Source organism: Electrona antarctica (genome assembly GCF_951216825.1).
Source record: "Electrona antarctica genome assembly, chromosome: 7".
Classification (NCBI taxonomy): Eukaryota; Metazoa; Chordata; class Actinopteri; order Myctophiformes; family Myctophidae; genus Electrona; species Electrona antarctica.
The window spans coordinates 47,484,559-47,551,761 of record NC_136812.1 but is presented as its reverse complement, the minus strand read 5'-3'; the positions used below and the strand labels follow the sequence as shown (position 1 = coordinate 47,551,761).

The 67,203-nt window shown below is 44.2% G+C and overlaps 3 protein-coding genes across 3 annotated transcripts; 1 reads left to right on the top strand and 2 right to left on the bottom strand.

Moving 5' to 3' along the window:
- Positions 1-15,491: 15,491 nt before the first annotated feature.
- Positions 15,492-16,412, top strand: LOC306926291 (isoaspartyl peptidase/L-asparaginase-like; the record flags this gene model as incomplete). The annotated part of the gene is made up of 1 exon (XM_079505559.1): positions 15,492-16,412. The coding sequence occupies one exon, from the start codon at positions 15,492-15,494 to the stop codon at positions 16,410-16,412; it is 921 nt and encodes a 306-aa protein (XP_079361685.1).
- A 4,765-nt stretch (positions 16,413-21,177) lies between these two features.
- LOC306926290 (isocitrate dehydrogenase [NAD] subunit alpha, mitochondrial-like) lies at positions 21,178-22,263 on the bottom strand (the record flags this gene model as incomplete). The annotated part of the gene is made up of 1 exon (XM_079505558.1): positions 21,178-22,263. One exon carries the CDS (start codon positions 22,261-22,263, stop codon positions 21,178-21,180), a length of 1,086 nt encoding a protein of 361 aa, XP_079361684.1.
- Positions 22,264-25,314: 3,051 nt separating this feature from the next.
- LOC306926289 (adenylosuccinate synthetase isozyme 2-like) lies at positions 25,315-26,703 on the bottom strand (the record flags this gene model as incomplete). Its single annotated transcript, XM_079505557.1, has 1 exon — positions 25,315-26,703. One exon carries the CDS (start codon positions 26,701-26,703, stop codon positions 25,315-25,317), a length of 1,389 nt encoding a protein of 462 aa, XP_079361683.1.
- Between the last annotated feature and the right edge of the window lie 40,500 nt (positions 26,704-67,203).

Sequence of the window (67,203 nt, the reverse complement as noted above, 5' to 3'; positions counted from 1 at the left end):
GTGTGCAACAATTTTCATTTTTTCATTTCTTATTTTCTCCTAAAATGACCTGCCCAGAATTGGGACAGGTGCCAGTAGCCTATTGTGGAAAAACGATATTGATTTTTCTTTTTCATGTTCATCACACACTCAAATATCAAACTTATTTTGCTGTATGATTGTGTTTTTCACGTCATAAACTTGTGAGTCCGTAGAGAGTGATGCCCCCTCAGCCATGTTGTCTTTGCTGTGCTAATGAAATATTGAATGGTGGATTTCTTGGAAAGTGCCAAACTACTGCTAGTGCTTGTGTGTGTGTGTGTGTGTGTGTGTGTGTGTGTGTGTGTGTGTGTGTGCGTGCCTGCCTGCGTGCGTGCGTGCGTGCCTGCGTGCGTGCGTGCGTGCGTTGAGGGCTTTTATTGCTACAGTAAAGCCAGTGAAAGCATATAAATACATACATTTTAATACATATACGCACGGCGCGCACACACACACACACACACACACACACACACACACACACACACACACACACACACACACACACACACACACACACACACACAGCATTTGGTTGATTTTCACCACCAAGTGTCACTGTTGCGCAGCCTAACACACACACACCATCATCATCGGCATCCGAGTATGACTGTCCTCCTTCTTGGTCCTTGTGGGTCGTCAGGTGGCGATGGAGGCCGATTCTGGACCCGATTACTCTGGTGCAGTGTGGACAGGGGAATGTAGTGGTGGGTTTGGGTTGGACCTGTTTATTGGATGCTCTCTCCTTTCTGAGTCTGCGCTTGTTCTGTGCAGCATGGCGGAAGGTCCGCATCGTATTGTGCAGCACCCTCACGGTCAAGGTTTCTCCAGGTCGTCCTGTCTGTTGCCTTGTCTTCCCAAGCTTTTAGGTCAATGTGGCACTTCTTCAGGTTTGTTTTAATGTTGTCCTTATAGGCCTACCGCTTCTTTTGACCTCCCGGGGCCCGTTTCCCTTTAACAAGCTGGGAGTACAGGATTTGTTTTGGGATGACACACACACGCACACGCACACGCACACGCACACGCACACACACATTAATGATTTTGGGTGTGACAGTACAGTACAGTACAGTACAGTACAGTACAGTACAGTACAGTACAGTACAGTACAGTACAGTACAGTACAGTACAGTACAGTACAGTACAGGGACGCCCTGGGGACCCCCACACGCTAACTCTGTCATTTCGGGACGTAGGGCGGCTCGCCGGAACCGGGCCGGCACCCTGAGCGCGTTCCTGTGGGTCTGGAACTTCCGGGGACCCCCCGGGGGACCCCCACACAGAGTTGCACCACTCACTTCACACGGGTGTGATTTTTTTGTTGTAATTTCACACCCTACTTTAATCACACAGCATCACACCAAAGGCTGTTTTTGACTTTCAATCCGGAAAAGTATGACGCATTTCAATCATTTCAAAAGTATGACTCACTCACTCCACCCACCAGAGACCATAATCCTGTTCTTGAGGCTGAACACTCGTTGGGGCTTTTCAGCAAAATGTCAAAGTGACCGCGGTGGGTGGACGGACGGACAGCCTAATGGACCACATGACTGCACTGAGGAGTGTGATGGAATAAGGAGGGAGACTTTTGTGAACAGGCCGGCCGTAGGGCTCCATGAAGTTGTATGGGGGAACACTGCACATTGCATTTATATAGCGCATTTATCCAAGGCGCTTTACAGAGATTGTGCATTACATTCACCCATTCACACACACATTCATACACCGATGGCGGAGGAAACCATGCAAGGCACCAACCAGCACATCAGGAGCAATTATAGGGTTCAGTGTCTTGCTCAAGGACACTTCGACAGTAACTCTGGGGGAGCCCGGGTTTGAACTGGCAACCTTGCGGTTGCCATCCAGGCACTCTACCCCTGAACCACCGCCGCCCCATCAGCAATGGGGGGCGGAAGGGGAGACTCAAGGTTTGAGAGGAACAACGATAGACAGCCTCTGGCCAATGGTCAGGGGCTAGTGACCTCTCAACCTACCCCTCCCATGAGGAACAGGCCAGGTGCACCCCCCCCGACGTATGATGAGACCTTCCCCAGGTTGCAAACAGGGCGACCCCAGAACAATGAACATAGTCAGTATTCTCGACAAGATGGATATAATGGTTATCCGAGGGGTCATAATTCTGACTTCACCATAAGATCTACCTTAACCAACCCAACCAGCCCTCACGCCACTCACTGGATCCTCCAGTGTCGTGGTGGAGACCTTTAACCCCATTTAGGCCTGACCTCAACATCTTCTAAATCCTCCAGTTTTCTAAAATAAATATTTTCACGATTTTTCAAAAATAGCAGACCTACAAGCTCTGGCGCGCTATGAGCTTGTAGATCTGCTATTTTTCAATAGCTAAATTATAACAATGTTTAAAACACCAAAAGGGGTTCCCGCCCAAAATGGGTTAAGGAACAAAGGGTGCACAGAGAAGTCAAATCACCTCATAGTTCTGCTGTACTAAACAAGACAGAACGAGTGGCATGCCAACTTGAACTGAGACTGATTTTTCTGAAACGCTCAACCTGTCGATAACTTTTCAAAACCAAAGACACACATTATGGTGGTGGAAAAAGTACTCCAATTTGTGATTTTATACTTTCCTCTTTTATAGCCTGGATTTGAACCCGGTTTCCTGCGTAAGTGCTATGTTTTATGTATATGTATTACCATTTGAGCTAATAGAGCCTGCCCGCTTGCATCTTGACCATTGAATCTTGACCATCAGGTAAACATTCTTGTCAGATCCTGTGTCTATATGTGAGACATGACCTACAGTATAGACATGACCTATAGACATCATCTAAATGGTGTACTCATCTATTATCTAATAATGTTTGCACATAATTAGTGTAGTGGAGTAAAACGTACAATATAGTGGAATAGCTATGAAGTATTGATATTGACATATAAGTAAAGTAAAAGTACCTCAACATTGCACTTAACCGTTTCCGTCCGTAGGACATCGCCACACGTCCTAGGGGTCCCAATCGACACGTACATACGACGTCCTCAGTCATCCTAGCGCATCCTCAATGATACGGAGAGAGATAAGAATATTCTGAATTTTTTCCTTTTTTTAATTTGTCAGTTCGCCTTTCGGCTACCGTATGCTACACTCTAGGCAATTGTTAGCTTACCATTGACTTAGCTGTTAGCGCGGCGGAAAGGATGACTCGTCTCTCCTAATCCAGGGCGCTCTCCGTGGTGTTGAACGGATCGATATACTGGCGCTTCATTTCTGCTCCTCATCCGTCTCTCCCGCAAAATATGAACGCTTTTTGGATCATATATCGTATAAATTAAAACGATCACAATGTAAGCTAGCAATGTAAAGTAAACTTTTTTTTAGTGGATTGCTTCCGGGTCGTGGGTTTCCGAGTAAAAGCGGCCATGTCTTTCCGGCACCCCAGAGCTCCTATTTTGAAGGACTTCCGGCACTGATTGTGTTAATGACAGTCCACCACTGCAACTGGGGGAGTAAAAAGAAAAGAAAAGAGAAAACAGAATAGAATGGCACATGTGTATATGCGAGCTCCAGTGGAGAGGCCTTGCTGACAAAACAAGCTTACAAGCTTGCCAAGGTCTCTCTCTCTCGCTCTCTTGATCTCTGCTTTTGGCAGCTCCAATGCTTTCTTTTCCTTCCTCCGATGAAAACCCATTTTCTTTGTTCTTGTGACACAGAGAACAGGAGAGAGTACCCAGCTGTTATGCTAACTGTCGGCTGGAAATATTGTATTATTATGTTCAAATGATGTGAAATATCAACTGGTTCCAATACTAATTATTTAGTCACAAGCTCTTGTTAGTGCCTTTCTTTGGTTCAATATATATAACACAGATATATATTATATATAGCTTTGCTGAGATATGAGGTTTTGTGACGGTAACATATGCTCTTGCCATCGACCATGGACGCCAGCTACTCTATAAGTAAGACGGAAGCTCCAAGGATGTATCATTTTTGATGATTTCCCTCTTGTGCCGTTCTTTGACATGACAGAAATGAGCAGGAAATTAAAATGTAATCAAGGGTGTGTGACAGAGAGAGTTTCTTGAGAGGACAGCCTGTATACTGCACGAGAAATTGGGCTGAATAAATCACTTTGTCTAATAATACTGCTACCTGTGTGTGTGTGTGTGTGTGTGTGTGTGTGTGTGTGTGTGTGTGTGTGTGCATGCGTGCGTGCGTGCGTGCGTGCGTGCGTGCGTGCGTGCGTGCGTGGTCTTTCACTAAGAATACCTGACTGTACTCACTAGCTATAGTACAGATAGAGCCAGTGGTGGAAAGTACTCTTTACTTGACTATTTTTGTGATAATTAGTTTAATACTTCAGTTATTATGAGAACTAGTAATATCCAGTCAGGGTGGAGTATTATAACACGTTATTGAAGAATATTCAAGCAGAGAACCATCACTACAGATCCGTGATATCACAGCATCAGACCTCATGGCCTGGCAGGCCCTCTGGGGCAGAAGCCTCCAATAAACAACTACAGTACCAATCATAGAACAGGATCGATAATGGGATCGCCATCCCTAGTCAGTACCAGCCCTGCAGGCTGCCACAGAACACTGGCTGATGAGAGACTGTGGAAGGTCTCTCCAGCACCAGATCAAAGCCCCATCAGCTGGACAAAGAGAAGCTTCTCATGGTTGCAGTGAGAGGACAGGCTGTTTGCACCGTTTCCTAATCTGTAATGGCATCTGCAGTTATAAAACATCTCCACTGCACACAAAAGCTTCTGCTTATGAAGGGAAGACACCTGATGAATATGAAATCCATTCGTGGGCAAGTTACTCAGACCTCAGTCCTTGAGTCAAATACAGGTAGGTACTCCAGGTCAAAATGTTACTCGACTTACCACTAGTAACTAAAGCTTTCAAATAATTGTAGTGAAGTAAAAGTATAATGTTGCTTTTCCACATTTTAACCACAACCGGCCACAATGCATGCCGGGTAAAAATCTTAAATGGGCATAGGCTATAGCCCTAAAACTGCTAACAGCTATAGTGTGCAGCTCTGTCACAATACTAAGTATGCAAACGTACAAATTATTACAGCCTGGTCTATTGGAACCGAGGCACAACGAGATCGAGTATTGACAATTTTTTACTCAAGTAAAGTAAAAGTGCCCCAAAAGTGTGCTGTGTTACTTTCCACCACGGGGAGGAGGACAGACAAACGTGTGACTGGGTGTTTTTTTCTGCCGCGGCTGTGTCTTTATTGATTCTGTCTGAGTGCCTCCAGAGAGGTGCTGCCTGCCTGCCTGCCTGCCTGCCTGCCTGCCTGCCTGCCTGCCTGCCGGCCGGCTGGCCGGCCGGCCTGCCTGCCTGCCTGCCTGCCTGCCTGCCTGTCGTCCTATATCGATCTGTCTCTCTGCTAATCCACCAACATGCCCATCCATCCATCCATCCATCCATCCATCCATCCATCCATCCATCCACCCTCTTTTTTTATTTATTTAGTATCTAAGTATTGATCCAGTATGAGCTTTCAGTGGGACATTTGTATGTATTATGGTGAGCAGACTCCTCACTGAAGAAGCTATAGTGTTTTCTAGGATTTAGAACAGTAGTTCTCAAAGGAATTTAATTTAGCCAGGGATCGCTATTTAAAAAATAGCAGATGTTGTACAAGCTTGCATGCAGACGCTTTTAATAGCCATACTTGTTATCCCAGGACCACACTTTGAGAACACATTTTTGAGGGGTTCTCAAAATGGGGATTGGGGACCACGAGGGCAGAGCCATAGATAGAGTAAGACAGAGTTACGACAACTCCGTTCACTTCATGGGGCCAGGCTCTTCTACATAGACTTCTATTGAATGGGGACAACCGGAAGTGTATGGAATGCATTGGAGTCTATGGCGGTCCCCTGCAAATTGACTTAAAATAAATCACTTTAACCACTTTAGTTTAAACCCAACACCATGGCTATTTGAAAACAGCAGATCTACAAGTTTTTAAAAAAAATACGATTTCATGGTAAATGCGACCTGTGGTAGACCTATAATATACAATAATAATAATACATTACAAACAATATTGAACTATTTATTCCACTTAACCACTTACAGTAAATCCTGTTTTTGTCATACAAATCTGTTGCATGGTGAAAGTAGCCAAACTACAATCTCACAAAATGTTGCATTGATTGTGACACATTGTGAACTCTACTGAAACATCCCTATTCAATCTCAAATTTAACCACCAGAAAGGTCATACAGGAGAGAATCCCTGCCATTGTGATCAGTGTGGGAAAAAGGTTCCGCACGAGGAATGGTCTAAAAAATCACCAGATAATTCACACGCGAGAGAAACCCTACTACTGTGATCAGTAGACAACGTTCCACACAAATAGTATCCATATGAAGTATTTGGAGACTTTTGAGATTATCTCAAAAGTCTCCAAATACTTCATATGGAGAGAAGCCCTACCACTGTGATCAATGTGAGACGAGTTTCAGCACAATGAGTGATCTCAAATATCACCAGAGCATTCATACAGGAGAGAAGCCGTACCACTGTGACCAGTGTGGGACAAGGTTCATCAGATTCAGTCTTTTGACACGTCACCAGACAATTCGTACAGGAGAGAAGCCTTACCACTGCGGTCAATGTGGGGTGAGAGAGGATCTCAGTTGTCACCAGAGAATTTGTACAGGGCAGAAAGCCCTACAACTGTAGCCATTGTGGGTACGCCTTCAGCAGAAGCGATAGTCTCAATCGTCACCAGATAATTCACATAGGAGAGATGCCCTTTCACTGTGTTGAGTGTGGGGAAAGCTTCCGTTATCGACACAGTATTCACAGTGGAAAGAAGTGTGTTCAGAGGCTGCACGTCTCTTGCCCTGACATGTCGTCACTCCTCTGTCTGCAACTGAATTTTAAGTTCAAATCTGTGTGCCATCTTTTTTTCACTGTCATGCCAAGTTTTTGAGTGGTGTAAACCACTCCTACAACTGGCTTTGTTATTGAGTGGTGTAAACCACTCCTACAACTGGCTTTGTTAGTTTACGTGTCTGTCCGTACCAAAAAAAATGAGCATGGTTGCTATGGTCACCCAGTTCACACGGTGTGATTTCATTACGTCAGACCACAGCTGATCAGTCTATATAAGACCTTACACCACTCAGTTCACACGGGTGTGATTTTCTATTCCTGTGTATGACTCCAACATATTAATAGAAGGTAACAAAACAAGCAAACAAGCAAACAAACAAACATTAATTTACCGGTACTCAACAATGACGATAGTGCTGTGAAGATCTATGAAATCCACGAAAAAAGTTGAATCTGTACCATCATTTTAAACAATATATAGCTCTCAGCTAAGGGGTTATGTTATTGGATTATTTCCAAGCTCATGTTATTTGTTTTCCCTTTTTTTCACCATGATGTCCATTTCATTAAAAAAGAAGAAAAAAACGGGAGAGCAAACACTGGGCTGACAAGGATGACCTTTCTGGTCGTATAAGCTCTGCCTGCTCCACAGCACTGTCATATTAATGATCACAATACACAGCATGATACTTTTTTTACACATTTTTATCCCACGTTTTTGTAATTTTTTCATCCCTGTGTCAATTATCTAATGTGATCCTGGGCTCTACACACCCTCCGCCAACCTGGGTAGAGCAACGGACTTGAACTCATTCTTCCTTCATGCCTGAGTGTCCAAGTCGCTCCTTTACACCTGACAGGGGGGGGTTTCCCTGGTCGGGCGTAGCGCGTGGAAGGAACACGTTATTCCAACCAGTTCCTTTCCCCTCCATCAGGCGCCCCAGCTGACCAGGGGGAGGCAGTTTAGAGACCAGGATTACTGCATGCATGTTTTTGTGAGGGTACCTACCCAGGGGACACGGGGAGAACATGCAAACTCCACACAGAAAAGCCCTTTTGCCAACCCCGCCTCAGGTATGGGCACCGAGGAGAGGACACGCCGCCAGCACCCACAGCGTCCCCAGCGGGAATCGAACCCAGGACCTTCTAGCTGTGAGGCGACAGCACTACCGACACCCACCCACAGCATGATACATTAGCTATAGCGCCTGGCCAGCCTCCCAGCAGCAGCATGCTGCGATACAGCCCAGTTAACCCATTCAAACTGGTGTCATCTTTGATTTGAACCACTTTAACCATCATTTTATACTTTGGGTATTCAGAAATAGCAGATATACAAGCCCATAGCACATCACTTGGTGCACATTTTGTCCAATCTTTGAATATTATATATTTTTAAAGCGAACATTTTAACTGAAATCTTTGCAATATTTAAGAAGAAAATCATAAATATATCTTATTTCTTCCATATCTGATGTGTAATTGTAATTCTTACTCATTTGTTTACAGTTACAAGTTTCCCTTGTAACTTGTAAGCTTATTTTTTTCTTATTTAACTTTTAATACAATAACAAGCTCTTCCATTAAGGAAAGGATTCCAAATAAGCAGATCGGCTCCTTCCTTTTCATGCACACAAACTGGTTTTATGTATTGTTTCTATGTTATATTACAATGTGGTAATGATCTAAACTTAGTTGGACAGAAGTTATGATTCTGTTGAACACCTACACACCTGTCACCTGTAGGTGTGCCTTGCCTTTTTTTGGTCGACTAAATCTACAGTTGATTTTATGTATTTTGGCAGGTCTTGATCATGGTGTCGTAATGCTTGATTTTACTCTTGGTTGCACAATGCATGCTGAAAATAGCAAATACCCGTAGGAGTAGGAGTGATGCAAACCAAAATTAAAAACTAAAGGTCTCTAGTAACTAAAGCTGTCAAATAAACTATAGGAGTAAAAAGTACATTTGCCCTGCAGTGGAGCAGAAGTATAAAGTATCACACAAGTATTATAACGTATCAAAACATGTAACAAATCAATGGAAATATTTTAAAAAAGTAACTTGAAATTGTACTTAAGTACACTAATTGACTAAATGTACTTACTGTAGTAGTAGTAAGTGTATGCCAGTGAGTGGGCGGATTCAAAGGTTTGGTGCCAGGCATTGAGTCAGTATACTCCTACATGAGGGGAAGAAATGACTCGAGTAGGATTTGACACCATGAGCGCTACTTCCTCCAAGATGTTCAGCATTCTGACTACAAAAAAACAAAAACCTAGTGATTGCACTGTTGGTATCTATCTCTGTAGCCTACTTCACTGGTTCCTCACAGAGTAATCTCTTAACGGTACCATGTGTGTTGTGTCCCAGGTTTCTTAACACCCACAAGCAGTCTCCATTTAGAGTGAGATGAAGCGAAAGAGTACCTGACCCCAAAGACTTCTTCCTCTACTGTGAATTCTCGGCCACGTTGCTTGTCTTGTACTGCTCAAGAGTTGGGAAATAAAACCAAATGCTGTGAACATGGCAGTCTGGAGTCACAAGTCCTGCATGGTGCCACCTAGGCACGCACTTACTGTGATCGCTCGCAAATAAGTGTGGCCTGTTATAGCACAAACGGACATGCAGACAGATGGACGGACGGACAGACCGATAATCCCTCGCCCTGCAGCCATTCTGACCTTCCGGATAAAACACAACACATTTACATTCTTACATAGGGCGTAAGTCGTACTGAATTCCCTACCTAAACATTTTGGATGGCTAAATACTCGGCACAGATAATTATGTAAGAACGGTACGATCTACCAGTGGTGTAAAGAAGTACAATTTTGAGGTATCTTTACTTATTATTTCCAATTCTCAGTACTTCTAATCCACTACATCCCAGAGGCAAATATTGTAAATTTTACTCCACTACAATTTGAAAACTTTATAGTTTAATACTAGCTACTTAATAGTATTATTACAAAACATACATTACCCACTTCAGCTCTATACATTTCTGCCATTTGAAAATAGCAGATCAAGCTCACAAGAACTGTTTTCGAAAGATTTGTTATACATTTTATACATTTGAAAATGCATAAGTCAAGTTTTGAACAGACTTTTACTTGTTGTAACAGAGTTTTTCTGCATTGCAGTATTGATACTTTTAAGAAATGTGAGTATACTTTTTCCCACCACTGTTCATTACCGTGTCCACCGACTGGTGCCATGCAGGCTTTTCTTGTGGCGAGATGAGAAACCCAGAGTAACGAGGTGGTTCATGCTTCAGGCGCTTCGTCTGCCTCAGCCCTGTCACACTGGATGTGAATGTTGCAAGTATGTGCTTGAATGAAACCCCAACATTGCAAGAAGTGACGCAATTTCTATCATCAACAGAGAAACAATGAGGAATATGGGGTCCAAGTAAAAAAAGAATGGAAATAAATAGCGCCCAAGTAAAAAGAAAAAACATTTGAAATGATCCCTAATCTTCTTAGGCATTTTTTTAAAAGCATTGAAAAACATTTAAAATAGTGAAAATAGACACTATTAGACACAACAGTAAATAGGGAAGGAGGAGTGAAAGCAGCTTGTAGTGGAGTGCATTCATCTCTTGAATGACAAGGTAGCCTTCAATGAAGCTCTCCCACCCACCGCTCCTCTCTGTTTCACTCTTGGAACCCCCTTTGAGAGATATCATCTGTATTATTTCCCAAAACGACTCACTGCAGGGATATAAATGGCCGGCTATAGCGGCTACATCAGTCGCTACAGATGCATACACCCCGGAGAGAGAGAGCGAGAGAGAGAGAGAGAGATCATTTGTGTGCATCACTGTGAAATCTGCCAGCATACTTTTTTTCCCTAACACGCATGCTTGTACACCTGCAGGAGATGCACTTTATGTAGGCGTGCATCATGAGTCACATGCTGTGTGTGTGCAAGAGCATGTGACTGCACATTGGTGAGAGGAGTCTCACGTCTGGGATGTAAAGAAGGGAACAAGAGAGCATATAGTCTCCATGCTTTTTTCCCCATTTTTTTTTTCTTTTTACCACGGGAGGTAAATGTAAATTCCCATCGAAAGGAGGTGTCATTCCCTGCCATCGTTTGACTCACTTTATTGTGTTAACCATAGCCTTATAGAGCGTCGCAGTCCCGCCTCCTACCCTGGACCAGGAAATGAAACCCAATGCATTTTTCCCATAGACATATAAGTATTTATTTAAAGACGGTTACGCCGCGGACAAAGCCAACTCGAGTCGTGACAACTCATGACAACACAAACAATATTTTTTCTTCTTTCTAATTATTTGTTTGGTCCAAAATATTGTTTGTGTTGTCATGAGTTGTCACGACTCGAGTTGGCTTTGTCCGCGGCGTAACCGTCTTTAAATAAATACTTTAAGAAATGTCTATGAGGAAAATGCATTGGGTTTCATTTCCTGGTCCAGGGTAGGAGGCGGGACTCCGACGCTCTATAGGGGTAGTTCAGATTGTTGGACTTAAAGCTGTAGGAAATACTTGCCATTAGTGGTTGCAAAGGTGTGAATTGATTGCCCTGTGGTGGGAGCCCTGGTCTGGTTTTGGTGAATATTAAGAAATGCGCACCGGGAATGCGGTCAGTTTGTTGAGTGTTCTGGGCGGTGGTGTCACAGAGTGCGTTGAGTGTGCCTTATTTACGAATGACCAGTACTTAAAACCAAACAACACACCTTCCTGTAGGGGGCTTAGCTTCCTAGCTCTTACTACAGTTCTATTGACAATAAATACTCGTTAACTAACGTGCATTGCTTATCATTAAAAGGTAATTCATAACATTAGTTTTACCTGCTGTTGGTCTGCACGTTGCGTGTTTAATAATAACGCTCAAGGGACCTGCATTTTGCAACCATTTCCTCCGCCATTGTTTGCCATCGTGGAGCACTCGAGAGTCGAGACACAGCAGTGACACAATCACACCGATTCACACTGGACAACCCCAGCTTCAGGGTAGGGTCGTTCAGTGCGGGCACTCGGCACACCTGGTGCGCAGCGTACTTGATTTTCGAACGACAATGCACCGAGTGCACTGAATAAACGAACGACAAGAGAGCACACCGGGGCACACAAGTGCGTTCAGGGCACGTGGTTCCTGTCATTTTGGTGGGGGTCACTGGGGGCCAAGCATAAAAAATAAATAGCAAACTAGCATAATTTGTATTGGTGACCTATTTATACCATATAGCATGGTGTCATATGTCACATGGAACTATTTTTTGTGTCTAGTATCACTACGCCAGCAGCAGTACAAAAAGCTATACTTCCATGTGGCAGAGGGGCAGGATTCTTGGGGCATGACATGGATGCAGAACTTAACGAGAGAAAGAGAGACAGAGAGAGATGGAAGACAGTGTTGCCAAGACAGAGAGAGGGCAAGAGGGAGAAGAGGAGTGTGATGTGCATGTGTGTGTGTGTGTGTGTGTGTGTGTGTGTGTGTGTGTGTGTGTGTGTGTGTGTGTGTGTGTGTGTGTGTGTGTGTGTGTGTGTGTGTGTGTGCGCATGCGTGCGTGCGTGCATGCATGCGTGCGCGCGTTTCCGTGGGTGTGTGGCAGCGGCTCACGCTTGCCTGCATGCTAACGGTAATGGTTACAGTAAGTGAATCTACAGTACGAGTATAGCCTAGCCTATGAACGTGAGCCCACACGCGTGCAAGCGCGCACGCACGCACGCACACACACACGCACACACAAGGCGGGCCAGCGTGTGTGGTGCACTGCAACATGTCTAATGTGCATTTACAGTACTTAAATCAGTGATCTGTGATGATTTCACAGTTCAACGCCTACTATGTCTTTGCGAGGAAATCTGATCATGCCACGCTTCAACAACAACAACAACAACAACGTCACGGTTGTTTGGCGTTTCTGTTTACATAATCTCTCCCATCCTGAAGACGTGGAATTAGTCTTTGTGGAGTGAAATAAGACTCAGGTATAAAATGCGGTTCAAGCGCTTCACGCATGTGTTGTAATACTAATCCAAATCTGCAACAACGTAAAATAATTGCAGTGGTGTAAAACTACAATATTTGCCTTTGAGATGTTGAGAGTATAAAGACCAACTGATGCACTCACGCAAAGTAACTACTACTGTAGTTCAGTGGTTCCCAAAGTGGGGTCCGGGGACCCCTATAGGGGTCCTTGAGGGAGTTCCAGGGTGTCCCCAGCTAAATGATACTTAGGAACCAAATGGACCCTTATGGGTCTGTAACTCAGAGAGTGTACAAATGGAACCAAATGGACCCGTTAACACTCTCATGGTTAAGTAAAACATTTGAGTAATGTTCTTTCCACCACTGAAACACTGTAGTTGAGTAAACGTATACTTGGTGTGCGTTCCTCCACTGGTGCTCCAGCTATGAGGGAAAACCAATAGAGGGAGGCAATATAAAGTTGCTCATGCCGTGCCAAGGAGGAAGCTCTTTAATTGGAACCATCCTCGTCCGCCTGGAGCTACAGACACACTAATAACCTGGCAGTTGTCGGTTCAATACCCTGCATTGATAGGAAGCTACAGTGCTGATGTGCGATGAGAACTGGATGTAAACCTGCACTCTGCATGCTGACATGCTCTTGAGCAAGACAACTGAACCCACAGATCGCTTTACCTATCGCATTCATTATTCGGCCACCCCCAGTGTTTTTACCTTATTTGCTGGTCCCGTCGACCCACGGGACCAGCAATGTGACCAGCGTGTAAACACCACTGAAACACTAAACGTACTTGGTCTGTGTTCCTCCCCTGGTGCTCCAGTTGCTTTTGTACTTGAAATTATATGTATTTGCATGTATTTTTTGTAAACGATTGCTTTTTAGTATAGGTATATTGTATAGAAAGGCCTAACCAGGCAGGCAAATTAGCCTAGGCTACAAACCCTATGTTGGCTACAATGTAACGGTTTCATGTTTCATGTATTGTTTTTGTATTGTCCCTGTTAAATAAACGTATAAATAAATGAAAGGCTGTCTGGAGGGGCGGACGATCGTCTTTTCTTTCACCCGGAAATTACATTTTGTAAACGCGATGATCGGTTCTTTAGTCACAGGCCTTAATTGTTTTTTTAACAAAAAAAGGAATCTGGGAAAAGAATCAGAGATAAATGTATTTTTCTAAATCTGATAACATGTATCTCTAGCAACAGAACATCAACATAGCATCATACAAAGTATAGTCGACCTGCAGGATTACAACGCAACGTCGTGATGCGTTGTGACAATGTCTGGGGGAAAGAAATGCCTACAGTTATATAATGACATGCCCAAACCGGCCAGGGACACCCATTGATGAACTGAATACTATAGATAGGACCACAATGGAAACAAGTCTCCAGGACTTTTTTGTGTTATCCTTTTAGCCTTAATGTCTGTACTGTACCTCGTGCTGTTTATATTTCTGATCAATCAATCAATCAATGGGGAGTTCTAGAGGGTCCCCAGTGAAAGTATAGCTAGCATAGCACCAAGCTAAGACCACATTGCGTCGCTTTGTGCCACACTGCAAGCTTGCTTTTTTTTAACACAAATCTTCTCTTCAGATGGGGGGTCCGCAGCCAAACACATACATAACTGTTGGGGGACCTAGACACGGAAAAAAAAGTGAGCATCACTGACTGTTAGACCCTGTAGTGAGAGCCCTGGGTTCTAATAATGACCCTAGCTGTTCCCTGAAAGCCAATAACCCACGCACGGCCTGTCCTTCAGGTTGCTTGTGATGCAGGCAGTGTGACGCAGGTTAACAATGGAGCGCTGCATGTCTCCCATTCATCTCCACCTCCCCACTGTGTATTTAGATGGACTCCCCCAAGACGCCGGCGCCGCGCTGCGTGCTGCTTTCACTTCTTGAGCAATTCATCAATTCAGAAACCTACACGTGCACGCACGCACACTAGCACAAAGACGCGCGTGCATCACACACATAAACACGCACGCACGCACGCACACCAGCACACGCACTAAAGGCTAAGATTTGCCTGATCCAGCTTCTTCGACACGCCCACAGACTCCCCAACGTGTCTGAAAATAAAATGGTTGTTTCTCTCTCCCCCTCTCTCTCTTTCTCTATGGTTCTTTCCTCTTCAATCTGTCTTCATCCCTCCTCCTCTGTCATCTCTCTCCACTCCTCCCTCTCTCTGAACTCATCTTCTAACCTCACCATTGTCATCCTTATCTCTCTCCATCTTTCCTCTCCTCGCTCTCCCGTCTGCACTCTGCCTCTCTCTCCTCTTGCACACCTTTCTCTCTTTCTTTCTTTCTTTCTTGCTTTCTTTCTTTCTTTCTTTCTTTCTTTCTTTCTTTCTTTATTTCTTATTATTTTATTGCACCTGAAAAAAGCCTCAGAATAGAGAGAGAAAACACCACACCAACAACACGCCATCTCTCACTGGGGTGGATTTTTAAAACCTTTTTTAAGACATTAAATGTTTGAGAAACTAAACCTCATGGACACGTCAGTATGACGTCAGCATGACCACATGAAGCTAGAGATCCACTTGCCACGCACTCATTTCACTCGTTGATCTCTGGTAGGACCGAGATAGGACATTCTCATAACTCCGTCACATCCTCGCAAACATCGCGAGGATGTTGCCTGTGCTGGTGGTCCACGGAGGGGCGGGACAGATCCCCAAAGAGAGGGTGGATCTGTCCACCGCCGGGGTGAGGGCGGCCGTCCGAGGCGGGTACACCATCCTGCAGGACGGGGGCAGTGCCATGGACGCCGTGGTGGAAGCAGTCACGCTGTTGGAAAACAACCCCGACTTCAACGCGGGACGCGGGTCGGTGTTGAACGCCAAAGGGGAGGTGGAGATGGACGCCATAGTCATGGACGGCGGGGCGCTGGCCAGCGGAGCCGTGTCCGCCGTGCGCGACGTGGCCAACCCCGTGCAGCTGGCGCGCCTGGTCATGGAGAGGACGAGTCACACGTGTCTGACGGCGAACGGCGCCATGCAGTTTGCGCGGGCCATGGGCGTGCCGGAGGTGCTGCCGGAGTCCCTCGTCACGGACTACGCCCGCACGCTCTGGGAAAATACCCTGGACCCGGACGACTGCCACGCGGGGAAGATGGGGACGGTGGGAGCGGTGGCGGTCGACGCGGAGGGCAACGTGGCGTGCGCGACCTCTACGGGCGGCACGCGCAACAAGATGGAGGGACGAGTGGGCGACACGGCCTGCATAGGGGGCGGGGCTTACGCCGACAACAAGGTCGGTGGCGTGTCCTCCACCGGAGACGGAGAGGCCATCATGAAGGTCACTCTGGCCAGACTCATCGTCATCTACATGGAGCAGGGTCATTCCGCCGAGCGGGCCAGCAACATGGGCCTGGCCTACATGAAGGAGAGGGTGGGCGGTCTGGGCGGGGTGGTGACGGTCGACCCCGAGGGGAACTGGGCAGCCCGCTTCTCCAGCCCACAGATGTCCTGGGCGGCGGCCCAGAGGAACCGTATCTACTATGGCCTGTACGAAGAGGAGCGCTTCACTCAGAGCATCGACAACCTGCGCTGAGAAGAAGAAAGAGGTTTAGTGGGTTCAGGAGTTGGGACGTTATTTATTGAACCTTAATTTATTCAGGGAAGACCATTGAGAGCATGCTCTCTTTCGCAAGGACACCCTGAGTACTAGGATCAAGTACAACCCAACAAAACCCCAACGAAAAACACAATTACAACAACAAATAACACAATTATGTTTGTTTCCCTTCTTGTCAGCTCTGTTCGATAGATGGTAGTTAACTATGCAGATGCATTTTGGTCACTTGTACACTTGTTCTCACTTAAATGTGTTTTTCCTTGACCACAAATATTAAGCATGCTATTTTTAAATATGTGGCTTTTGAAGATTACACCATATGGCAGCCAAGTCTATGGGATTTTTAATGTTTCTTTAGAGCACTTACGATGTCATTCGTTTGCTAGCCAAGTCTATGGACTTTAATTTGTTTAGGGCACTAAAGGCCAATGTGTCGTGTGGCCGATATAAATACAGTGGGCGAAATAAATCACAATTGTGTGAAGTGAGGGGCACTTCAGTTCACACAAGTGTGATTTCTTTCTTTTTTTCCTCTTTATTAATTTTTGCTTTCCTCAGAAAACAACAAAATTCAATATGTGACAAGTAATACATGCAAAGAGTCTGTCGTTTAGATAGCACGTTGGTAAGACGGATGCTACATTAACTGTTTACTAGATACATGTTATGCAAGGCACTATATTGGTCTCTGCATTCTATACTTGCCGTGTTTGACTATAGTTAATAAACTCTGCTGATCTCTGCTCTCTGAATAAGATCAGTTTCTATACATTGTAAAATTCTCTCTGCACCTTCTTGCTCCCTGGAGGCTGGACCCTATAGACCGTATATGCACACCGCTGCCATCCTGCCAGCAAGGTGCTAACTAGGTGCAACTTCCCATTGACAGCCCATTCATCCAAACAGAAAAGTCCGTCAGAGTTTGTCCTTCCAAACTCCAATACTTAGAAAAAAATCACACCCGTGTGAACTGAGTGGTGCAAGGTCTTATATAGCCTGATCAGCTGTGGTAGTTATGAGTAGCTCATAACTAGAACTGCACTCTGTCGAGTGCCTACTTGCTTGTTGCACACAAGTAGGCCATAAATGGCCTAGTAGTGCACAAGCAGAGCGCGCAAGTACTGTCGACCGCTACAAACTGTCAAATATCAGCTTCTCTGTGAAAGAACGTTTGAAATATTGAATTATTAGGTTTAGCTATTTAATAGAGATGTGGATTAAGGGACCCTGGCATTGGGTCCTTTAATCCACATCTCTATGATGTCATCATTGAGAGCTAGTTATACCAGTTATACCCTGACGTCATATGCTGCTATGATACATACGCATCAAACGGGGCATACGCCTTTGTAGGCGGTCGCCGGTCTGTGCCATGTGTTCGAGCTGTGGCGTAATTGGTTTTTCGATGGTGACGTAATGACGATATGTTTTAGTACACATCAACGCGACATACGCATCAAAGCACTGGACGAAAACTATTACTTGCGCACTCTGCTTGCGCAAGTAACAAGTCTACAGTGGATTTTTATGAAACAAACACTTTGCACATAGAGTTTAATTCAAGTTTTTCGCACAGCTGCAATGTTGGTGAGTTTGACGCTGTTAAATACAATCAGACAGGACTTTTCTGTTTGGATGAATGGGCTGTCGATGGGAAATTGCACCTAGTTAGCACCTTGCTGACAAGATGGCTGCGGTCTGCATAAGGTCAATAGATATATGCCTTAACCTTTTTTCTAGCTCCACACTCATGCCACAATATCCATGTGCATAGAAATCTAACTGCCGGTTTGCCATGACACTTGCTGAGCACATTAAAGCTAAAAAAAGAAAGTGTAGACCTAGAAATTGTTGTGAACCAAGTTGAGTCACTTGTTTTGTTCTGTGGAGTTGGCACTTATGTCAGATCTAGGGGGCTGATATCAGTCTTGCCATACAGTTAGAACTATGGCTGCTCAGCAGATGTGATGTGGGCCTGGGTGTTGAGTTTACAGCAGCTCCATATCAACAGGAAAACGTACAAGCAACAGGCCCTGACTGGGTCACCAGCATGCCACCATCTCTAGCCAACACCATTGCCATGATGTTCCTCAGTCACAGGATTGAAGAGTTCCTGTCATTTCACAGATGGAGGCTGTGAACTGGAACAAGCGCTTCCACAGCGTTTGTTTCCAAAGTGAAACAGACGCGAAACTAAAACAATTTTAAAAGCAGTGATTACGAACCCTTATTTAATTTCAAAGACCCACGATTTCATACATTATGCATTAATTAGCCCACGGATCCCCTTTTGATACCGTTTGTTATATCCCTGCATGGGACCACAATCTACACTGGGAAATCCTCAGTCATGCATTTAGTCGGGTGCCCCTAATTCCACAGGGTAACTCTGCCATACAACCAAGTATTAAAAGAAGGCTTTAACTGCATTAAGCTTTGCTTTACTGTATATGTCATAAAAGGCTAACAATCGGCGGAAACAGGCTAACATTACTCAAAAATAGCCAATCTATGTCACATTGTGAACCAGTCAACAAAGTATACAATAGGGATCTAGTGTTATGTTATGTGGTTAACGCATGTTCATACTGTAACAGACAAGCGAGTAGTAATCTTGGGAAAATTAGCTCTATTTGGAATGACTACTCTCACACTCATAAATTATGAGTCATAATGTATGTGGCTGTATTTAAATCTGCAAGTGGAACAAGAAAAAAGAAGCATAATGACATTTGTCAAAGCCACATTTTCCGCAGCCTCTCTGCCATAAAAAAGAACTCCACAAAATGTTCTCGGTGACTCCTCCAGCTTGGTCTCCATGCAGCGCGTGAGTAGGGTGTCACGTCACAGTCAGCCAGGGCGTAGCGAGAGTCAAGAGAGAGAGGGAAAGAGGCCCATTGTGAATTGTCTGTGATGATTAAGGGTGTATTTGAGGGAGTATTCAGCTCGTCTTATCGCAGCCTCGAGCTAAATTGCTCTCTTTTCCAGGGCAGTGAGCGCTGAAGTGCCAGCCTATCATATGAGGCCGTCCCCAAGCAGGCGTGGGAGCACACTCCATTATTTATTCATGCTCTTCTACCTTCTTTGTATTTATGTTTAGGACGCAGAAAATAAGACGGCCAAGCTATCAGTTCACCCTACTTCAACACTGGCACCCGCCAACACCGCTGCAGACAGTGGTTTACTCAAGTAAAAGTATAGCTATACTACAATGTAAAAATGCTCTGTTTAACAAGTAAAAGTCAGTTTTGCCGACAATTAACGTAGCTTACGTTTTTCGGTGGGCTATGTGTTAAAATCTGCAAAGTAACTTGAAACTGTACCTCAAAATTGTACTTAGATAGGCCTTTCCAACACTGTTCTCAGCCAGCTTGGCTATCCACACCACTCGCACCCACCAGCTCCTCTCCCCTCTCTCAAGCATTCCTCTCGACACCGCCGCAGAAAGAGTTGCTGATTTTGGGTGACTGAGGGAGTGTTTAGATGGCTTCAGCATGAATGTTTAATGTGGAAGTAAGGGTTGAGTTTGAGGTGAGCAGCAGGATGTCAATGTTTCTCCATGGATATACCTTGGCATAACACCGATGCTGCTGATATGGCTCACAATGCTGCTGTCACATGACAATTATCACCATTTGACGTACTGTAGACCAGTGGTTCTCAAACTTTTTTATGTCAAGGACCCCTAAATCGACATTTATTAGCCTGAAGACCCCCATTTGAAAATGCCAGTGGACCCGCATTTAATGGCATTTTTATCTCAGGAATCCCATGCAGTTTGTATCGTAAAATCAATGTTAATTTAACGCTGAGCGTGTACAAATGGACCCGTTAACTCTGAGTAACTATAATTTAGGTGGGGAACCCTGGAACACTCCCCCAATGACGCCTTGGGGTCCCTGGACCCCACCTTGGGAACCATGGCTGTAGACAATACAAGTTTGCAACCTTCACATAGGGATAAAGGGCAAGTAACATCACCTGCCTACATTCTAAAAAGGGTTACGAATGTTCTACAGGTAAGAATACAGGTTATCAATTTAGCTATTATGAATTATTGCATGGTGTATTTTATATGCATTTTAATCAATGTTCATATTTATTTTCTATTTATGTATTTATTTAAATGTGGGTTACTATGACTCAGCCATAACCTTATGATGAGTTCCCAATGTAGCTACTGTCTATCTCTAGCAGTTGTCTAACCTCAATGTGTCATCAGACACAATTAAATAGTCAGAACAGCCGGTGTACCGTCTGTCAGTCTCTCTGGGCCCAATGCCCAGATCTCTGTAACTGTCCCTTCCTGTACCACTAGAGGTTTGATTGATCGCTCGATCAATCAATCAATCAATCAATCAATCAATCAATCAATCAATCAATCAATCAATCCCGCTCACCAAATATTTTTTCATTGCAAATATGTCTTTAGATCACAAATGATGTACATATTGTGATCCGGGATCCCATTAAGGTTCTGCTGGACTCTGAATTTCCAAAACATCTCATTCTCTTATTCCATTGTTCTTTCCGGACCACAGTCCCCAGGATGTTAGCCTTAATATATCTGACTGTACCTCATGCTGTATACATTTATGACTAATTAAGTATAGTCAAAACAGCTGTAACCCCCTGGACCACCCCCTTCACCATGTCTTAGAGTTCATGTGGGTGCTATAAATGCAAAAGATGTCCTGAACTCCGATCTTTTATTCCATGTCCTGAACTCGGATCTCTTATTCTATATGTCCTGAACTCTACGGCAGATCTCGTCTGTAAACTCGGAGCACCTGGAGTTGCCGCCCAAGTCCTTGGTGAGAACCTTCCTGTCTTGGATGGTGTCGTAACACGCCGTCTGGATCCTCTGGGCGTGAGCGTGGAGGCCCATGTGTCTCAGCATCATGACGCCACTGAGCAGCAAGGCGGTGGGGTTGGCCTTGTCCAGGCCTGCGATGTCTGGAGCCGTGCCGTGGACCGACTCAAATATGGCCACGCCGTCGGCTCCCATGTTCCCGCTGGGGGTCACGCCCAGTCCTCCGATCAGACCGGCGCACAGGTCGCTCAGAATGTCGCCGTACAGGTTGGGCATGACCAGCACGTCAAACTGGCTGGGGTCCTGCACCAGGCCGAGACACACAGTGTCCAGGGACATCTCGTAGTAGTTGACGTCCTCGAAGTTCCGGGCCTCCTCCCGGCACGTCCTCAGAAACAGGCCGTCGGACATCCTCATGATGTTGGCCTTGTGCACGGCCGTGACGGCGCTTCTCCCGTTGCTCCTGGCGTACCGGAAGGCGTAGCGGGCGACCCGTCTGCTGGCGTTCTCCGTGATGAGCTTGATGCTCAGCACCACGCCGTCCACGATGACGTGCTCGATGCCGCTGTACTCTCCCTCCGTGTTCTCGCGGATGGTGACCAGGTCGACGTCGGCGTAGGGGGTCTCGTAGCCCGCGATGGAGACGCAGGGGCGCACGTTGGCGTACAGGTCAAAGCTCTTCCTCAGCAGCAGGTTCATGGATGGGTGTCCGGCGCCAACGGGGGTCATCAGGGGTCCTTTGAGGCCGATCTTTGTCTTGTCCATGGATTCCTTGGCGTCTGGGGGGATCGTCCACGCGTGTCCAGGGCCTTTAATGGCCCTTACATTTCTCTCCTCCCACTCGATTGGAGCCTTCGCTGCTTCGAAGATCCTCATGACGGCTGCGGAGATCTCCGGGCCGATTCCATCGCCGGGAATCAGAGTAACGGTGTGCATCCTGGGGAAGACAGGCGGTGAACCCCTGACCGCCGTCGCAGCATGAGACAGCATTGATCTGCAAACGTTAGCAGCCATGCTGCCGCTACCTTTCCACTGTTCTGCTATACAATCCCAACGACCAGGACGCTGGCTTTACAATGAGACGCTGCTTTTTATGAACTGGTCTGCAGGCCAGACTCTCATTATCAATAAAGCTGAGATGACCAAATATGGAATTTACAGTTCAGTCTTGCCCGATAAGTGATGTCACACTCTCGTTATCAATGACTCTGCAATGCCCAAATATGGAATTTACAGGTCAGTCTTGCCCAAAAAGTGTCATTGCCTGCCATGGACGTGTTTCGATGTGTTGTTGAGGGGCCTCCAATGCATGGCTTTTAGGCAGCCAAGTCTATTGGATGTTTTATGTTTGTTTAGATCACTTACGACATAAATCTTTTGCCAGCCAAGTCTATGGACTTTAAGGATATTACAATGTTTTTAGAGAACCTACTGTATGATGCCGGCCATATTGTGCCAGCCAAGAGTTGCTGACCAATATTGATGACATCAGGGATCTCCATATATGGGCTTAATATATTGATGACATCAGGGATCTCCATATATGGGCTTAATATATTGATGACATCAGGGATCTCCATATATGGGCTTAATATATTGATGACATCAGGGATCTCCAGCCCTGATGATGTCACGTGATGTCACGTTCCCGACTGTTACGTGCCACGTAGTGTAGTTTGTCTAGGGTTGCTCTGTATTCCTCCCCTGTCTCTCCTTCCCTCCACTTTGTCCTTCTCTGCACGTTTGAAGTCCCCAGTCACCTCATCTGCCAATCAGCCTGTTACCTGACTCCACCCTCATCCAATCACCATCACCTGCTGCCTATACAAGGCTCAGTTCCACCTGTGCTCACTCTCTCAACCAGTTCATTTGTTTGTAGTCCTGTACATAATATAATTTCCTCTACAACGTCCTAGTAGTACAAGTAGTAGTAATACTCTAGGACCTGGCTAAGATATGTATGCACTTCTTTTTGCGAAGAATATCTCAACTGTTCTTGGCTAATATGGCCACTGCGAACAACTTAGGAACTGTGAAAGATTCTCTATCCGGGGCGAAATACCCGGAAATGACCACACCAGACAGCTACTTCAAACATGGCTCTATCTTCTAAAATGTTTGTGCGACAGATTTCCTGAGATGCTCAAAATGTTCAGAATACTCATGTTTGAATACTCAATAGACCATATGCACACGGTGGTCTGCACATCTTTCCACAAGTTAATGGCAGGGTGGAAACTATAGCTGCAATTTGCCATTGACCGCCCATGCATCTAAACAGACAAAGTCCTATTGTATTAAATTATGTCAAACTCACCAACATTGCAGCTGTACAAAAAGCTTGAATTATGCTCTTTCTATCTGCAAAGTGTTTGTTTCATAAAAATCCACCATAGACATGTTATGAGCTACTTTATGTCAAGAAATTCCTTGCAGGTAATTTTTTTTCCAAGTGTTGGAGTTTGGAAGCGCTCCCTTTCAGTAACGCAACATCCTCCTGCATTATGTGCAAATTCAAAACAGGTGGTACGCATGGGCCGTTGAGTGATTATTCAATGAGCGCTTCCAAACTCCAATACTTAGAAAAAAATCACCTGCAAGGAATTTCTTGACATAAAGTAGCTCATAACATGTCTACCATGGATTCTTATGAAACAAACACTGCATAATTAGAAAGAGGATAATTAATGCTTTTTGTACAGCTGCAATGTTGGTGAGTTTGACATAATTTAATACAACTAGATAGGTCTGTTTGGATCTATGGGCGGTCATTGGCAAATTGTGGCTAGTTTCCACCCTGCCATTAATTTATGGAAAGATGACCGCCGTGTGCATATGGTCTATTGCATATATGTCCGCGGGATGATATTTAATTAATATTAGAACTGGCCCTCTGGTATATTGCATGGACCACCTTAATACTACAAGTCCCACAATGCACTGCATTGGCGTGTATCGAGGGCCCGCGAGCGCAAGCCTGCGTCTTCTCTTCACTATTGATCAGCAGTGAAAGTATATCGCCTGTGGTGAACTTTCATCTACCCCTCTGCCCAAAAATGGCTAAAAGAAAGGGGTGTGTGTCTTCTGTGTGGAGACAGTGTGGCTGTAATGACAATTTACAATTTAGGCATTTAGCAGACGCTCTTAATCCAGAGCGATTTACATTAAGCAAGAACAAAAAGCATGGCAATACATCACATATATAAAAAGTATTTATCATGAAACATGCGTAAGCTAAGAACGTAACAGTGGAATATCTATATAATGAAACTATACATATATACTATACTATGCTATACATATGTACTATGAAGTGCTATGACTACATACAATGCAATTATAGTGCTGTCTAATGAAAGAATATTACCTAAGAAGACTATGATAAGAAATGAATGCAACTGATTTGATTTACTTTCTCATTTTACTATGAAAGCAGTGCTTTGTGAGGATCATAGAACAGGAAACCGGGCTTAATAATAATGCATTTTCAGTTTTTAATGCATTTAATTTGTTGCTGTTTGCCTGGGATGTCCTCATGCCTGGTGCCCGTGTGTTGAAACACAGTCCGGCCCTCGACTTGTACCAATTGTTTTATTTTGGCCAACTGTGTATTTGAGTTTGACATCCCTGGTCTATTGAGTATTCAAACATGAGTATTCTGAACATTTTGAGCATCTCAGAACATCTGTAGCTCCAACGGTTTAGAAGATAGAGGCATGTTTTAAGTGGCGGTTATTTTAAAAAGTGCGTGGTCATTTTGGGGTATTTCGCCCCGGAGAGAGAATTTTTCACAGTTCCTAAGTTGTTCGCAGCAGTCATATTAGCCAAGAACAGTTGAGATATTCTCCGCTAAATGAAGTGCATACATATCTTAGCCAGGTCCTGGAGTATAAGGTTGAAATCTCTTTTTTGCAGATAGAAATGTATATGGGTCTTGCAGGGTTTGTAGAAATAGTAATAGTTAGTGAATAGTGTGAAGCTTCCCGGGCAGTACTTGTCCGTGAAGGTGTTCTCATCACTGCTTAGTCGGAGAGCTTCCGGAATCCCCATTCTTGAAATGACAGATCAAAAAAGCTTGACGATGCTCTCTCGGGATTTGCCAACTCCAACCCATTTCACTGGCACTTGCAGGAAGTCCTCAATGAAGCAAATGTAGGCTTGAGCTTGGAGGGGCAGGTCTTCAAAGTGCCTTGCTCCTTCAGTGCTGCTGCACCAGCCTTGTAATGTCTCATACGTAACGGTTACCTGGCTCAAAACATCCATGTTAGCCGGGAAGCTGGAAAGGGGTTTGTCATCTACGCTGTAGGCCACGCCCACTTTGATCTCAGCCAACGTGTCCAGAATGTCGAGCTTTGTTAAAGCGAGGGCGGAGAAGCCGTTGACCATGTGCGCGTACCGGACGAGAACCAGATCCAACCAGCCGCAGCGCCGCCTGCGGCCGGTCGTGGCGCCAAACTCCCTCCCCCTGGACTGCAGCAGATCCCCGATGTCGTTGTCCTGCTCGGTGGGGAATGCGCCAACGCCCACCCGGGTGGTGTACGTTTTGACCACACCGTACACTCTGCCCACATGGGAAGGAGGCACACCCAGCCCGGTGCATACTCCTCCCGCGGTGCAGTTTGATGACGTCACAAAAGGATAAGTCCCAAAGTCGATATCAAGGAGGGCGGCATTGGCCCCCTCCACCAGGATCTTCTTGCTTTGTCCAGAAAGAGCCTTGTGCATGAAGTACACCCCGTCGGTCACCAGAGGACGCAGTCTCTCAGCGTAGTCCTTAAGCCTCCGCAGCTCACCGTCGATGTCCACACTCAGATCGGGGTAGATTCCCAGGAAGTGTGCCGCCAACGCGCGGAACTTGCCCTCAAAGACCTTGAAATCCGCGACAATGTCACAGACTCTAAGACCATTCCGAGCTGCCTTCGAGGAGTAGGCGGGACCGATGCCCTTCCTGGTGGTTCCCAACTGTGTCCCTGCCTGCTGCTGCCTCTGTTGTTCCTGCATGCCGTCCGCAGCCTGGTGGAAGTCGAACACGATGTGAGCACGGTCGGAGATCTTTAACCTCTCCTCCCATCCTTGCAGCCCTTTGCCTTTCTGCAGGTTCTTCTCAGCCTCCTCGAAGAGACCGGGTAAGTGTATCACCACCCCGTTGCCAATGAAGGCCAGCGCCTTCTTGTTGAGCACGCCCGTTGGCAGCAGGTGGAAGTCGTACTCCACCGAATCCACTACCACGGTGTGGCCGGCGTTATTGCCGCCCTGACACCTGCATATGATATCCGCCTCCACGGAGAGCAGGTCGACCACTTTGCCTTTCCCCTCGTCCCCCCACTGCGCCCCGAGCACCACCGTGACCTTGTTGCCAGGCTCCTTCGGGATGCGGAGGGCCTCCTGTCCGCCATTCGAGCCCTCCGGCCGCTTCTTTACTGACTCACTGTTCGACAGCACGGCATCAAGCATGATGTCGATGAACAATATCTGTTTAGTTTACTTCCCTGAATACATTGCTCAGAAGAGCGCGTACATATCTCTGCAGGAGAATCTCACGTCATTGATATGATGTCACTCTTGCCCAAATATGGAGTGGTGTGGGATAGAGTTCTCAACGGGCCTGAAAATTAAGGCCCGGCCTGACTAATTACCATTGATTTTAGGCCCGGCCTAAATTGGGCCAGGTCGGGTCGGGTTTGGGAAGAATTTGAGAGTGTGGGATGAGGTTTTTTAGGCAGAGTCTGGCAGGATGGTATAGAGCTGAGACAAGGTTATGTCTGTGTGTGTCTGCTCATCCCGGGCTCACCAGAGAGGGCACACACACACACACACACACACACACACACACACACACACACACACACACACACACACACACACACACACACACACACACACACACACACACACACACACACACACACACACACACAAACAAAACAACCGGTAGCCAACCACACAAAAACAAAAAAAAATCGGTAACCAGCCACACATATCATGTTGGACAGCAACTGTTTGTGCGAAGCTCATCATCAAAACATGTGCGTCTTTCGGCCAAGCAATCAGGTCTATAAAACAAAGTCTAAAACAAGCAACTATAGGCCTGACTGGCCAATTGTCGAATGTTTAGAGCCAGTGGTTCTCAAACATTTTCATGTCAAGGACCCCCAATATTTTACAGCGACTTTTTTTTGTGGCTTTCGCCTTTATTTTATATTTTTTATAGAGGGACAGACAGTAGGCTGACAAGAAATGGGGAGAGAGATGGGGGGGGTGACATGCAGTAAGGGCCGTCGGGATCGGGAGTCGAACCCGCGGCACACTGCCAGACTTGGGCACGGCCCAGGCCTACAGCGACTTTTACAGTGAAAAATAATGCCTGTTGCCTGTGATTGGTAAATTCTGGCCAATCAGAATGCCTGTTGCCTGTGATTATTCGGCTGATTTGCTCATTCACATATTACGTACATTTTCCCTTCAATGTCAATGGCGTTTAATGTTTAGATGTGTAATTTATGTCATAAAAAGCAGACATCTGACATAATTTCTCTGTTCACCGTCAATGGCAAAACTTGAGACGGGCGGGGACAACATTTAGCGGACATTTGACCGGAATTCTCTTACCGTGGTCGCTGGCAAATCTTGAGACGTGTGGGGACAAAAGCTGTTTATAGAAGGGGCTATGGCTCCCCTTAATAAGGTATTAAAAAGTTAAATCTGACTTGCCTAAACCTGCAGATACCCTGTTGCATGTACTTTTCAGAATGGACAAACACTACAGTACGAGTACTACAGTACAGTACAGTACGAGTACTACAATACAGTACAGTAAATGTATTTGTACACCACTTTTCTTACACGTAAGTTACATGGCAGCCGTTGAAATGCAGCGTTCCTCTATCCTGTGAAGAGGCTTATACTTTTTGCTCACCAGTTAAAAGATGTCTGTGTAATTTCATCAGCCTCAATTCCAAAGAAACAGAAGGCTGTACGTCAGCTAGGCTAAGTGGTTAAGTCAAGTTCAAACAAACACAAGCATAAAAAAGATGAAATATGAAGGTGAAGGTGTCAACCCAACACTGACGACATCTTTTAACATTCTCTCCCTTGACTCGTCTCAGTCAATTTTCTTTCTTTTCACTGAGACTCACTCGTGGCCACTTCATCATCACCTCAAAACCAAACAAAAGAGAAGCTTAATAGAAATTAGAATTTCCCCCTCCATCCTTAAAACCCAGCAGCATTTAAGTGGCACATATTATTCCATATACACAGTTGTTGACAAATGGTAATTAAAAGATTTGTTAATGTTGAGTGATTAAAACCACTGCCGGCAGTTCACAGGCAAATTCAGCATGCAAATTGCTTTCTGCCATTCCCTCACCAGTGCGTTGAAAATAAAAGCGATAATTTTCTCTCCTTGCCTCACTGTTATCATAATATTAAAGAGCTGTCACGTCTCGCCGTAATGGAATGCACAACGCCAAGAATTAGCATTTTCCTCTGGCTATCTGGTTGGTGCCAGGATGAGCAATTATCCTCAAGATACAATTTCTTTCCCTTATTCTCTTGCTTAATAATGGCGACACAATTTCCTGTCTGAGGGGATAGCCGTCCACTCACAGCACGACTGCTCTTCTCGTGTGTGTGTGTGTGTGTGTGTGTGTGCGTGCGTGCGTGCGTGCGGGCGGGCGTGCGTGCGTGCGTGCAAGCTTCAGTTCTTAACTGTTTCACTCTACCATAATGCCGAATTTCGTGGAAAACGACAGCACAGAAATGCCAAAACTGTGAAAAATGGCGGAAGAAGAAAAGACGCTATGAATACAAAAACAATAGGGGTCTTCGCCCCTAATAATTGTACTGAAGTACAGTTTGGGTTACGTTCCACCACTGGCCAGTAGACAGTGCCACGTGGCTGTGTTTTGGGGGGTGGGTGGTGGGGTATTCTGGGGGAAGGCAGCATGGCTGGTTGCCTATATACCTGCAGAGTGTCAGGGGAAGTCTCACTCAGGGAACGACAGAAGAATTGGGCTTTTCATTTTGTTTTTCTACAGAATTGTCTAACAGAGAGAGCCTCTTTATGAGACAATCTGGAAAATGTGAAAGTAGGTCAGGTGTCGGCTGTGTGTGTGTGCGTGTGTGTGCGTGTGTGCATGTGCGTGCGTGTGTGCTTGTGCGTGTGTGCGTGCGTGCCTGCGTACGTGCATTGGAGGTTCATCTGAAGGTTACTTTGATGAGAAGAAGCTGTTTTCATACCATTGTGGATAATGAATGTTGCAGCGTGACATTGAGATATAGTTGAGTTGAGAATTACTGCTTTATTTTCCCTTCCAGACAATAAAGTCCTGTCGGATTTGTTGCATAGAGTTGTTACATTTTTTTATTTATTTTATCCCTCGATTTTGTAACCCATTTTTTCAACCCTGTGCCAATTATCTAATGTGATCCTGGGCTCTCTACACACCCTCCGCCAACCTAGTCCCCATATATGGGGGACATGTTGGCCCCATGTTACATTTTGAAGACTCCAACCCCCCCCCCCCCCCCCCCCCCCAACACGCACGCACGCACGCACGCACGCACACACACACACACACACACACACACCTCAACAACATGTTTCTTTTTCTTTTCTTTCTCCAAAGATCAACCGCTACTCCGAATTGTCAAATACTATTATTTATTTATTTTATCCTGGGCCATTGTCGTATGTGAACGACAATGGGTGTATAATAATTGGAATTGGTCCACTCAGACACCTCTAGACCATCTACAGGGGGTCGGCCTGTACCCCTCGGCCGTCCTCAGAGTTACAGGGGGCCCCCAAACTTTATGTCTACAGAAATGTTATTCCTTAACCACAATTTAAGTAGGAACTAATACCTATATCCCCCCTCTACTGTGAGTATATTGTGAGTATGCGTATGTGTGTACATGCATATATGTGTATGTGTGTACCGGTACAGTATGTGTATGTACTGTATGTATATAGTATATGTTTATGCATGTTTATGCATGTGTGCATATGTATGAATATATGTACGTATGTATGTATATGCGTGTGATACATATATATATAATTTGTTTAGTGCCTGTACTCATTTGTTCATTTTCTTTCTACATTGCTTCCATAGCATTTAATTTCTATTCTGTTGTATTCTTTTAATGCATGACATTCAAACTCAGTAACTTATTCTACTTCCCCCAGGGTTATTGTCTGTTCGTTTTGTTTTCGCTTGTTTTGTTTGCTGTTTTGTTCTGTATTGTCTCTTGTTTTATTTCCTATGTTTTGTTTGTGGTCATGTATGTCTTGTATTTTAAAATGGGAAAAACCTAATAAAAATATTATGGGAAAAAAAATAAAAAATATTCAGTGGCGGATCGCCGTGCCGCTTAACCCTAGAACACTAAACACGGATGATTTTCACCCGCCGGATAATATTTTTGTAATTTTCATAATGTTGCTGATGTCTGAGGTGGGTGGGTCTTTCAGTAGCTTCATGATGCTCAGTGACGTCATATAAGGTATAGATTTGTTTCCCTGCCCACATCCCTGTTTTTTTTCTACAGGCAGGTGTTTCACCCGTGTTTCGTGATAAGTGTGATAGAGAAAAATCCCATACACCCACAAAGTTTTTTTTTTTTTTTGTATTATTGTCTTCCCTGTACCATTCTCATCACATGTCCTAGGAATGGGTGGACCAAAGGAGAAGTTCCCAACTTCATTTCTAATTTTTTTGTAATATTTTTAACATTCATATCTGTTTTTCACAGATATGATAGGGCCCCCCATGATATCTATTTTTCATTTTATTTTTGTGAAAATTCATGATGAAATAATAAAGAAGAGTAGCTCAAGTTGCCATGTATTGCGCTGTACTTTTATAAATATTCTTATGGAATGTTTTACATTTTGTAAAATATACCCGTGGCGTGTTTAGTGATGGTGTAAAAAGAAACTCCAGCTTCTTTTACCCCTGGGCTCCACTGAGTGCGTTGCATTTGGACGGCGTCCAAACATTAACCGGTGGCTGCAGTGGAGCTTCAGTTTAAACAGTGACAACAGTGACAACAGTGACATACCGGTATACGCGGTAGGCTTAAATGCATGTATTCTTTTTTACTGCTGTTGTGTTTGTACCCTTTTTAATAATGTTCATAATCGCTCTCTGTAATGTTGCTTGTTTTTCGTATGAGGACAATTGGCATTGTTGCTTGTTTTTCGTATGAGGATCGACATATTGGCATTCTTGAGGACAATTGAGTTAACCTGACTTCGCCAGATGGGGCAGCAGAGAGTACACTGGGTTCCCCCTCCTCCTCCCATCTGGGAACTCTCAGGCAGACATGATGCCCGGCCACAAAACGGCCTGGCCAATCAGCAGCAGCTAGAGGCGGGATAGCTGTCCAAATTTCAGACTGACCCCTCCACGAAAAGGCCTCGTTGTCCTGACCCCTTATCTATCATTTATACATTATGGATCAATAGTGTGGACTTAGACTGTTATTCGTCAGGGTATTGTTGCTAAATCTGGCATATTTACATTGAATTGTATATGTGTTGGTTTCATAATATGTGCTGTTCCTCCGAAATAAACATATAGGCCTACATAAAATAATTAAGTGGGGCCTGTGGCGTGTTTTTGTTTAACAAGGTGACATGTTGTGAGGCATACCGTGTCGATCAGCTTGTTCAGGATCACGCAGCAATGCATTTAGTTTGTTGTTTTAAACTTCAGCGAGAACGCCAGCAGGAGGCTCTCTGGAGATGCTGGCAACCGGAGAGCCGCAAAGATAAGACAGATGCTCATTATGTGGCTCTTAGAAAGCCAACAACATCTAATCCATGTGCACATAATCATGACAACTAAACGGGATGGTGCGAGAAGGTGGGATCGATGCTCTATAGCAGGGGTTCTCAACGTTTTTGGCTGGGGACCCCCGGAAATGCTTTGGCAATGTCTCGGGACCCCCGCCCCGCCCCCTCCCGACCCCCAATATAAATTGACTGCTACAATAACCTTAAACCATTTTGGGCGGGAACCCCTTTTGGTGTTTTAAGCATTGTTATAATTTAGCTATTGAAAAATAGCAGATCTACAAGCTCATTTGCTCAAGCTTGTAGGTCTGCTATTTTTGAAAAATCGTGAAAATAAAGTTTTGAAAAAAATCTTTTTTTTTCCTTTTTTTTTTAAAATGATTTGGGGACCCCCTAAAATAATTTGGCGACCCCCCGAGGGGTCGCGACCCACGGGTTGAGAACCCCTGCTCTATAGGTAAAAACGGTAAATGGTGCATTTATATAGCGCCTTTATCCAAGGCACTTTACATATAGATTGTGCATTACATTCACCCATTCACACACGCATTCATACACCGATGGCGACGGAAACCATGCAAGGCAGCAACCAGCACATCAGGAGGAGCAATTAGGGGATCAAAGTCTTGCTCAAGGACACTTCGACACTAACTCTGGGGGAGCCCAGGGTTCAAACTGTAGGTAGGTGTACAGTAGGTACAGTGCACCTTGTCAAATGACTCTAAGCTGGAATGGTTTTAACAGTCAGACTCAGAACTAAGAAAGGCCAGCGTACAGGCACAGATATGATTCATACAGGAAAACACAATATCAAACCATTTGCTGTGATTTGTGTACAATATCATATTATATTTTAGTCGATTAAATCTACAGCTGATTTAGTCGACAAAAAAATGTATTTAGGCGGGCCTTGTTGGCGTCGTAATGGCTGATTTTACATTTGATTGTGTGCTGAAAATAGCCGATTTACAACAACGGGTTGCAGTGCGACACGTTGTGAGCGTGTAGATCTGCTATTTTCAGCATGCAACCAAGCATAACATGACTTGTCTTTTAGACGCAAAAAGTTCATTCCATTTCATGAAATTCAATCAAGACATATAAAGACACACAATAGTGTGCAATAAATCATCAATACTATGAGATACGCAGACACACAGACAGACAGGTTGCACACATTCATACTGTAGATAGATGATATGATAATGATAATATAGTACTGCCATTGTGTAAACACTCAATACTATTTCATCTCATGTGTGATGAAAACAATCCAGTATGGGGTTTTGTGTTTTGTTTTTGACAAAAAAAATCACACCCGTGTGAACTGAGTGGTGCAAATCCCCCCCCCCCCCTCCCCCCCCCCCCCCCTCTCTCTCTCTCTCTCTCTCATTAGCAGGCAACAGTGCATCTCTCTGTCTCTGTTTCTGGCACAACAGCGCCCCTACTGGTACTCATGAGTCACACATGAGTCACACACAAACATAGTCACAAACATAGTCACAGGTCACAGACATTGCTGTTCCTTGGAGTGGTTGCACCACTCAAAAAGTAAAGATCTATTTGTAGTTTGACACTAAATAAGACTCTTGGCAGCTGAAATTCTGTCTCGACGTGTATGAGCCTGGGCTTGGTAAAGAGGAGATATTCACCTGCTTAATGAACGTCCCTTATTACTGCTGGGTAAGTCAGCAACGAGGATATACACTCACAAATAGCTCAAACTAAGTGCCAATTAGGCTGGTATGCTACTGATACTAATGAGGCTGTGTCTGTATACACCGGGTACTTGTCCAGAGAGGACATTTTCATATAATCAAAGTTCCCAAACAATAGGAGTATGGCCAGCATCATTATGAAAGACATCCAACCATAAGATTTTTTTCAAGTGGATTAAAACTTCTAAGATTACCATCTCAACATGGCGTCTTTGTCCAAAACAGTTTGAAGAACACACAAAATGTGCTGGACTGTTCTCAAGAGATGCTTCTTTTCTACCATTCACACCCCCCGCCAAAAAAAAACCAAACAATGAGGCTACATCAGACATTTTAAGAAAAGTGTTTCTCAGACAGTGCTAAATAAGAGTTGCTAATGATTGCTTGCTAATGTTTTTTGTTTTTTTTGTAATCTTTTGTTCAAGGATTCTCTGGATAAAAGTTTGTATTTGGTGAAGTTGAAGTGTGCTTCAAAGTTTCACAAAAGTGATTCGTTTTAGTTTTGAAGGCATTGTTTTACCCAGTGTTGGATCACACTCGTGGGCCCTGTGGATGATGGGAATAGCGTTAGTTGTGTGAAGAGTGGCATTGACCTACAATTTACAATTTAGGCATTTAGCAGACGCTCTTAATCCAGAGCGATTTACATTAAGCAAGAACAAAAAGCATGGCAATACATCACATACATAAAAAGTAGTTATCATGAAACATGCGTAAGCTAGGAACGTATGTGGAATATCTATATAATGAAACTATACTATGCTATACATATATACTATAAAGTGCTATGACTACATACAATGCAATTCTAGTGCTGTCTACATGCTATATAAGTCTGTATCAAATGCTATCTAAGTGACACTGGGGAGGCACTATGGAGGCACTGGGTGGACACTGGGCACTGGGGAGTGGGGAGACACTGGGGAGTCACTAGGGAGGCCCTGGGCAGACATTGGGGAGGTACTGGTACTTTTTTTTTTTGCGAAGCGGCTGCTTCGTCGGCCTGTAGGAAGGGCCGGGCCTGGTTCTGGAGCCAGAAGGGAGAAGAGTTTGGGAGGTGTGGAGCGTTGTCCCGGCGTTTTTAGTGAGGATACTTCCAGCTTCCCTGCGTTGGCTGATCTGAGTGGAGGGTTTGTAGGGTTCGATCATACTTGCAAGATATGGGGGAGCCATACCTTTTTGCTTTGAATGTCAGTATCAGAGTTTTGTATTCTGTGCGGGCAGCGACAGTTTCAGCCTGAAAGCGACACTATTATAATTTCCATTTGAAAAACTAATTTCGAAAACACAGGAAAGGAAAAAAAAAATTCAATATCTGTGAATCTCTGGGGAAATAATCTGTAGAATGTATCATTTTGTTAAACCAAGACTGGCATTTACCTATACTCCCATCTGATTTCATTTCCTGCTGTCAATAATTGTTAAATTCCTTATCCATATTTTGGAACCAGCGTTGGCAGAATAATTACTCATTGTACTTAAAGTAGGCTATTAAAAGCAATATACAAACTCTGCTATGAGTAAAAGGCCTGTAGGCCTATTCAAAATTGCACTTGAGTTGAAGTATATAAAGTACACAATGTTTTCAACATTTCTCAAACCTTTTTTGTACTCAAGTGCTACTTTAAATGTAGGCTACTAAATTAGTTACTTTCCACCACTGAAAACAAAAGTGTCATATCCTAGGTTATTATATCACCTTCATTTAATTTTCAAACTAGAGAACCCCAAATTCTGCAGTCAGATGAAAGAAAACGACAGCTAGAGCCATGGGTGTGTGCGTCTTTTTGTGTCTAGCCACCTGTCAAAGTCTGTTATTTTTAATTGTTGCCTTTAGTCATTTTCAAGCCGGTTGAAAACAATTAGCGCTGATTGGCCTGGTTTTGAGCATTGTGAAGTAGCACTCAGGGGCTGTGTTAGCCCGGGCAATCTGTGATTAGCAGATTAATAGTCTCATTACATCCTGCTCTGTGGGAGGGGAGGCGGGAGCGCGCCAGGCCAACACGCGGTTAAGGAGGTCCTGATTACATTGCTCCTGACATATGGAGGATGCTAAGTGTCAGAGTGGTGCGCAGCACTATGAGGAACAGCACGCACGCACACACACACACACTCATACAAACACGATAGACCTCAACATTGGCCGCACTAGTTTGCCAAGATTTTGCGAGAGAAACAAGGGTCTAGGTCTAGGACTAGGTATACGGAAACTAGCCCAAAAGAAGCGACTATAGGCTGCACGATATCTCACACACACACACACACACACACACACACACACACACACACACACACACACACACACACACACACACACACACACACACACACACACACACACACACACATCAAATGTATAGTAATAGTAAACATGGCACCACCATTAGTTGTTTTAGTTGTATTTTTACAACATATTGGTGAATAACAGTAGGCCTAAAGATCAAAGCTCCAAAAGCAACAGTACTCTTCCAGCAGCACATCTACTATGGTGTTATTGATTCAGTGCAGTGTGATCCAGTCAGTGCCTTGCTCAAGGGCTCTTGACCCGGATTGGCCCACACTTGGGAGCTGTGTGTGTTGGGAGCCGCGTAAACAAGTCCAGTGCTGCTGGGATGTTTGCTGTGCAGCTTAGCAGAGCAGGCTGAGGTCAACAAGCTCACTTCAGTCCTAATGAGCTTTAGCTGGAAAGGACAAATTCTTCATTGTCACTCCGCTGGCCTAGCTTTACCAAAGTGCTCCAGGTATTCAAATTGGCAACCTTCCATGTGATACAAATAACACTGTGCAAAAGGCATGGAATTATGGTTGTGTATATTACAGGAAACTCTACCAACAAACCCCGGTAAACTCCCGTAATGTACCATCACCCCTGTATATTACTGTATATGGCTGCTAAACTTGAGGTTTACGGGCAAATCTAGAGACCATAATTGCCCGTTATAAGTGCTTTATACCGGACTTATTCTATATGGTTTGTGTATAAGAATGGTCACAGCTCCTTTAAGTCCCCTCATCTCATTCTGAGAGAGAGAGAGAGAGAGTGTGAGAGAGAGAGAGAGAGAGAGAGAATGTGGGGGGGGGGGTTGCTGGAAATGTCTTATTTTCACATACTGTAAGTGAAAGTTGCAATACCACTTGCAATATTGCGAGCGGAGGTCACAGTTAACTATGAAACCTTGTGCTTTTGACACCTAACCCACAATCCCTGTCACTCTAACGTCACCTAACTCAAAAATCCCTGTCAAGTCCCAGGCAAGCCCCCAGGTCATCGTGACATCACGTGACATCAGCCCCCTGGTCACCCCAGGCAAGCCCCCAGGTGCCCAGGTCATCGTGACATCACGTGACATCAGCCCCCATGGTGCCCAGGTCATCGTGACATCACGTGACATCAGCCCCCATATAATGGTGCCCAGGTCATTGTGATTTATTGGTCAAAGTTCATCCCATGCCAAAGCGACCACACTCGCCCAGTAGTCTGACGTCACCCAGGCGGATGCGTGCACGCGCCGGGGTATATGTCTGACCCTGTTCTGACATTCCATTATGTTGATCGTTCCCCATCCATCCTTCCTCTTCGATGTCTCCCTTTTGACTGATACCTGTCCATTTATACTCTAGACGGGCCTGCCCTAAAGTTATTAGTGCAGCCGTGCCTGGCAGCCGGCGAAAACTATAGAGTTCTCAACAGGCCCGGAAATTAAGGCTCGGCCCTACCTGGGCCCTCATCAAACCCTGTACATTCAATACACTGCCAGTCTGCCACCCTTAGCACTGCGCAAAAAGCTTGGAATACGGATGTGTATATTACAGGAAACTCCCGTTAAACTTTCAAACAAACTCCCGTAAACTCCCGAATTGTACCATCACACCTGTATATTACTGGCAAAATACAGTGCCCATAATTGCCCGTTAACTTTTCACGCAGTGTAGATCTCCATATATGGAGCTGACCTGTTCTGACATTCCATATCTTGATCTGACCTCATCACACCCTGTACACGCAAGATACGCTCCATATATGACCAGTGCACGCGACCTCGCCCTTTAGGGCGTCTAAAAGGCCTGCATGATTTTTACCTTACGGAGCTATGTGTGTGGCTGGGTGGGTCTGAGCACGAAAACAGCATGGTTGTTTTCACCATTTGTGCGCAACCTAACACACACACAAACACACACACACATATTAACTGTATATATGATGATTTTGGGTGTGCCAGTACAGTACAGTACAGTACAGTACAGTACAGTACAGTACAGTACAGTACAGTACAGTACAGTACAGTACAGTACAGTACAGTACAGTACAGTACAGTAGAGGGACCCCCACACGGTAACTCTGTCAACAGTTTCGGACGTGGGGCTGCATGCCGGAACAGGCCCGGCCCCTGGGCGCGTTCCTGGGGGTCTGGATGTTACGGGGACCCCCACACGGTAACTCTGTCATTTCTCTACCGTTTCGGACGTGGGGTGGCTCGCCGGAACCGGGCCGGCACCCTGGGTGCGTTCCTGTGGGTCTGGAACTTCCAGGGAGCAGGGTGCTTTTAATGTGTATTAATGTATTGTATGTGCTTGTAGCACAAATTGCCTCTCAGAGGACATTGAAAGTTTTCCAAGTCTACAGAAAGTCTATTCTCTCCTATACGTGAGTTTGCCTCAGGACATGTTTGCAGGCTCCGATCAAAGTTCTAGCTTTCATCGAAATATGATGTTTGAAGTCTCATTCTCTGGCTGTGGTGGACAAAGAACCCGGCACCGCTGATTAGAGTAGTAATACTCCTGCTTGAGGAGTACTAGGTTTGTACATGGTAGAACTTTGATGTGCGCCAATGTTAATATTGACTGCCAGAGAACAGTCTGCCGCCGCTGCCAGCGTTTTGGAGCATTTTCTCTATCTCAGTCTGAACACAACCCCAGTATGCTTTCTATACACATACTGTACATTTCCATTTGTAAAATCTAGTTGAAAATGACAGCATTTTAGCACATATACTGAACAAGGAAAGCAAGTGCTTCATTATTCATAACTGTGTTTGTTGACTGGAACGAAGTGGGGAGACAAGCAGATCGAGGCAGTGCAGTTCAAAAACAAAAAAACGTTGATTAAGCAGTGCAAAACAAGGCTGGCAAAAAAAGAAATCCAAAAACGGGACAAGTCTATCGAACTGGCAGGTCAGAATCTGGAGGAAGTCAGGACTATACTACAGTAACAAATGGGCTACTGTATGATCAAAATCTATAGCAGATCTATAAGGATGCCCTCTTTTAAAAAACACACTCTATCTTATTTATGTTTGTATGTATTTATGTATTTATGTATTATTTTATTTTATTTTATTTTATTTTATTTTATTTTATTTTATTTTATTTTATTTTATTTTATTTTATTTTATTTTATTTTATTTTATTTTATTTTATTTTATTTTATTTTATTTTATTTTATTTTATTTTATTTTATTTTATTTTATTTTATTTTATTTTATTTTATTTTATTTTATTTTATTTTATTTTATTTTATTTTATTTTATTTTATTTTATTTTATTTTATTTTATTTTATTTTATTTTATTTTATTTTATTGCCTAATATGATTAAGAAAATAAAACAGAGGTAATTGCCTACATGTCCTCTCTGGATTTGGGTCCCCTGCAGCCATTGTAATACCAGTTGTGATAAACCATGGTGTCAAATTGGACAGTGATTTTAAGTTTGACAAACAGCTTTTCCCGCTCGAAGCACAGAACTTGACGGAAGTAGGCTATACATCTCCCTGATTCTCGCCTCCCTACACTGGCTCCCTGTAAGTCTTTAAATGGGTTGGCAGACGTGGTACCATTGTACATATCGGGAACTTGTACCTCCTAAAGACTGACCAGATTTTAAGAACCCAAACGCAAAGCTGAAATCCCGGGGGATAGATCATTTTCCGTTTTCGCGGCCACGCTGTGGAACGATCTTCCACCTCAAGTAGAGCTTCCTAAACCTTGCCTGTGTTTAAATCATGTTTGAAAACTCACTTGTACTCCCTGACACTACGTGACAATGTTGTCAATACGTCTTCATCAAGTCATCTCTCTGGACTTGTCACACATTTCCTAAATGATATTCTCATCGTCATGGGGGGATAAATCAGTCCAAATTGACCAATAAGGGTCAATTTTAAATGAACACAAAGGTGTCGTCCTCCATTTCACAGCTGCAAGGGAAGTGAGTGATACTTCTTGATTGTGGAATGCAGGGTGATGATTGCAGTTTGATCTATAGTGTCTTGGTGATTTGTTTCACTAGAGGAGTGCATGTCAATGTCATCCGCTCTCAGGAGTGACCGACAGGCACTTCAGTGTTTATTAAACAGCCTGTGAATTGATTCAAAGGTCGTTTTAGCATGGCAGGCACTTTAATTTCAACCTTTTATCATAGCCAGTGTTTACAGCCATAATTGGGTGTCGTTGCTTTCCGGGAGTTCAATTGCTCAGGCCCGTGCCGATGAGAAATGGGCATCTTTAAAATGTTAATCAGCCTGGTGCTGATTTCTGCTTGCATGTTTGCTGAGACATAAATCTAGAAAAACACTTGGAACTCGGGGTGGTAATTTTATTCCATTTTTGTTTTGCTGAAAAATTGGTTTTCCAATACTGCATGCTGCTGCAGATGGAGTGATCTGCTCAAGGGCACCTTGGAAACTGGAGTCGAGCCATTTGGAAAGCAGAGGGAAAAGGAAACGAAAAAAGGCAGCCAACATGTTGCAAGTACAACATTAAGCAAACTGCTTAATTTCTGCCTTACAAATGTGAGTCTCTGGGGAAATAAGGAACCTTAATATGCAACAGAGGTGTTATGGGTGCAACATCCGACGGTTGAATGTTGTTTCTTGCACCTTTGACTTTAGCCTCCGAGTCCTGGCCCTCTTCTTTAATAAGCAACCAGGTCTATGAAAAGAAGCCCAAAAGAAGCGACTAGGCCACATGCACTACAAAAATTAAAATTACAATTTTAATTAAAAGGTGATTTATTTTCCAAAACAACACAAATCTGGCTCAAATATAATTTCAGATGGGGGTCCATGGACAAATTCAGATTCACTGGTTTAAAGAATAATCAAAAACCGTGGAAGCAAGCCCAAATAAGCAACTACACTTCATAGAAACAAGGGAAAAATAAAAAAAATAAAAAAGCAACCCTACAGTCTACTGTCTACTGTACTGAATAATTTCCATATCAATCATCTTCATTTACAGTGACTACCTTTTTTCCACTGATGAAAACAAAATGAAAACTAAGCTATGCAGACTAAAACTATATGAATAAATATACTGTCGTGTCAGTTTTGCCAACAAATACAATCTAGACTAAAATGATAGGGAGGGACTAGTGGAGAAGAGATCCAGTATAACTAAACGTTGTGTTTGGTTGTGCTTGGTATTAAGGTCCTCCAAAATAATTTGTCGACAGTAGATTTAGTCGACTATAATCTTATGATATCTAGTCGACCAACACTAAAACATTCCAGATTACTAAAATATTACTATTTTATTTTATTTTTTAAATCCCAATAGACACAAATCAACACTGCATGGCAACAGTGACAGCTCATCTTCATTAAGTGAATTGTAATGCTGGAGCTCGATCAGACGTTGATGCTTTTGTGGGGGGAAAAAGGACATGCGCACACACACGCACACACACACACACACACACACACACACACACACACACACACACACACACACACACACATGCTCCATCTGGTGTCTTCTGTTTCTCTCTATCCTTTTTATCTCCCAATACAGTATTTTCTTTCTCTTGCATGTTTCTTTTCCCACTGTTTACTCAATCTGTGCAGAGTGACAGAGTATCTGGTCTCCCTATGAGCACCATGTGTTTATTTCTCTTATCATACTATAAAACACTGTTGGTTCGGACCCATCTTTGGGTCGCGGAGGGTTGTGAGTTAAATATCTATTTTATTTTATTTTTTATTTTTTTCCAGTTTGGTAATTTTAAATTTCTGCAAAAGATTAAATAAACAACGATAAATAAATAAATAAATAAATAGCTAGCTAGCTAGCTAGCAGATCTACTGTAAGCTCCCTGCAATGCGCCGCAAAGTGACCCGTTGTGAGCTTGTAAATCTGCTATTTTCACTAGTTTCGGTCCCGGGCAAACAGCTAATTTCTCTTTAGGGTTTTTAGCTAAAATGTTTAGTAAACACTGCTATAAAACACTGGTTATCAACGCCAGGCCCAGGGATCCCCGGAGGTCTTTAAGGGCGTTCCAGGCGGTCCCCAGCTAGAGGATATCCTCGTTTCCAGCCTTACTCATATGCAAAGAGAAAAACCTAGTAAACCGACTTACAGTAATGCAGAAATTAATCACGGGGAAACCGTGATTAACCACATAATTTTGAACCAGTTCAGTGTTTCCACTAGTGATAATTAATTGTTTCAGAAACCTAATTGTTGGTTCGGTAGGCTACTGGGACCAAATAATTGCCACTGGTTCCATGAAAGCATCATGTGTTTCCAAGAATGTAGAACAGAACCAGTTCTAGAACCAAAGTTCTTCTGGTGGAGCCGGAGAGTGTCTGTCTATATGGGTGGGAGCTTCCATCTTACATATTATTCCCCGGAAATGATATCTTTCGACCAATCATAACACTTTCATTCAATGTAAACAGATTAACGCCAGGGCTCCACCGGACGCGTTGCGTCTCCGTCGTGTGCGTCAAAAAACCGGTTAAAAAAAACCGGTTCAATTTGAATGCACGCGTCGCGTCTCCGTCAACGCAACGCAACACGGGCAGTGGAGCCACCCTTCATTGATTAAAAAGGGAACATTCCCTGACGGTGACGGAGACGCGACGCTGATGCGACGCGACGCTGACGCGCCCGGTGGAGCCCTGGTGTTATACAGCGCCAACGTAATTTCCTTGCGTTACTTCCGACAAATTACGCTAATTCAGTATTTTAGACACTACATGGAACACAAATGGAACCAAATTAAATTGGAATGCATATTTAAATGCCAATTTATGTACTTTCACTCAAGTACATTTTGATCACCACACGTTTACGTTTACTACATCGTAGGTATTAATACTTGCACTTTTATTGAATTGTAGTTTATTTTCCACCACTGTCGGTTTTGACATATTTTTGTTTAGTTGTAACCTGTAGTATAGGCCTAGTCTCTGCAGCCGCTTGTCCCACACCCTTACCTCACACAGTCTTCACCTCGGCTAAGAAGACGGGCCTTGCAGTCCAAGGACAATGGATGCAGTGGGACAACAAGGCACTGGATCGTCCACTGTCCTGGAAGGAACTCTGTGGTACCGCCCGTCCCTCAGGGTGCTTGTAAAGCCTCATTCACTCGCCGAACCCACAAGCTCAAAACTGAGCTTGTATATAGTTGGCTATTTTGTGCACGCGCACACCCAGTCGTACGACAAAGTATCAGGCTTAAGAAGAAGCCGCGACGTCGCATGTGTTTCTCTCGCCTGCCATGCTTTGGCTATAAAAGGCCATTAGCTTTCACAGCGGGCGACAACAGAGAATTAATCATCCCGTTCCACCGAGGTGATATTTGAAAGGTAGCCGGAGTCACAGGGGAGGTAGAGATTAGAGGAATAGATTTTATATTTTCTTTAGTTCAGTGCAGTGGGGGAGTGGGACTTGGGAGGACAGGAAATGGCGTGGATTTGAATACTTGATAATCAAATTAGGTTTCCCAGAGTGTCTCTGAACACCTGCACACAGCTGATAAGACGAGAGAGAGAGAATAATTAGGAGTCAAAGGAGGACTATAGAAAATACGAACAAGGTGTGCATGTGTGCATGTGTGTGTGTGTGCGTGTGCGTGTGCGTGTGCGTGTGTGCGCGCGTGCCCGTGCCCGCGTGCGTGCGTGCGTGTGCGAATAATGTAATGAACAGGTCTGCAGTCTCTCTCTCTCTCTCTCTTTGATACACTGATTTTCTCTCTCCGCCTCCCTCCCTCAATCCATCTGCCTCTTTCTATTCCCTCTTTCATGCTCTCTCTCTCTCTCTCTCTCTCTCTCTCTCTCTCTCTCTCTCTCTCTCTATCTCTCTCTCGATATATCGCACATTTTCTTTCCCTCGTCCTCCTCTCCCTCCTCCCCCACTCTTCTCCCTCTCTCCATCTTTCTTCTTTCTCATTCCTCTTCTCTTTCATCACCCGATTTGATATCATTCTATATTTTATCTCATCTTCTCCGGCCGTCTTGCCATCTGTCTCCCTACTCCCTTCATTTCATTTTCTTTTTCTAAATAGGCCTGCAATTTCTCTCATTTTCTGTGCTCGTTCCATCGTCCTTATCGTCATTCATTCAGACCGTGTCCCTACATTCTCTACCTCTCAGCTCATTATGGAGACATCATATGAACCGGCCCGCCATCATTCGACCACTTTAATCCATTTTGTGCGGGAACCGCTTTTGGTGTTAGCATTATGTTATGCTTTAGCTATTGAAAAATAGCAGATCTACAAGCTCATAGCGCGCCACCGAGTGGCGCGCTATGAACTTGTAGATCTGCTATTTTTGAATAACCGAAGAACCACTGACATAGAAACATAGCTTTTTCAGAAAACTGTCTGGATGTAGAAGACATTTTTAGAATCTGATCTCAGGTCAAAATGGGTTAATCCTGGACCAGGGGTAGGCAACCGCAGGCACCGCGGTGCCATCAGTGGCACCGGGGAGGGTATGGCACACTGGCATGTGTGTGTGAGAGAGGATCTTTGACTACCTTTCTTATTAAGTATTTCATTTTAAACCAATTCAATTAATTCCCCCCTCACATCTGAATGCAAATTATATCCTGCACATGAGTCTACACACTCTGAAACTCTGACTATAGGGAGGGGGTCTGAATTAAAGTCTAATGATTATTACACAACACTGATAATTATTATTTTTAAGACACGGTGAGACACTTATAAAGCACTGACTGTAATGGACACTTTATTGGCTTTGCTCTGTATTGTTGGTGCTTCTTGTTTTGTTTTGTTCTAGTTTTGTCTTGTATTGCTGTACACACAGTACACACTGTACACACTGTACACACAGACACAGTACACTCTACCTGTAACTGCTGTGGCGTTGTGGCTCAATGTCCTCATGAGAATGAAAACAGGTCAGAGGAAAAGTGTGTCATATTCATTGACAATTTATGTACTGTTTTTATTGTGCAAATTAATTCATGTGCTGACCTCGTCACATTTGTGATGACGGCTTTGGGCGTTTTTTAGCCCAACAAGTATTTTTTTGTGCAAAACTAATGCTTAGAATGGAGTCAGAATCATGAAAACCCCCTAGTTTGATACGTCACATGTTACTTACGGTAAAACATAATGGAATATATATATTTTTTGCCTTGTATAGGTTGCTAATGGTGGCTATATGGATTTGGCCACTGTGGCGACCCCGAAGGTCCCCGGCTCGGGCTCCCTAGCTAGCTGAATCATTAGAGCATGCCCTGGGCTACATGTCTCGTACGTGTCATACATCCACCAACTGTTTCAAAGCTGCATCTTGCATCTTCGTGACTCTATACTGTGTGGGCGCACTGTCACTCCTCCCCCCTCAGTCACACTGAGCAGCCTGCTGGACAGTACTGCTGTGATTTGGGTTGATCACCCCAGTGATCCCTTAAGAGTCACCATCTAACAATGGTGGTGACTCTGGTTGTCTCCACCAGGCTGAAGGCATGGGGAGAGAGTATGTTTTGCACAACGTCCGTGTGTCCGTCCGTCCGTCCTTCCGTCCGTCCGTTATCAGCTAATCTCCGGCACCGTTGGCCCGATCAATGCCAAACTGTGCACACACACTCCCTGGATGCCAACGACGAACCTCTGCCCCAAACCTCTGCCCCAAATATTTTATTAACAAAAAAACATGTTTATATTACTCCTAAACATTTTGCCAAACATCACACACACTCCTTTCTCCTGGTGGAGACCTGTTAGTGATGTTACAGTTGAGTTGCGTGTGCAGAGAACATGATGACACCATGCAGGCAGTATCACGCGACACATTCTGAAGCTTAATACACACTATAGCCTCGAGAAATATTGAACACATGACGTGACCAGAAGATGTGCAAACAAGAATAAGAACACAGGAACAGAACGTGCATCTCGAATCGTTGTGCGTCAGTCTCTCTGATAAAGTAGTTGATGGTCATCGTCGTATCACACTTACGTATAGATGAGTGATTATCCACTGGCTCAAGCAGCTAAAGGTCATTCATGACATGTACACTGAAGCCCTATATCTTAAAAGATATAGGGAAACACACACACACACACACACACACACACACACACACACACACACACGCTCACAAATGCACTCATATTATGATTCATTCAACACAACTCGCACACACACAACCCCATGCACGCACACAGACTGCATCTGTGAGTCTATTATAATAATCTTCCCCAACATCTCTGCTGATTTGCCTCCATTGTCCTGTGTGTGTGTGATGTGATCTGTGCTATCTATCTGTGTGTGCTATCTGTGCTGTACACAGTGTCTCTGTGCCTTCTGATCACCTCATATCTGCCTCTATCTGTCCTTCCCCCAAGGCTCATCAGCAACGCACTGGGTGGAGAGACACAGACAATGAGAGAGAGAGAGAGAGAGAGAGAGAGAGAGAGAGAGAGAGAGAGATAAAGCTTATCCCAAGCTAACCTTTTCTTTGGGGATGTGCAGTGTATAGGCTCACTAGAGAGATGCACGCTTTTATGGTTTCGTAAGTTAGATTTCTCTCAGTTGCAATGCAACACACGCATAATTTCTCTTCCCTTTCAATTGTGTATATACATTATTTAGTTTTGACCTAAAAGGCCCTTTGAATTGAATTGAGAGCGAGCACTCGGGCAAACGAGCTGACCAAATACTGAGCCATGAAGCTGAATCCAACTTACTAATGGAAACATATATATATAATTTGGAGATATGGTAAATGGTAAATGGTGCATTTATATAGTGCCTTTATCCAAGGCGCTTTACATAGATTGTGCATTACATTCACCCATTCACACACACATTCATACACCGATTGCGGCGGAAGCCATGCAAGGTACCAACTACCAACCAGCACATCGGGAGCAATTTGGGGTTCAGTGTCTTGCCCAAGGACACTTTGACATGTAGCCAGGAGGAGCTGGGATTCGAACCGCCGACCCATGGATCATTGGACGACCTGCTCTACCTCTTGAGCCACAGTCGCCCCAGTGGGGCAGTGACGGCTCAACCACTATGTGCAATGGGGTGACGCCCTCCCAATGGCAGAAAGAAAGAGACAATGTTAATTCTACCATGTCACTCTACAAGCAGTGACTGGCCATTGTAAGGTGTTACACCAAAAGTGGTGTCTTCAAACCATGATGCACCTACTGAATGAGTCCCATGTAACCGTAGGCCCCGCCACCCCTTTGGGGGGGAAGACACCTGGGTGCAAAACGTGATTTCCGCGGTGGTCTCATCAACCCCCCATTCCCAGCCATGCAGTGGAAACCTCATTATGTGCAAAACTGTTACTTTTCAGGATTCAAATGAAAAACATAAGAAGTTGAAATATGGAGAGAGAGGTTAATATGGAGGATAAGAGGTTTCTAATGCATGGTATGGTGAGCTGTTGATGAGCATATTGGCTTTTATCATGGAGGTCAGAGGAGGAGGAGGAGCTGTAATCACTGTCAGCCTGGAGGAGGAAATGGCATCAGGAGGAAATTTCATCAGCCTGTACAAATAAATGGTCTGTCTGTCTGTCTGTCTGTCTGTCTGTCTGTCTGTCTGTCTGTCTGTCTGTCTGTCTGTCTGTCTGTCTGTCTGTCTGCCTGCCTGCCTGCCTGCCTGCCTGCCTGCCTGTCTGCCTGTCTGCCTGCCTGCCTGCCTGCCTGCCTGCCTGTCTGTCTGTCTCCTGGGACAAAACGCCTGGGTTCCCGAGGATACCGGGGACTGACCCTGTGTGTGTGCGTGTGTGCTTAAAGTCAAAGTCAAAGTCGTACGATTTGTCACACGTTACCGCATTTGACCCATCTCCGCCAAGGAGCGGTACGTGAGCTGCAGCCGTGCCGCCCTCGGGAATAATTAGATTTGTAGGCCAGCCCATACGTATAGGCCTACTACAGTGTTAGATACAAGTAGCAAAATCATTTACAAGCTCACATGTGATTTGCTATTTTTGCGATTAGATTCTTTTGAGTCGAAGTGAAAGTTGTCAAGTGTCTGTGAGTTTTATAAATATTGAGCCAATGAAAAGTATTAATAACAGGAGCCTGTGACTAAATATAATAACTACAGTGGATCTAATTGATCAGAACACAAGTTATTTTATCCTTCCATTTATTTGAACATACAAGGTTCCCACCCGGCAGCGTCGATATATAGTATATTTGCGGACAAAGCGATGTGTGTGTGTCACTGTGTGTCACTGTGCGTGCGTGCGTGCGTGCACTGTTCACAGTGAGTCCGACAGCTCATGATGATGACAGCTGTAAGGACACAGCTTAAGGCTCTCTATAATTGCATGGCAGGTTTTAACTAGTCCCTGAATAGTTCTGCCAGAAGGACAATGACGTTGTTGGTCAGGTGTAAATGGAACTGACTTCACACCATGCATGCAGCAGCAGCAGTACGAGGAGACCTTGAGAGCATGCATGAGCGTATCGTTGCTGTCGCCTGTCGGGCAGAAACCTCTTATCTCCATATTTTTGAGTGGTGTAATTAAACCACTCCTACGACTGGCTTTGTTAGTTTACGTGTCTGTCTGTCCGTCTGTCTGTCCGTCTGTTCGTACCAAAAAATGAGCATGGTTGATGCTGATTGGTTGATGCTGATTTCATTTTGTCAGACATTACGTCAGACCACAGCTGATCAGTCTATATAAGACCTTACACCACCCAGTTCACATGTGATTTTTGAGTGGTGTAAACCACTCCTACAACTGGCTTTTGTGTGCAGAAAAAAATGAGCATGGTTGCTATGTTCAAAATAATTTCTGACGTAATTAAATCACACCCGGGTGAACTGGATGACCGTAGCAACCATGGTCATTTTCTCTGCACAGAAAAAGCCAGTTGTGAAATCACATCCGGGTGTGATTTCATTACGTCAGACATTACGTCAGACCACAGCTGATCATGCTATATAAAACCTTACACCACTCAGTTCACACGGGTGTGATTTTTAACTTACAATTAGCAGATCTACAAGCTCTAAATGCTGCACGAAGCAACGCGCCCCAATAAAAATAAATAAAATAAAACAATAATAGTGACATCAGCACATCACAATGCATCACACTGTATGAGCTTGTAGATATGCCATTTTCACTATATTTGAAACAGGGCTAAAGTAGGCCTAGTTAATTCCTAAAGTAGGGGGGAGCTAGAGCCTGCACGATTGTAATGTTTTGCACTTTTCACTCTTACTCTTTTACCCACATATGTCATATTTTCAGGCAAAGGACCTATAGTACACATGTCCGCTATCATAAATCACTGAAGTTTTTCAATAATGATGAAACAGGTCGGGAGTTATTAAACCGAAAGTGGACACTGTTACAATGTTAATTTGTTGCGCATATGGGATTAATTATAACGACATGTGGCATTAATGTAAGAATGCTAAAAAAAACGCCATTAAACATATCGTTTTCAGCTTAAATCAATTATATTTCATTGAAGCAACTGTTTAACATTGTTTTCATAACATGGATGTGATAAGAAAATGTATCAAACATAAGGGAATTATTAAATATTACGGGTGTATACCAGTTTGAGCGTTTGAGTCAGTTCAATAGGCTACATTGATTACACAAAAAAGATAGAACGTTTGATTGAGTGAGTTTATACAACCCTAATCTGATTTAGAATGCACTCTGTCATTGAAAGACAGCTGACTGAACACAATATTGGCCAATATGTCACATATGTAGGCTAAATATGATATGATATGGCATGACATGTGTTACAATTGGACCACTTTGCATGTCCTTATTTGGCGTTGCATGGTTTCAGATCAGATCTAACCTGCATGCGATGCAAACTAATGAAGAACATATACGTACATGCAGACAACCATGTGGATTTTAGCTCATCAACATTAATAAAGAAAACATTTGTAGACCAAAGTCGTTTTTCTCACTTTGAGAAAAACGTGATCAAAAGGGCGACGTCGCGTGCACACATCTGCCTGGATGACAGCAGACTGCTGGGCGAGCGCTGGCGATTTGGCAGGGGGGTCAGATCAACATAATTATGGAATGATTTCTGTATTGGCCATAAATGGAGTGTGTCTTGAGTGTACAGGGTTTGATGAGGTCAGATCAACATATGGAATGTCAGAACAGGTCAGCTCCATATATGGAGATCTAAGGGTTCTTTTTAAACACAGTTCTTATATGACACAATCTATAAGATTCCCCTAATACAATTCCAAAAATAACAGTGACCAAGGGTCAACGTCATTATTCTGACGGCACGTTACTGAACCTATCCCTATAACCCTAACCCTAACCGTACACGAAGCCACATTGTCGGACTGATGTGCTGCCGGAATTACGAGTGGATCCTGTGACCCAGGGATAGTTGGAGTGTCTCTACCGGCAGTATAAGAAGACCTTAGAGCAGCACAGCTTGTGATCACAGATCCACAGCTTGCATGAGTGCCTCGTGTCTGGAAGGTCTGAATCCCTGGACCGTCTCACATCTCAGGACAATTAGAGGCCAATAAATCAAGGTGAAAGAAAAAAACAGAAACACATTGTGGTTGTATGCCTCTGACAACCAAGATTTCCACCTGACAGTGACGTGTTAAAAAGAAAAAAAGAAAAAAACATTACTTTCACTTTTCACTTTCAAAATGTTTCAAAACTAGCAAATAGCACTGCGACACATTGTGAACTATTGTATTGGACTAGTGAACTATACATTCATGGAAAAATATTTTCGCAAGTTGTGCATATAGGTATTCCTGTATGTACTTAAAAATACAAAAATAAAACAACATCAAAAGTTAAAATATGGAGATACAAGGATTTCGGCCCGACAGCACTGAAATGCGCGTGTGCATTGTTTGTTGTTGATTTGTAGTAGGACAACTGGGCTCCGAGGGTACGTGCACAAAGAGAGAGAGAGAGAGAGAGAGAGAGAGAGAGAATTTGAAATGTGTCTGATTTATGGCAATAATTATGGGCGCGTTCGGAAATACTGCACCGGAGCACACTCGCCTATTAGTTTGCATTGCACAATTTCCGAACGGGCCCATTGATGATGAATTGCTTGTTTGTTTTTGTAGACTGTTTGTCTGGGGGGAATTTTATTTTATTTTTTATTCTTTTTACAAAAAGAAGAAAAGGGCCCAAAAACCCGAATTCACCAGCCTAACGTGACCTTTGGCGTGTGAGTGTATATTGTACAAGTATGTGTGCATACACATAATACTGTACTGTGTAGATATGACACAAAACGGTATAGTAAACATATCCATATCCCTGCAGCATGTCTCCTGTGGCTCGGAGGGAACCAGACAGCACTTAACACCGCTGCCTACAAAGCTATCGCTCCCCTAAAGACCTGTAAAAGCACAGTATAAATCACAGTCACAGCATCGAGTGTAAATTGTGTACATGCTACGTGTTTATGTAATATTTATGGCAATACTCCTTTCTCTCTATACCTGCCATGAGCACTACCTACCGCGCAGAACACCTTTGAACACGTACGATATACCCGCGGTCTCGACACACGTCCCTGCGGGATGCCACGCAGCAATATCGTGGAGTTCTCAATACGCTCCTCCGTGTGCTAGGCTGTGGAGTTGTTATGCATGACAATGTGAGACCTAAACATGGGGGACATTAAATGTCACCGTGGGTGTCACGTTCAACCTCTTTCACTGTCAACCGTGGATGCCGTTGCTGTCGGGCAGAAACCTCTCATCTCCATATTTTGACTTTATAATCTATTACATACTACAGCGTCACACAAGAGGAGAAGATATGCAAGCCCGTAGCTTGCACTGCGTGAAAAGAGGAGTTAACGGGCAATGACCTCAAATTTAGCGGGCATATACAGTTAATATACGGTAATATACAGGTGTGATGGTACAATTCGGGAGTTTACGGGAGTTTGTTGGAAAGTTTAACGGGAGTTTCCTGTAATATACACGTCCGTATTCCAAGCTTTTTACGCAGTGTTGTAGATCTGCTACTCTTGCTGCTTTTGAATTGAATCCTGAAAATCAATGAGACATAAGGTTTGCAATCGACAGAGACGATATAGTACTGTATTTGCGAACGCAGTGATTGCGAACGCAGTGAGCATTTACTATGAGACCCAGCAGATCACGTCTGTGTGTGTGTCTGTGTGTGTGTCTGTCTGTGTGTCACGCTGTAACACCACCCGCCCACCACCAGAGGGCGCAGCTGTATCACACACAAAAACACACACACACATGCACGCACGCACACACACACACGCACGCACGCATGCACGCACGCACACAAAAAACTTAACTTAAAAAAAAACTTAACTTAAAAAAAAACTTAACTTAAAAACAAAACTTAAAAAGGAAAAACGCACACACACAAAAACTTAACTTAAAAAAAAACTTAACTTAAAAAAAAACTTAACTTAAAAAAAAACTTAAAAAGGAAAAACGCACACAAAAAAATTAACTTAAAAAAAAACTTAACTTAAAAAAAACTTAACTTAAAAAAAAAACTTAAAGGAAAAACGCACACACACAAAAAACTTAACTTAAAAAAAAACTTAACTTAAAAAAAAACTTAACTTAAAAAAATAAAATAAAAAGGAAAAACGCACACACAAAAAACTTAACTTAAAAAAAAACGTAACTTAAAAAAAAACTTAAAAAGGAGAAACGCACACACACAAAAAACTTAACTTAAAAAAAAACTTAACTTAAAAAAAAACTTAACTTAAAAAAAAACTTAAAGAAAAAACTTGAAAAAAAAAAAACCTAAAAAAGAAACACGCACGCACGCACACATACACACACTAAAAAAATAACTTGAAAAAAAATTTATTTAAAAAAACTTAACTTAAAAAAAACCTTAAAAAGTACGTAATTTATTCTAATTGTTGTTATTGCAATTTACGAGCTGCGTTCGCTTCCCGCGTTTGCGCGTCTTACTTGTACTATATCCTCTCTGTCGATTGCAAACCTTGTGTCTATGAAAGGTGTTTGTGTGCCACAAAACGGCCTGGCCAATCAGCAGCAGCTATCCCGCCTCTAGCTGCTGCTGATTGGCCAGGCCGTTTTGTGGCCGGGCATCAAGTCTGCCTGAGAGTTCCCAGATGGGAGCAGGAGGGGGGAACCCAGTGTACTCTCTGCTGCCCCATCTGGCGGAGTCAGGTTATTAGTAACCTCCAATCATCATCAAAATGCATGAGTATGTGTAAATATGCCGTATTTACAAACAGAAAATACACGTTGAGGTCGAGATCCAATCAGGAGAGAGAAATATGAAATTGTAAGTGATACATTTTTGTCCCTTCAAAATGTGCTTTCTGTCTCCCTCCCTGCCTGGCTGAGTGAGTATACTGCTAACAAGAAGGCCAAAAGACAACCGAAGCATGCTGAAAGTGGTAAAGAGAGCACCATTCATGCATTTCAAACCACATTTTAAAGACTCAGTGTGACTTAAAAAAAAAGACCCAGGCATGTTGTGAATGAACAGGGAGGACAGGGAGACACTGAGTGACAAGTCCACTCTCCCATTACTCTCTCGTGGGCAAAGAGAAACCGATGGGACACTTTGCTCTATAGAAAACTCACCCCTTACTAGAGTCACAGCTCTGCTCGACTAAACACATCCTGAATCCCGCAGGGCCATGCAGTGCATGGTGGAAGAAGTACTACTCGTATATAGGCCCCTTTTCAACCGGGGTTCCATTCCTTTTTTTCCTAATTTTGAACCAGTTCAGAGTGTTTCCACTGAAAAGGAATTTGTTCAGAACACTACAATTTTGGTCGGAGCTGGAACCAATAATAATACTTTCTTGGTATTAACTGGGAAATCAAAGTTGGCGTGTCACTATTCTTCAGTGGCAAGAGGAGGCGAAAAATCATCATTCAAATGAATGAAAGGAAAAGTGAAACTGTAACTGACATTGACGATTGCATTTTTTTCGTATATGTACAGGATATTTGGCCATTTGAAAATAGCTCACAATGCGATGCAATATGTGACACAATGTGAGCTTGTAGATCGGATATTTTATGTTTATACATTTTTAACTGCAAACTTGTACTTTTGGTACTTTAAGTACCGGTTATGGCAGTACTTGAAGTACCGTCATTATGTTGATGGCGCTTTTGCACTTTTTACTCCAAGTACATTAAAACGGGACTTGTACTTGTAACAGTATCTTGCAGTATTGATACTTACATGTGAGTACTGAGTACTTCTTCCATTACTGACTGAAACCAGACCCGCTCCCACTGGGCTACAGTGAATCGCTGAGGCTCATTACTGTAAATCAATTATAACAGAATACGTCTGCCTCTCTCTCTCTCTCTGCCTCCCAGTCCCAGGTACCTATGGTTGATGGCCCAGGGGACCCTCAAGATTTGCTTATTGGTGGTAATTATGTGTCTTTTTTTAGGCTAATGGCACGGAGAGCCGCGTGAACATGTTCTCCGTCAGGCTGGAGCCATAGAGTATATAAAGGATAGAGACTGATCTGGCGCGAAGCTCCGCCCCCTCCGCTATTCATGTCAGTGGAAGTTGCTCAGTGGCGTTTTGAAGCACCCGGAATAGCCTTCTACTTCCGCCTTTTTTTCGATTTGGGCACCAAAATGTGGTGCCCAAAATGCGGTAGTGCAAACGCGCTCAACGTTAAAGCCCAGATGCACAGGGTTTCCCAATCATACTTCCACGGGTCCGCCTGCAGTCCCTCCTCTTACCACTACGGCCCAGTGCTTCAACGTTGGAAAGCCTCACTGGCCCCTTGGCTGGAGCACGCCAATTTGCTCCTTGTTTAGCGTACCTTCCTGGCCCATAGATAGAAGATATATTCACACGGCGGTGGCTATGTTGGCATTTTGCATTGAAAAGCAGGGTGGCAATGGGGTGGCATTTCATTACGGCAAGATGGCCGCTGTGTGAATAATGTCTATTATGAGGCCGATTCTACAAATGCCTTCTAAATCAGTAGTTCTCTCACTTTCGAGATGTTTTTCAAAACGTTTCAAAAACAGCACATGTACAAGCTCGCAGCGTGGCACGCCGTCGCTGTGAATATCTATGTATATATCTGCTATTTGTGAGAAGCCAAAACTAACATCTAAGATGACACAGATGCTTTCTCGGTTTTGATGCAGGCTGGGAAGGGAAAAGGTACATCTCCTCCAGGTCAGGTAGGTTGTGGGGCGACTGTGGCTCAGGAGGTAGAGCAGGTCGTCCAATGATCCGTGGGTTGGCGGTTCGAATCCCGGCTCCTCCTGTCTACATGTCGAAGTGTCCTTGGGCAAGACACTGAACCCCAAATTGCTCCCGATGTGCTGGTTGGTACCTTGCATGGCTTCCGTCTCCATCGGTGTATGAATGTGTGTATGAATGGGTGAATGTAATGCACTATGTAAAGTGCCTTGGATAAAGGCGCTATATAAATGCACCATTTACCATTTAGGTTATTGTGGGCCAGCAATGTTCGGAATTCAGTCACTATAGTGAGTAGGTGAGTGGAATCTGTAGAAGTTTGAGGGATTAATGGAAAAAGGAAAAGGCCTGGGTGCTCGGAAGTTCAAAAAGTGTAGCCAAGGACTGAAAACTTGCAACTAAGGGAAAATAAACCAATACTCTTCTGCTGGTGGCACGATAATAGTGTGGAAAGGGTGGTATTTCTTCCACGGCCTAAGTTACATTATGAATGAACCAGTGAGCAAGTATTTAATTTCTTTTATACAGTTTTATGTTCTGTACATATTGATCAATATTAATTCATAGTGATAGACTGCACATTTACAGGTCAGGTCAGTCTTTAGGTATTTAGTTACAGTATATGTAGTATATTTTGTCCATATAAATTATATATAAATAAATAAAAGAAACATGTAGCCTTGAGTATCTCAGTTGTCTTGCTTTCCTTTGCAAGCTTTGTGTCATTACATCTCATATATATAAGAGTACAATTCTTTGGTTTCCATTAATTGGAACAGCAACAATAACATGCACGCACGCACGCACGCACGCACGCACGCACGCACACACGCACGCACGCACACAAGCACGCACACAAGCACACAAACACAAACACACAAACACACAAACACACACACACACACGCCAAAAACGCAGCTGCGCTTCACACCACATTTTCACCTTCATGCGGATCTGCCATAATTTATGCTTTTGTATAACGCTGTATGATCAAGTAGATTAATTTACAAAGTAAAAATAAATACAGAGATAATAGGTTTCTGAGCTATACGGCGACGATATGCAACTGCAACATGTGTTAATGTCATTGGCTACTGTGTGTGTGTGTGTCTGTGTGCCAGTGCTTACAGCAGGGTGACAGACAGTAATGTGGCTGTGGTGTACGTGGCACTTACTGCCACCACGCATTTGTGGATCAGCTCTAATTACCAGCGGATGGCGGCGCTGAGGCTGATGGAGCACAGTGTTCTCTTTGAATTAGCCTCAAAGTGACCCGTCGAGCTGAACAACACACAGAACACAGGACACCGCTGCCGTCAGGCAGAAACCTCTTATCTCCATTATTGACTTTTTTTTGTCAGGTGAAACCTGACTAGTGAAAACTCATGAAAATGTATTTAAGACCTAGTCATATAATTATACATACATGAGTCATACTGAAGACCTGTAGTACTGGTTGGCTGCCACACACGCTGCGGTCATGTATTGGTTACTCAGGTCACATGACCAGGAAACAGGTAACAGGAAGCAGGTAACAGAAATCTTTAGAGACACCCAATCCTCTGTGCGTGTGTGCGTGTGTGCGTGCGTGCGTGCGTGCGTGAGTGCGTGCGTGTGTGTTAGGCTGCGCAACAGTGACACTTGGTTGTGAAAACCAACCAAAAGCTATTTTCATGCTCGGACAGACCCAGCCATCCAGGGACAGACCCAGGGACACACATAGCTGCAGTCTATAGGAGGGACCCAGGGACACACATAGCTGCAGTCTATAGGAGGGACCCAGGGACCCAGGGACACACATAGCTGCAGTCTATAGGAGGGACCCAGGGACCCAGGGACACACATAGCTGCAGTCTATAGGAGGGACCCAGGGACACACATAGCTGCAGTCGATAGGAGTGCACCTCTCAAAAAAACAACCATAGTGACATATCCTCGCTGCTTCTGTCATGTCAACTCAACAAATGAAAAATCACACCCGTGTGAACTGAGTGGCGCAAGGTCTTATATAGTCTGATCAGCTATGTCAGTGACGTCACACGCTAACCATAGCAACAATGCTCGTTTTTTGGGTACGAACAAACAAACACGGGTACACGGGTACAAAGCCAGTTGTTGGAGTGGTTTGCACCACTCAAAAAAAAAAAAACTCAACCCCCAGAATCAAGTTATAACTAGGCCTATACAAGTTTTAAAACTATTAACAGTGTCACTGAATAATGGTAGATATAAATCACACCCGTGTGAAGTGTATGATGATATTATGATCATAATATCATCATACAGTTACATCATCTCATTCTGGCCAATCACAGTTTGGGTCCTCACTTTTCCGTCTTCACTTTTCTGTCCTTTTTTCTTATCCTCAATACGTACACTGCTCAGCCAATCAAATCATCGCTATGGGGTACACACAAACACACATGGGAGGGGCGCCCCTCAAAAAGATGGTGATATCACCACAAACACAATCCTATAATCTACTTCTAACTCGTTCTTTCCACTCTGGTCCTTCTGCTAAATATTATTTTATCACGCTGTGGCGACCGAGGGGCGCCTAAGGATAGCACTGTATTAATCACATGACATCATTAATGAGGCCATCGATGACATCAACTATAAATGTTTTATGCCGTGGAATTCCACATGGCTCCAGCCTGCATGGGAAGACACGCCGTTATTAGACCTTTTGGGATTTTTTTTTTTATTATTATTATTTTTTTGTGCAGAGCGAGAGAGAGGGAGGGGGGCATGAGTCAGAATGGACCTCTGGTCCTGGTGACTCACAAGGAGTAAAAAATACATTTTTCAACTATTACGTTAAAATTACGCCTAACTGCATCGTACAAGATGAATGCACCATTTACTATTGTTTATTTTAAGTACGGTACTCAAGTAATTGTCCGTTGTCACCGTCGTCCACCACTATAGATCTCAACAACCTTGACCCCTTTGACTTTCAGCATCCTCTTTTCCTGGTAATCACCGTCCCCTATCTGTGTGTCTTCCCTCCCCTCCCCTCCCCTCCCCTCCCCTCCCCTCCCCGCCCTGCCTCCACGCGTCTCTCATTCCCGTCCTTCCTCCTGACACCACTCATTGTCACTCCCATGCAGCGATCCATTGAGCTGCTATTGACCACTAGCTGCTGGGGCCAAATCGAAGGTCTCGGCAGGCCTCTTGTCCCGTCGCTTAATGGCGACCTCCCCCCCAGCCACCAGCACAGCCCCCACCATGCACCACACCACTCCCCCTGTCGCCCTCCCCCCCAGCCACCAGCACATCCCGCACCATGCACCACACCACTCCCCCTGCTGTCGCCCTCCCCCCCAGCCACCAGCACAGCCCGCACCACACCGCACCACTCCCCCTGTCGCCCTCCCCCCCAGCCACCAGCACAGCCCGCACCATGCACCACACCACTCCCCCTGTCGAGTGTCGACCTCCCCCCCAGCCACCAGCACAGCCCGCACCATGCACCACACCACTCCCCCTGTCGACCTCCCCCCCAGCCACCAGCACAGCCCGCACCATGCACCACACCACTCCCCCTGTCGACCTCCCCCCCAGCCACCAGCACAGCCCACACCATGCACCACACCACTCCCCCTGTCGACCTCCCCCCCAGCCACCAGCACAGCCCGCACCATGCACCACACCACTCCCCCTGTCGCCCTCCCCCCCAGCCACCAGCACAGCCCACACCATGCACCACACCACTCCCCCTGTCGACCTCCCCCCCAGCCACCAGCACAGCCCACACCATGCACCACACCACTCCCCCTGTCGACCTCCCCCCCAGCCACCAGCACAGCCCGCACCATGCACCACACCACTCCCCCTGTCGCCCTCCCCCCCAGCCACCAGCACAGCCCACACCATGCACCACACCACTCCCCCTGTCGACCTCCCCCCCAGCCACCAGCACAGCCCACACCATGCACCACACCACTCCCCCTGTCGACCTCCCCCCCAGCCACCAGCACAGCCCGCACCATGCACCACACCACTCCCCCTGTCGCCCTCCCCCCCAGCCACCAGCACAGCCCGCACCATGCACCACACCGCACCACACCACTCCCCCTGTCGCCCTCCCCCCCAGCCACCAGCACAGCCCGCACCATGCACCACACCACTCCCCCTGTCGCCCTCCCCCCCAGCCACCAGCACAGCCCGCACCATGCACCACACCACTCCCCCTGTCGACCTCCCCCCCAGCCACCAGCACAGCCCGCACCATGCACCACACCGCACCACACCACTCCCCCTGTCGCCCTCCCCCCCAGCCACCAGCACAGCCCCCACCATGCACCACACCACACCACACCACTCCCCCTGTCGCCCTCCCCCCTTCTCATCTCCTCTGCATGTCTCCTCCTTTCCATTCCCTTTATATGTTACAGTTTGGGCATTTATCAGACGCTCTTAATCCAGTGCGATTTATGGTAAGCAAACACAAGGTAATACATCACATGCAGAGAAATAGTAATCTAGGATCTTAGCTAAACCAATAACCTGTCATCGGGCTAAACAGTATAATATCCAAAAGATTAATATTAATAATCAAGTATAAATTGAAACATGCACTACAAATTAAAAATTATATCTGTCTCATAACACACCTCCTCTCCTCTCCTCTCCTCTCCTCTCCTCTCCTCTCCTCTCCTCTCCTCTCCTCTCCTCTCCTCTCCTCTCCTCTCCTCTCCTCTCCTCTCCTCTCCTCTCCTCTCCTCTCCTCTCCTCTCCTCTCCTCTCCTCTCCTCTCCTCTCCCTCCCCTCTCCTCTCCTCTCCTCTCCTCTCCTCTCCTCTCCTCCCCTGCCCCCCCTCCCCTCTCCTCTCCTGCTCGGGGTGATTCAATGACATTGATCTTCCCTCGCTCCCCCCGTGCGCTCAGCAGATCCCCTGGTGCAGCAGGAGTGCATTGCTCGTTGTTACTGCAACTGCACGTTTGCTCAAACTGAGAAGAACGTTTTCCAGGCCAAGGACCCTGAGAGAGAGAGAGATGAAGCAGAGTAACCCCCATTACATTATAAACCCCATAATAAACCTTTTCATGAAAATGAGTTGAGGGATGGGTGGTGTACGTGGGTGGGAGATGGTGAGCAAGCTAACTGTGTGTTCATTATAAATACAAAGTTAATAAGAAACTATACTCAAGAGAGTGCAGGTATTCCTTTTTTCATGAGCAAGCTAACTGTAATATAAAATATATAGGTCAAACATTACATACAGTACAAATACACAATACAGGATTGTGTATTTGTATATGTATGTAATGTTTGACCTATATATTTGTACTTTAATGTTTTACTCGTGTGTATAGGACCTCCTCTAAAATGAGATGCTGCATCTCAAGGGGCCATCGTCCTCAACAGTTTGTAGAAAATGTTATTTTCTATATATTTTATTTCTTTTGAACAAAGAGCATACGGCTCGTATACGACCAACATGAAACAGGGAGCATAAATGATCAGCATTGATTGAACATGATATTGCAGCATAGCTACAATGAAGAACACTGCAAGCCACGCTGCCATCTTCTGTTATGTTGTATTACATCTCAAAACGTTAATCGATTCATTACAATTCAGTGTGTCTGCGTTAAAGTGGTTGAAAGAAACTGCGCTACACAGGTGTAGTGATAAGATGGGTGTTGCATGCACATTTGTGACATAAAAATATCTGAACACACATCAGATGTGTACAGTAAGCCTACATTATTTTTTAGATTGCCTATAGATGATGTGCAAAATGCAGCCTTTCCTGCTTAACCCATTTTGGGCGGGAACCCCTTTTGGTGTTTTAGCATTATGTTATACTTTAGCTATTGAAAAATAGCAGATCTACAAGCTCATAGCGTGCCACCGAGTGGCGCGCTACGAGCCTGTAGGTCTGCTATTTTTGAAAAATCGTGAAAATCTGGCGGAAATATTTGAATATATAATCTTTCCGAACGAACGTTTTTAACTCATATTTGCTTCTGGGGGGTATATTTTCAGATGGGGGTCGGCGGCCAAATACACATAATTCTGGGGGTCCTTGACATGAAATATTGAGCACCACTGATATAGAAACCGTCGTCGACGTCAGGTCTAAATGGATTAATTCACGACTTCAAAGAGCTCTCAGCAATCGAGTGTTTTCCAACATCTGAGAACATGGGAGAAACATCTGAACCTAAATATAGACCATGCAGGAACCATGGATGAGCATATGTGCACTGCATGCAAATGCATGGTATCATGTCTTACACTATACCCCAGATGTGTTGCACACAATTATAGGTTTATTTTGTGTTCATCTTGATTGTCCCAGGAGGAGTATTCGTATTTATGTAATAAATGTAAGACAATCCTGGGAACATAATCCTCAGATAGTTTTTTCTGCTCAAAGATCAAACATTGGCAAACAACTAGTTCCAGTTGAAACTACACTAAATATCACTGCCTTTGGTTCAAGAATGCCACTGTGTACTGCTGGCTTTTATTTGCGCTCTCACTTGCAAATCTCCAACGTAAAACTGTATGAAATTAATCATAAATACACTCACATAAATAAATGGAACAAAAATGTTACATCATGACATAAACTACAAAGAAAACACACCTCGCTGGCTGCACTTAACCAAAGGGAATGAGGATGTCCATATTGGCCGACAAACAGAACACAACTGGAACAGAATCAAGACATCAATCAACAGATGAACATGAAGAAGACATGAAACTTGAAGTGACGTATTCACATATTATAGAAGTTAAACGACAAGTACCTTGTTCCATCCCGTGACACGCTCAAACAGTGCGCTCCTTAGTGAGCGGAAGTGTATCAGTGTAAAACGCTTATGGCTTGCTGTGAAACTACACCTTATAAAGCGTTCCGGCTTGACCAATTAGACCTTCCGGCACAATACATACAACTCAAGTTCATAACAAATAAATGTTATAACAATAAATAAGCAAAATTACAATACATTATGGCAGCTATACGTGTACCTGTTAGAGGTCGATTCAAATGTAAATAAGCTGCCTCAGGGCCGCCTCACTTAAACTAAACCTCGGACAATTATGTTTGTGATTTTCATAATTTTGCTGATCTCTGAGGTGGGTGGGTCCTCATGATGCTCAGTGACATCATAGAAGGTGGGTTTGTTTCCCTGCCCACATATGTTTCTTTCTACAAGCAGGTGTTTGGGTGATTTTTTGCCCCCTCCACTGGACCATTCTCCTTTGGTCCTCCCATTCCTGAAGTTAAGGAATCTTTTTTAAATAATACCGATTACCCCATGATAAGGCCCCTATTTTTTTTTTCATGTTGAAATATTAAATAGAGTATATACCTCCAATTGCCATGCATGTAGTGATACTTAACCCATTTTGGGCGGGAACCCCTTTTGGTGTTTTACCCCCTCAGGCCGGGAACCCATTTTGGGGTTTATGTACAGTATTCAAAAATGTAAATTTTTTGATGCTGCTATATATATATTTGAAGTTTTTCAGAAAACTTAGGTCAGGTTTTAGAGGCGTTTTTAGAATTGTCCTCAGGCCTAAATGGGTTTAATATATTTTGTTGAGAAATATTTTTCATGGAATGTATTATATCGCGTAAAAAAAAACCTGGATTTGGGTTTAGTGTTCTAGGGTCAAGATGTAGTGAAAATAGCATATCTACACAACGTGGCTATAGCAACAAAGAGCTGTATCTGCTAGTTTCACTATGTCCAAGCTAAAAGGTTTCAAATAAAATGTGGGTTTCAAAATGTGATTTTTCAGCTGGACGTTGGCACTTCCGCTAGTGGTTATATTTAAGCTTTTATGTGGGCTCGCATTTTTCTTTCTTTTCTTTCTTTCTTACTTTCTTTCTTTCTTTCTTTCTTTCCTTTATTACTTTCTTTCTTTCTTTGGTTGGGAGGGGGGGGGGGCTACAGTAGGTGTATATTATTTCTTATCAGCTGCTGTTGGTAGTCATGGCTGCCAGTTGCAGTTCCCACCTGATGTCGTGTGGGAGTTCTGACTGCTTCAGACCATACACTGAATAACATGCTAGCTTACATAACGTTGGTTAAATAAAGTATTTTTTAACTGAGTGCCCGGATCTCCTCGTCTTTGTCCTGTCTGACACGGGAGCACCTTTTTACTATTTTAACTTATTGACTTGTGTTTCCAGTGAGCAACTGGTTGTATCTTTTACCTCTGCCAAATAATTTAACCCATTGAGACATGTTACACGGTCCACCTATGTGTCATTTTAGTTGTTGCTATATCTGTTGTTAGGCAGAGACATCTTAATCTACATATTCTGGAAACTGATTGCGTTTTTTTCATGAATTAACTGCCCTACTTGCTCATATACTGCAACGTCACACAATGGCATCAAAAGCACAAGATCCACAACCTTGAAACAAGCTGTGCAAAGCGACATGCACCCTGTATTTCTACTTTAGCTGAATCCTGAAAACTGAAAAGTCGCAGTTTTGGACATGAGGTTTCAACCAATTTATAATCTGTTTTTATTTTATTTACATTTTAGTTTGTAATTGCGACCGCAGTTCGCATTTACTATGAAATCGTGCATGTCCCATCCTTCCTCTTCGATGTCTCCCTTTTGACTGATATACCTTTCCATTTAAACTCTAGACGGGCCTGCCCCAAAGTTATTAGTGCAGCCGCAGCCTGTTCTGACATTCCATATGTTGATCTGACCTCATCAAACCCTGTACACTCAAGACACGCTCCATATATGGCCAGTACAGAATTCATTCCATATGTTGATCTGACCCCCCATGCCAAAGTGCCAGCGCTCGCCCAGCAGTCTGCTGTCACCCAGGTGGATATGTTGATCTGCCCCCCCATTTCAAAGGGCCAGCGCTCGCCCAGCAGTCTGCTGTCCCCCAGGCGTATATGTTGATCTGCCCCCCCATTTCAAAGGGCCAGCGCTCGCCCAGCAGTCTGCTGTCCCCCAGGCGTATATGTTGATCTGACCCCCCATTTCAAAGCGCCAGCCCAGCAGTATGCTGTCACCCAGGTGGATGCGTGCACGCGACCTCGCCCATCCGGTTGTGCATCATCAAATAAATTAAATCAAATCAAATAATTCCAAAGGAGGCCCGAGAGGATCGGTCCCCTCCACAAATGACCATGTCCTGCCATCAGTGAGTGAGGTTGGAACGCAGCCAATCAAGAGACGAGTCACTGCAATGATTTGTTTCCAGGTGGTTGATTAAAATAGTTCAATCAACAGCAGAGATGATCAAGGAGGATTATAATTGAGCAGTCACCAGAATCAGCAGCGGAGAAATAGATTATTTTGTGACCTTTAAACAGTATTCTTGTCTCTGTGCTGTGGAGTGTGGCCATTTCTATCTCTGGGACCCCAATTGATATTGTAAAATCAATGTTGATTAACTCTCTCTGAGTTACAGTCCCATAAATGTGCATTTGGTTCCTTACTATCATTTAGCTGGGGACCCCCTGGAACTCCCTCAAGGACCCCTAGGGGTCCCCGGACCCCACTTTTGGAACCACTCTACATTTAATCAAAACCAGCGTCCATTTTCAAGGTAGGGTAAGTGATATTTTTGGGTTCAAATAAAAAGACGAGACACAGGGGTCTCTGTCTCTCCAGCTCTTTAATAAACAGAAAATCACACCAGTGTGAAGTGAGGGGCGCTCTTATTATCATACTGTACGTCATCATGCATCGTCTCATTCCAACCAATCACAATTTCACATCTCTCATCATTTCATTCTGGCCATTCAGTATTTAAATCTTCAGCTTCGTCTTCAATGTTTGTGTTTACACAAACACTCAAAGCTGGCGTTCTCTATCCTGTTTGGATAAAAATGGCATCCCGACCTGAAAATGAATTCCGTTTAACACAATCATTCCCGGGATTCCTTCAAAATAGGAGCTCTGGGGTGCCGGGGAGCAGAAATGAAGCGCATAGTATATCCATCAGATCAAAACCACGGAGAGCGCCCTAGATGAGCAGATACGAGCCATTCTTTCTGCCGCGCTAACAGGCTAGTGAACGGAAAGCTAATATGACTGAAGAGCGAAGCGTACGGTGGTGGCCTTAGAGGCTCACTCAAAAATAAAAAAAGGAAAAATTTCAGAATATTATTCTCTCGCCTGATATCATTGAGGATGCGCTCACACACGTCCTAGCACATCCGTCGATTGGATTCCCTATGACGTGTGGACACTTCCTATGAACAGAACCTGTTAATTAAGAGCTGGAGAGACGTGGAGACTCTGGTTACTGAACTCTATAGCAATGAATCTCTCACAACATAGAACAATGTAACACTTATTTTAACAAAATAAATCACTTTTTAAGGCTGGAGGGAAACAAGACAGTATAAACAGAGAGCAATAAGCCTTTCGCTAAACCCCACCCCAAAAAGTGATTGTTCAATGCCTATCCAAATAGTTTAGCATCTGTTGCTATGCAGGACAAGCTTTCGTCACCTCGTAGCTGTCAGTGGTATTTTTGCATGGCTGTGTTGTTGAACACAGCTTAACGTCAGGAAAGTTACACGACTGACCCACCCAGGTGATGACAATAATACTCTAATGACTGTAGTCTTACCGTGCAACATGAAAACTCCTTTCGGGCGGTCGTTAAAGTTGATGTTGGACACTGTTTATACCTCTGTCATTTACTCGTATACGTATTTCTAGTTTATTGACATAATGTCATGCACATTTGTCCAGTGCATAGCCTACTGCAGGCCTGGTTGACTAGATTTAAAAGACATTATGATGCTCGCCTCTTGCTACTGAAATGATCGATTATTTATGGAGAAATCCCATCATTGTACACGCATCTCAATGTATAGTGTCATAGTACAGTAGTAACAGCATTGCAGTAACATTATTAGCCTAATTGTATTGTTGAAATATCATACAGGGGATACTTCAACAGGATACATCAAAAGGTTGAGAGACCAGTAAATGATCAGTGAGAGTTATCAACTGGTGAATATGTTGCTACAGTATGTTATCCTTCTCTGTTAACCGTTTTGTTTTTTCCTGAATCTCCCCCAGGACTCCAAGATAGAAGAGTCAATTGACAGCAAAGGCTGTGTGTGGGTGTGTGCATGTGCGTTCACGTGTACATACAGTAGCCTATATGTACATTTGTGTCTGTTGCAGTGTCTGTTTACATCTTTACGTATATCTGCTTGAGCACGTCTGCATGTGCAGGCCTATATCTCTGTATAATGTGAATGTGTTACTGTGTGTGTGACTGTGTGTGTGTGTGTGTGTGTGTGTGTGTGTGTGTGTGTGTGTGTGTGTGTGTGTGTGTGTGTGTGTGTGTGTGCGTGTGCGTGTGCGTGTGCGTGTACGCGTGTGCGTGTGTGTGTGTGTGTGTGTGTGTGCGTATGTGTGTGTGTGTGTGTGTGTGTGTGTGTGTTACTGTGTGTGGGTGTGTAGTGTGTGCGTGTGTGCGTGCATGCACATGCGTGCGTGCGTGCACAAGTATCTGTACAGTATGTGCTTGTGTGCATGTGCATATCCACGTGTGTGAGTGGGGGGGCTATTAGATTTAGATTTACGATTTTGATTCCCTGGCAGGCATGGAACGCAAATCAGCAGAATGTGCTGCGGAAGACCATTTGCTCATTAATTTATGCTTCATGTTGCATCTCGGGCCTATTTATATATTTATCCCATTCTGGGCGGGAACCCCTTTTGGTGTTTTATAACTAAGCATTATGTTATACTTTAGCTATTGAAAAATAGCAGATCTACAAGCTCATAGCGTGCCACCGAGTGGCGCGCTACGAGCTTGTAGGTCTGCTATTTTTTTTTTAAATCGTAAAAATGCGGCACAAATCTTTGAATACATATTCTTTCAGAGCGAACGTTTTTTTTGAGTGGTGGTGCAACCACTCCAAGGAACAGCAATGTCCGTGTTAACCTATGTATGTATGTGACTATATGTTACTATGAGTACCAGTAGGGGCAAAAGTGGCGCTGTTGTGCCAGAAACAGA